At 35.8% G+C, this 72,089-nt stretch overlaps 2 protein-coding genes and 2 long non-coding RNA genes across 5 annotated transcripts; 1 reads left to right on the top strand and 3 right to left on the bottom strand.

Annotated features, from left to right (window-relative positions):
* Positions 1-12,070: 12,070 nt before the first annotated feature.
* Positions 12,071-36,973, bottom strand: LOC114298540 (uncharacterized). 2 transcript variants are annotated; one of them, XR_014328272.1, is made up of 3 exons: positions 36,773-36,911; positions 35,075-35,172; positions 12,071-12,314 (listed from the first exon to the last, which is right to left on the bottom strand). It is a non-coding gene; the product is annotated as an uncharacterized LOC114298540 (long non-coding RNA). The 2 variants fall into 2 exon arrangements; XR_014328271.1 differs by lacking the exon at positions 12,071-12,314 and having other exon boundaries at positions 34,857-35,172; positions 36,773-36,973.
* LOC114298539 (uncharacterized) lies at positions 29,921-32,407 on the top strand. The gene is made up of 3 exons (XM_028243135.2): positions 29,921-30,088; positions 30,214-30,289; positions 30,905-32,407. Exons 1-3 carry the CDS (start codon positions 30,053-30,055, stop codon positions 31,609-31,611), a joined length of 819 nt encoding a protein of 272 aa, XP_028098936.2. The 5' UTR covers positions 29,921-30,052; the 3' UTR covers positions 31,612-32,407.
* A 931-nt stretch (positions 36,974-37,904) lies between the features above and the next one.
* On the bottom strand, positions 37,905-52,828 carry SOS4 (pfkB-like carbohydrate kinase family protein). Its single transcript, XM_028243131.2, has 13 exons — positions 52,377-52,828; positions 52,183-52,285; positions 50,946-51,039; positions 50,706-50,810; positions 49,771-49,854; positions 48,583-48,656; positions 47,955-48,019; positions 47,370-47,433; positions 45,665-45,730; positions 40,415-40,471; positions 40,225-40,269; positions 40,081-40,134; positions 37,905-38,224 (listed from the first exon to the last, which is right to left on the bottom strand). Exons 1-13 carry the CDS (start codon positions 52,439-52,441, stop codon positions 38,084-38,086), a joined length of 1,017 nt encoding a protein of 338 aa, XP_028098932.1. The 5' UTR covers positions 52,442-52,828; the 3' UTR covers positions 37,905-38,083.
* On the bottom strand, positions 44,900-45,207 carry LOC145789847 (uncharacterized). The gene is made up of 2 exons (XR_014328270.1): positions 45,115-45,207; positions 44,900-45,044 (listed from the first exon to the last, which is right to left on the bottom strand). It is a non-coding gene; the product is annotated as an uncharacterized LOC145789847 (long non-coding RNA).
* Positions 52,829-72,089: the final 19,261 nt, after the last annotated feature.

The raw sequence follows: 72,089 nt of genomic DNA, 5'->3' as shown, positions 1-72,089 counted from the left end.
TACTTTATACATATAAATTAAAGTTTTAGAGTTTATGTATCTACTCACGTCAATATTAAATCTGCTTGAACAAATTCAATACAACATTAAGTGATCGTTTGGGAAGAATTTTTTAGCTTGACTTTTGATTTTTTTTTTTAGCTAATTTAGCCTCCGTTTGGAAATTTTTTTTTTTATTTTTTTGTGAGAGAAAAAATAAAATAAAATGATTATGATTTATGATATTTTATCTTATTCACTTATTTAACATATTTTATCGTTTGTCAAATGACAGCTAAATGTGTCTATAGATAGACAATTTGAACTTTTAATGCTCTTTTAAAAAATCACTGAAGTGATACTACAGAACTTGGACTAAACTCTACCGTCTATATCCAGAATTGGAGAGAAATTTTTTGTTATTTTTTTTGAAGATTGGATAACAAAGATATTTGATAAGCCTAGATATCAATCAATATCTTCCTTTTATAGATGTCTATCTATATCTATCAAGGTTCGCTTCACTAACCACCAGGGTTGGTGGCCTGGTGGAGGATGTGGCATGTTTCACAACGGGGAGTCCAGGTTCGATTTCTGGGAGGGGGTTGTGTGTTATCTCTTCGGAGAGCTAGCCCTTTACTCCCCTCATTCCTGGCCTCTGCTGCGGCGTGTGTCTGCCCTCTATTGGTACCTTAGTGGTGGGTCCCTCACTTGGTGGGGGTTAATTCTTAGTTGGCAACTGGTCACCCCGGGACTAGGGTCCAACGGGATCATGATGACACCACAGAGTCTTTTTTTCCTGTTCAAAAAAAAAAAAAAAAAGAGTTTGCTTCACTAAACTTGAAGTTAGGGGACGGTTTGAATTAATACCCAACTCCAAACCAAGTTTAACCATAATCAATTCCATTAATTTGAATTAAAGTCTTAAAACCAAACTAGTTTAGGGAGCGGTTAGGGTTAATACACAAGAGTTGAAGTTACTGTTACTCTGAGGGGTTTCATAACAAAATCAATTTTAATAATTTGAATTGTTCATATTTGTAAGATTTTACTGGACAACTATAAATTCAATCAAATTACATTCATTTAAAAATAAATAAATAAATTATAACTATTATTTTGAGATACACTGATTATCTTTATAAAAATAAATGTCATCTATTGACGTCCTTATAATAGTTTAATTAATCTAATTTTTAAATGAATAATCAGTTTAGAGGATCTTATAATCGAAGCAAGTCCTCTGATGGATCTACCAAGAGCTAACAACACCCTCCGACTAGAATTCCAACCGGAAAGAATCCCAACCCAATACACTACTCCAAACCAAAGTTACATTAATCAATTCCATTGATTTGAAAATCATAATCCTTAAAAGTTAGGCGGCGGTTTGGGTTAATATACTACAACATATAATAGTTTTAGAGACTAAATATTTTGATCTACAAAAGTAAAAATTTTGTTGCAAAAGAAATTTAGGGACCAATTTCTATCGTCATGAGAATAGTTGTTAAAAGGTCGTCCCAAAAAGTCAAAAACAAGGATTACTACACTACTCTGTTTAGTTCAATTAATTTACAAAACACCAAATTTATAAGTAGTTTGAAAGCGTCAAAATGTATTCATGTTTCAGTACTTGACAAATACTTTTGAGTCTGAGAGCCTATGTTAAGTCTCTGATCCTGCGAGTGCAAATTTATTTGTACACTTTTGTAATGTACGAATATTACACTTTATTTTGAATGGTATGTGAAAAGTGGGACTACTACACTACTTATCTACCAATAAGAAAGTATGCAATGTTCACTCAAGGTGAAAAAATTTGTTCTCCTAATCCTGCTCTAATGCACCAGCCCAAGTATCTCCCTCTAAATACATCCTGTCATCACTTACAGAAAAGAAAAAAAAAATTTAAAAAAATCCAGTGGGTTAGACCAAATTAGACAATCCAGCGACACAAGCCAGTTTATCAACAAATTCATACCTCAGGTCAAGGCTTAACTTGTTTGCAAGTTAGGGCCAGAAAGCACATACCCAAGTTGGAACTGTGATAGGCCCAATCTTGATAAGAAATATTAAACCCCAAATCTTTTGTCTCAATGGGCCGATAATAGGTTAATTAGCCCAATAATCAACCCTTGGGCTTTTTGTGGGCTTTATTCGGCGCCATGCCACTTAGGGTTGGTTTGGCATACACTATAAAAGTTAAAAAGTTACTAATAAAGTAAAAAAGTTAACACTATTCACCTATATTTTGGCGGAAAATCTGTCGGATAAAAAAAAAACAAAACAAAAAATGAAAACACCACAGGCTATGCAGCCTATTTTACAGCAGCCACAATTTCTCAAAAAAGTGCAAAATGTGGCACAATGTAAGCCACGTTCCCATAAAAAAATAAATAAATAAATAAAAAATAAAAATGTGAAAGGAGAAAGAAAGTCAGCGCAACAACACTGACGGTGTCAGGAAGGATAATTTGGTAATTTTGTTATTTTATACAATATTTTAATACATATTTTTTCGTAAAAAGTCAAAAAGTTATTCCAAACAACCATATTTTTTTTTCTACTTTTTCTAAAAAGTCAAAAAGTGCACTTATTTAGGATGGAGTTGTTTAGGATATTCTAAATAAGTGTAGTTTTTTTACTTTTTATGAAATATGGGTTGGATTTGAAGTGATGTGGTAGAGAGGTGATGTGACAAATAAGATAGTAATTTTTTGACTTTTTGATTTTTTTAAGGGATGCCTTGTTTGTCATAATCTAAAAAAGTTAAAAAGTCAAAAAGTCATTATCCTATTTAAGTCACATCATCTTGTTTAAGTCATATCACCTCTCTATCACATCACTTCAAACCCAACTCACACCCAATCCATATTTCATAAAAAGTCAAAAAGTACACTTATTTAAATCATCCTAAACCTCATTCATCCCACCACAGCCACCTTATTTTTACATCCATTAATTTTTTTTTTCCTCTCAATAAACCTCCCACCCCTCAATATTCTAACGCTCCATCTTTCTATATCTAACTTCTTTTTGTGCCCCTATCTCATTAACCATCACATGATGACAACGATAAAGCACAAACGGGAAAACAAAAATGAGGTGTAGCATATCAAGGGTTTTCCAAAGGTGTGTAGTGGTAGAGGTCAAGGAAAATGAGGAAATAAGAAGGGGTATTGAGGGAAGGATAAGATAAAGGTGAGTAGCATTACGAGGGGAGGGGTTGGGTTTTAGGTGGTGGATGGGTAGGGGAATCAATTGGTTTTAATTTCAGCATGGTTTCTGACCATAAAAGCTGGACTAGAGTGAAGACTTCTAGTTTCTTCAATTAACTTTTTGTCTAAAAGTTCTTGAAGTTGAATATCAAATTTATCTATATCTTATCTAGTATAGATCATTGGTCTTACTCTAATAATAACATTAGGATCTTTTAATTTCAAACTACAATAACGCGGACTACGTTGCCATAGTTTTAATGGATGTTTAGTAAAATTTTCTTCTGAAATTTTATAAATCCAGTGTGATTGATCAATGGCTTTGCTAATAAGGATTAAATCACTACGCGGAACGGGTGCAAACTCTTTATCACAAATATATTTATGTTATTCTAACAATGGAATATGCAGTAAGACATTGTTTATGCTTAATGAAATGGTTTTTTCCTGTATTTACATTGAAAGGTATTTATATATAAAATTATTTTCAATAAGGAAATCTCCATGCTTATAAGGGAAACATAGAATTTTTGATATAATAAACTTGCTATCATTTAACCAAATAGTTGTATTTTTAGCCTTGAATAGTATGGAAGTATGGTTTCCATCAATTTCAGTAACCAAAATTGGATGTTTCATTAATGTCCATTTTTCTTTTGGTATAGCATTCCATTTACATTAGCTGATTGTGGCTGTTGTGTCTATAAGAACACTGAGGCTATATGGTTTATAATCTGCAAAATTAAATGTTCCTAATACATATGTGTATCTTCTTTTTCTTTGGCTAGGAGAAAAAATAATATTATCATTTTTTGTTTGAAAATAATACATATAGGCAGACATAATATACTCAGATTGTCTTCTTGTTCCTGGAAAAATAGGAATCTGAATATTTGTTAAAGTAATAGATTCTTGATTATTACTCGATTCTCCAATGTTTAATTTTGAAAATGATTTGTTAGAAAAATCTTTTTCAAATACAAAAGTTGATCTTTTTTATTTTTGGAACTATATTTTCAATATATAAATTTTTTCCTGAAGCTTGCATTTGTAATTTTGCAGGATTTTTTGTTTTAGAAAATTTTCCTTGTCCCACTAGGTCATGGATTAACCATTGTCAAGGGACTTCTAAATAGCCCCAATTCATTAGACGAGGTTGTATTACCGTGTCAAATGGTCTTGGTTCAAAGATTTCAACGATTTTATTATCGTTTAATCCTGTTTTTGTTGTAGGAAATTTGGTTAATTCGTGAATTGTTTTCCAACGAATAGCCAAATCATAGGAATTTGATTTCATTCCTAATCCTCGTGTTTAATTCTTATTCTAACTGTTTCTTCAAGATTATGATCATTTATGGAAATAAAGAAATTTGGTCTAACATTAAACCAAACTACTCCATTAGCCAAATTAGATTGGATTTTTCCAATGATTGCTTTCATTGGGTCAGAAAATCTTTTATAAAAAATTACTGCCAAAATAAGAGTATTTATCTCTTGGCGAAATAAGGTTGTTATGGTTACTTGAATTAATCCAATATGAATATATTGAATTTCTGGATATTTCTTTTTCCATCTTGTAACCCTTTTCTTATCAAAAAAAGGAATACCAATATTTTCTTCTTCTGACCATTTTGTTTGAGTGTTACCACTATATTGTTCAAACACTCTTGCTGAAAATAAGTTGAATTTTGAAAGTTTATAAATTTCTGGAACAACAACTTCTTGCATTTTTTTGAATTTTGCTAATTCTTCGTCGATAAAAGTTTTTTCTTCTCCGATTACATCTCCAAGTCGAATGACTTGTAATTCTTCTTGAGATATACTATCTGCTTCTTGAGATATTTCTTAACTATTAATATTAGTCATCATGAAGATTAGCTTTTCATCTGAACTTTCTTCATTACTAGAAATTTTGTATAATATTTCTTCTTCATCAGAAATTTCCTCGCCATATATTATTTCAAAATCTTGTTCTTCAAGAATTTTGATCATTTTCTTTGCATTTTTTTCCCTTTTTGGGCATTCGGGTGCATAGTGACATTCTTCGTTACAAATATAACATTTACAAGTTTTCTTTTTTGTAACACTTATTGGTTTCTTTTTTTGAATATAATTTTTCTTTTTTGAAAAAGTTTTGTTATTTTTCTAACAAAATCATTTTTGAAAATCATTTTTGTTATTTTTCTAAATAAATGTTATAAAATTTATATTTTCTGCGTTTTTTGAAAAATCATTTTTGTTTAGGAAATGTATTACAACTAATTTTTCAAATTTCTTTTAAAATTTTATAACAACATTTTTGACCGTATTGTGAGTTGGAAATTTGATTATTTATTTATTTTTTTGTCTTTACTTCTAGACACCGATCTGCTATCAGTCTTAGAACATACTTAATGCGAAAATCAAAATTATCATATTCCTCCTTCCCCCTTCCCCATTTTTTTGAGAAAATCATGATATGTTTTAACACATAACTCATCCCATGGATAAGGGAGTTTATGGAAAAATTGATCTAACTAGGGTTGATTTTCTGGTGGATCAATAAGACAATAATATTTTTTAAAAGTTTGAACATAGTCTTCAAAAAAGCAAATATTACATAGTTCTAATTTAGTCAAAATATAATTTGCATCTGCTTGCAAATTAGTATCTCCTACAAAACCACAAAAATTTCCTTTTATGATTTTTGTAAACTCAGCTAATAATGTATCAAGTGTGAGAAAATTTGCCAGCAAAGTTGTTTTTTGACTTTTTCTAATTTCAAATTTTTTTCCACTGTCTTAGCCATTGCAACACATCTCCCTGGAGAGTTGCTGTAATATAATTAAGGAATTTTTCCTTTGATAAACTATATTTATAATTGGTAATAATGATAGACAATGATTGTGCGCAATCATCAATTGCTTGTGGCTGATCCTTAAATGGAACATGAGACAAGTCTAAATAAATACCATTTTGAGCTATTGTATACTTATGATTATTATCTTTTCTAGATATTACTGGCTCAGGTCTAAGATTGGAGGTACTTCTAGTGTTAGTATCATTTTTAATTTCATTTGTTTGAATAAAGTTAAAATTTTCTCCATCTCCCCATCTGCCAAATAATTTAGGATCAATTGGCTCTTCTGCCTTTCTTTTCCCTTTATTTATTTCTGGTGAAATATCTTGATCTAATGTTTCTTCAGATGAGGATGATTGGCTGTCATCATCATTAGTTGACATATTAATATCATATTTAAAGTGCTGTAAAAGGGTTTCGTGTTCTAGATAAGTTTCTCTTATCTGGTCTAGTAGCTTATTTCTTTCATCAATATCTAAATCTGGGTCTTTATATAATTTTCTCCAATAATCTAATATTTCAACAATATTTTCATATTCAGTCCTATTATAGGTATTGGTTTGAAATATCATAATATTTTTTGTATTATAAAATAGCCTAGGAATGAAATTATCTCCTAGACTATTCATTCTATCATTTTTTATAAAGGATATGGTTTCTAATTTTGTCAGCAAATTATTTATTTGGTTTTTTGCTTCTTTGTTTAAGTCAATATTATTATAGAATCCAAATTTTCTATTTTATATTCTATAGACTCAACTTTGATTTCTAGATAATTTTGTTTTATTTTTTTATTTTTATCTAATTTAGAAAATCAAGAAAATATAATATCAGTAATATTATTTAAAGTAGAACACACAATATTTATATTTGCAAATTCTTTAGTAATATGCAAATTATGATCATATTTATTATTAACATTATTTTTTGCATTTCCAAAGCATATTATATCTTCAAAGTTAATTGTCATTATAGATTGTTGTTTGTACCTAAGACTTTCCTAGTGTATTTATCCGGTACCTAAAACCTCTCTTTATGATCTTAAAGACGTAATTATGGCCAATAGTTAAAAGATCTTAATGAGTATATGGGTTTTGACATACACTAAGTATATAGGTTTTACAATAACTATAAATGAAACAAATAATTATGAAAATATAAAATACAAAAGATACACAATTAAATACTAAACTTGACTAAATTTTTTATTTATATATATTTTTTTATAACATAAAACACACCATTCACATTTATATCTATCAAAAATTTAGACATAGAGAGAAATACTTACATAGCTTGATCTTGCTTTCAAAAGCTCTTCACCAATCTTTCATACCAATTACAAAACAAAAAAGAAAAGGAGCTTTTTACTATGGAATTATGATGGAGTTATGATGTTAAGAGAAGTTAGAAGTTAGAGACAAAGTAAGCAACTAAAGATGGAGAGAATTTACATTGTATATTATGTTAGTTTGAAAGCCAATTTATAGACTACATCTTACATATACAAACAAAAAAGTCATCAAGCCTTTTTGTTTTTCCAAAGGCTAGAAAAAAAGTCCTAACATAATAAATACATTGGATACAAAAAGTCTAAACAACAATAATTATAAGGACTTTTTAGTTCATATCTTCTGACAATCTTCTACAGTTTCTACAATTATATACACTGTCTACCCTCTTCGGTTTGCAAAGAGATAGACCATTATAGATAAGCTTTGGCTTAGTTGATTTGTCGTGTAGCGTCGACTGAAAGGATTTGGCTGACCACTTTTCGCCTAATAAAGCAAGTTGCTCCACATGTTCTGGATAAGGTTGGAGTCGATCAGGAGACAGCGACATTTGATAGTGGGGTCCACTATGCTTCCATCCGATTTATGAGATTGTAATCTTCTTCATTAGTCTCTGATGGAAGGGAATCAGGATCCTGGCTGTATTGCTCATTCCGAAAATATTCTACATCATCCGCGGTCATGGCTAGTTCCAACGGAAAATCTAAATTATTTCTCTTTTTGAGATTTAATAGCATGTCAAGAGCCTCATTAATTTGTGTAGGAGACCTTTGATATGTTATGGGAAAATGGGTTACAAATAGTATTCTACCATCTGTGACCATGAATGGCAATTTTGTTGAGCCATAGATATTGGACGCTGCTTGTGAAGCAAATATTAGACTGTCTATTCAATATTCTGTCAAAGAAATTTTTTGAATATTTTTCAATCGCTCTCTCTGGCAATCTTCATCTAAATAATCATCTTCAAATTCAAAATCTTTAGTTTCTTTAAGATACCAAATCTAATATGGTTAGAAAAAATGTTCTCGTTCCTGCCAACCAACAGTCCTGGAGATCTAGAAAGTAAAATATTTACTCCATCGAAAGTTGTTAGGTTTTATTTCTTGGCAAACCAGTTTGACAAAACTCCTTTGAGTTGTAATTTTATTCGCACTTTTATTTCAGTAAGGCTATGAGTGTTTAGATGCGAATCCAACCCGAATTGTGCCATTCAGAGAAGTTTGTGATGCTAATGCTTTCAAGATTGCCACTTCGCTGATTATGACGGGGATCGAGCTGCCCGGTCAGCTCGCGGGGGTCCAGGGGGCAGCGCCCCTTGGCGGGTCCGGGGCAGCGCCACGGCGGGGTCGAGGGGCAGCGCCCCCGAAGCAAAATGCAAAAATGCATTCAAAGTTGCCTGTCCGAGCATGTTATTTTTTTCCAGTTTTTCCAATTTTGGCCTGTCCGCTCGAGCGGGGAAAGGGACGCTCGAGCGGGGATTGGAAGCTCTCAGCATCTCTAGCATCTCTGCAGTCGCCTGTAAAAATACTGGAAGGTGTGATTTTACGCTCGAGCGGATTCTCCTACGCTCGAGCGCATTTCAGTTTGTTCGCACGCAGTTTTTGGTCAGTCCGCTCGAGCGGGCTGTGTTGAGCTCGAGCGGAGATCGCGGGACAGATTCTATAAATTCGCGTGTTGGGTCAGATTTTAGAATAACTTCTCCAGATATTTTTTTTGGTTTCTAGGGTTTATATCTGGGGATACTTTGGGAGTTTTCTTTGATGTTTTTATTGAGTATTCAACTCATGATCTAAAGAGAGTACATCAAAGGTTTGTTTGTTATACACAAAAGAGAGAGTTATTCTTCAGTTGTGGATTCTGAAGAATTCGAGCCTGAAGCTTTGGTGGAATCCGGAGTGGCTCATCAGAAAGACAATTCCGTGGTGAAGATGGGGTTGGAAGAGGCACATAAAGGTTGGTTCAATTAGCCGTTGTGGATTCGCTAGGTAATTGAGAGTATACCTGTGTAATTCCTTTAATTCTTCTTAGTGGATTGTCTTGTGGCTGTTGCCCGTGGTTTTTTTGATCACAGTTGGAGGTGTCCAATTATGATTTTTTCCACGTTAATTCGTTGTGTCTCTTTGTCTTGATTGTTTGATTGTTTGATTGGGATTGTTATATTCTGCTTTGAATTGATACATAATCACAAATCAACATCTAGGGGATTTCTAGATTTTTCAAAAGTCTTTTACTATCCATGAGAGCATTGCTTTGATGATCATTGGATATTCTATCCATTGGATTGGATCTAAGATTTGGAAAATAACTTGATTAGTTATTCCCCAATCTATATCTTCAAAATACCACATGTCATGATTTGCCATGATGGTTATTTTGGGAATTTCATCTTTAAAATTTAATTTATCATAAGATCGTTCTAAGATTTGTGTAATCTTATCACGATGATCCTTAACTTGATTTTTTATTAACATAAAAATTTCTCTTGGGAGCAAAGTTCTTGCTTTTTCAAAAAGACAAATTCTTTTTATTTGTTCAAAAATTGGATCAAAAAACTCATCTGATATGATGTCTGATAACTGAAGAAAATTGTTTATTTTTTCCAAAATTAAAATCTTCATTCCAATTCATTTGTTTAAGGATATTAAAACAAAGATTTTGCAAATCTTTTAATTTAACTTTTGCTCAGTTAATTTGTTGGCTAGAACTCCTATGTGTTTTCGAAATTTTACTTTGTTGTCTACAATGTGAGTTTTCCAAACTCCATTGAGTTCTGTATAAATTTATCTAGATATACCAAGGTTGAAAAAATCTTTTATTTCAGATTCATCTGGTTTAGATGTCTGAATGTTAGTTGGAACTGGGTTAGTTCTCATTTAACAAAAATTCTTTTGATAAACAGGCATAGCTGGTGCACTGCAAAAAGCTTTTTTAGCTTTGGTCATGCTATCATATGTTTTATAGCTTGCTTCTGGAAATCTCCAAACTTGCGTATTGCAATCATTCCATTCTGTGTAAATTTCAAGTTGTCTTCTTGCAAACACAACATAAACTTTTTCTTGTCTGGAAATTGTTTTTTTAGCAATTGTTACCCAATCTCCTTGAGCAGATTGTTTACCATTGTTCATTGTTTCCTCTTGGTCTAGAGGTCTTTTGCAAAAATTAAAATTACTTGTTTAGTAATTTAATTTTCTGAAACAGTTCCTACTAAGAAAATCTGCAAGAAAATTGTTAGTACCTTTAAGATGCTCTACCTCAAAAGTATATTCAGAAATTTTATTATACCAGGCTAATCGTCTTCCTTGCTTAATAGGTTTTTTATTGATTAAGAAATCTCTTACTGTCTTATTATCAGTGCATACAATAAAATTTTCTGGAGTTAAATAAATATGAAAATTTTTTATTACAAATTTTATTGCAATAATTCTTTTTCAAAAATAATATATTTCTGTTTATTTAGTTTAAATGTTCCAGAATTACATCCTCAAATTAATTATTATTTTTTTAATTTTGTAGGTATTGAATTTTTTCTTGGTCTAATCCCATTTTCTGATAAATGTATCTCTTTATCATACCATAAATTACTTGGTATTACTTTAAGAACACATCCTCAGCATGCTTTTAAGGTATTTGTTTCTAAAATTAATTTATCACCTGTTTTAGGAAGATAAACATTCGATAAAGTTTTAACATTTTCTTTAATTTGTTTAATTAAAGCAACATCTTCTGTTGTCCATTCAGACATAACATTTTTCCTTAATTTGGTTAACCAAGGAATTTCTATTTTTAAAAGATTTTTGATAAAATTTCGTCCATAATTTAAAATGCCTAATAAACTTTGTAATTGTATTATATTTTCAAGAGTATCAGAAAAATCTCGTACTTTGGACAAAATATGTTCATGTAATTTTAAACCTTTCTGGTCTAAAATTATTCCCAAAAATTCAATTGATTCTTTTTCTACTTCAATCTTTTTTGGAGACAAAATAATTCCATGTTTTTGAAATTTTTTACAAAGTAATTTTAAATGTTTCTTTTGCTCTTCCTTGATTTTAAAGAAGATAAGTATATTATCAATATAAACCACACAACAATCTCTAAGATCTTTCAAAATTGTATCCATCCACCGTTGAAATACCTGTGGTGCTATTTAAACCAAAAGGCATAACATTGTGGTAGTAATGCCCTTTAGGTGTACTGAAAGCTGTCAATTTTTTTGACTATTCAGTCAATTAAATTTGCCAAAATTCATTTTTACAATCAAATTTGCTAAAGATTTTTGATCATTTGGTTAAGTTAATCAAAACATCTTTTCTTGGAATAAAATATCCATCAAATTTTAAATTTTCATTTAGCCGTTTATAGTTGACTACCATTCGGGCTTTTCCTCTTTTAATTTCAGCATGGTTTCTTACCATAAAAGCTGGACTAGAGTGAGGGTTTCTAATTTCTTCAATTAACTTTTTGTTTAAAAGTTCCTGAAGTTGAATATCAAATTCATCCATATCTTGTCTAGTATAAATCATTGGCCTTACTCTAATAATAACATTAGGGTCTTTTAATTTCAAACTACAATAACGCGGACTATGTTTGTCACGACCCAAACTCGCCCCTATAGGTTTAGCATCGTAACCGGCCAGTAATCCTTGGATTACCGAAGGCCTCTGAACAGATTAACAAAATTAAGAGGCTAGCGAAAGCTAATACATAAATATAATTGTCCAATGAGCTGTGCTGACTTATATGAAACGGAATATTTAAAAACTTTTTATACATAATCAAAAGTCATTCATACATTACACCCACACACATTAAAGTATCTTAAGTACAGCCAACAGAACAACTGAGTCTTATATATACTGAAACAACAGAACTTAAACACTTGAGACACTCCAGGAACCTTCACGTGAGGCACAATGGTTGGCTGACAACAGAACACAGATCCAGACAAAAGCCATCAGGCTTGATCTCCAGAATGTCCACCTAATACATATATACACACAGTGAACTAAAGCCCAGTGAATAACATCAATGTAAAGAGGTTAGTGAACGAAATCCGAACATATCATAAGCATAAAACAGATCATAGCATAATCATTCTCGTATCAGAACATAATAATGGTACATCCCATAAAACACATCACATAATGTCTTCCGACTAGAGTAATCGGTTCCGGATACCGATTAAACACATACACCACGATGACGTGACTAACGAGATCTCGTAATTACTTGTATGTCATGGACCCGCATTTTCATGCCGTCCCCCATGACTTGGGACTATCTATGGATGCCATAATAGATTTCAAACATGGAATATTCGTTTGCGAAAACAGATATCATTTCAGAAATCACAGCTTATCATATTTCATTTAGAACATAATTCATATGAACGTATCTTTACAATAACGTTACTCACAGTGATTCCAGTAAGCGGTCAATCAATCCTCGAGTCTTGACCTACAATCACAAAATACATAACACAAGCATGTCTTATCATTACATATTCAGGTGACCATTACGGCTTAACTTTCATTACAATAGCTCATATTCTTTCTTATCACATTGCTTAAAACACACTCTTATAAACTCTTAACTTAGTACATTTTTTCTCTTAGTGTGTTTCTAATCCATAACCTCATTACCATGGCTTAATTAAGGCTTAGGAATGCCTAAGATGCAATGAGGATGCCAAAATGATTTAGAAAACACTTAGTCAAATTTTCTAAAAATGAGGTCCACGCTCGAGCGTAGATTTCCCCGCTCGAGCGGACATGCAAAATGTGAATGGTCGCTCGAGCGCACATTCCTTCGCTCGAGCGATCTGTAAAAGACATGAAACTTCTAGGAGCTTGCAATTCACGCTCGAGCGGACTTTTGGTCGCTTGAGCAGAGTTCATGCACTCAGAGTGGTTGCTCGAGCATGAACTCCCACGCTCGAGCGTATATGCAAATTCTGGAATTTCCAGATTACACCTTCAAGCTCAAAACTCGAATTCCAACCTTCAAAACACATCTCTTGAGCCCCAAAACTTGAGATAATATAGTAAACTTGTAAAACATGAAGAATTATGGATTATTTCATAAAATCACGGCCCAAGAGTTTGTTAAAAACTCACAATTTCAACTTAAAACATGATGAATGCTCATGAACACAACATGCATGGGTTTTCTTGGTCTTGAGCTTCCCAAAACATGATTAAACACCACAAAACAACTTGAAACTTGATGATTTCCCCAAATGAAGATGAATTTCAAACATGCAAGAGAAGATTCATGGAAATCATACTCATTTTGTAAGAAAATGTACATGCATGCATGAATTGCCACTCAAATCTTCCTTCTAAGCTCAATACACACCCTTAAACACATAATCTTCATGTTGATAACTTAGATTCATAATTTAGGGGTTGCATTCATACCTATAGTCTTGAATTAATCTAGCTCTAGCTTAGTTTTGATGAATCTAAGCCAAGATCTTCAATTCTCCATCAATTCCTTCATTTTTCTCTCTAGAATTGCACACACTCTGTCTCTAAAAGAAAGCCTCCGATTTTTTGCACTAAGGGGAGCAAAGAATTGAGCTCAAAAATGAGTTAAGGCTCATATATATATTTATGGTGCTAAAACACATTAATTAGAATATTAGGCTAACCAAACATGACTTAATTAATCGTTATGAATCAATTTTTTTAATAAAACTTGCCATATGGTTCTAAAAATTCCAAATAACATATTGGTGTGGTCAATTTCGGTTTCAAATGCCGATAAGACTTTTAATTTACATATTAAAGTGGAATTCCAAACAGATATTTCTATAAGTAACAGATAGAAGGTCAAATATCATGCAATTTACATATTAATCCCATAATTCATTTGATCCACTCAATTAGCACCTTTAATCATTGATTAGTAGCTAATTACGGTTCGGGGTTATTATAATGTTGCCATAGTTTTAATGGATATTTACCAAAATTTTCTTCTAAAATTTTATAATTCCAGTTTGATTCATCAATGTAGTAGGTTTGGGGAAGTAACGAAGGTGTCAAGAGAGGTCAATGAAGTGAAGAGAAGATTTTGTTAGCAATATGAAGAGAGTAGGGAGGAACGGTGTGTGAGAGATGAGAGGCAGTGGCAAGTGGGTGTGTAGAGAAATTTTATTTAAAATTTGTGATTTTTTTTTGTCTATAATGATAATATTTTAGAGTAAAATAATAAAACAAAAAATTTGAAAGTTAGTTAAAGCTATGTTTGGTTTTGGTTTTGGCTTTTTGACTAAAAAAAGCACAAAAGACAAAATTGATTACATAAGTCAATAAGACAAAATGTCACATCTAAACCATAATTATTATCCTTTTTCTCTCACAAAATTCAAAAAACTAAAAACAAAAACCAAATGAGGCTAAAAAAAAGGCTAAAATAGCCAAAAAACTAAAAAACAAAAACATCAAGCTATTTTAACTCTTCTCAAATGAAGACTAAGATAGTTAAGTTTGTGTAGGTTAATTCATAATTTTAGGGTGAATAAAGTACTTTCTAACAAAAAAAATGAATTTGGTAATTGTACGAGCACGAAATAATTCTTCTCGTATGATCCTATTGATCAAGTTTGCACTCCTCCAAACAACGTTGCTTTGCCACCTGAAAACACAAACGTGAGCTAACCGGCGAGTGTGTGCCGGAAACCCCTCCGATGCCTAAGTCAGCAACTAGACAATAGACAATAAGCTCTGTGTATTCTAGAGTACGAATTGAGATACCGGTCCATAGGTCTGGTCATGAGCTTTTATAGACTTTACTTTGGCACAATCCTAGTAGGATTCCAACTCTCCCTGTGGGAGTCCTCCTAGGAATCACACACCCTACTCACAATCAATCAAGTGAGATGGTTTTGCACAATCCTAGTAGGACTCTTATAGCGATCCCGGGTTTACCCTTGTTGTACAGTGATCCGGACATGTGTCCGTGGATGTTGGTAATTGTTTATTATCTTGTTTGCATCATTTTTACTTTGTATATTGAGTTATAGGATGTGTTGGGCAGGTTTGTTACAGGTTGGTTGTGATTGGGAGCCTTGTGTTGCTGCCCAGATTTTTGGACCTTCGCTCGAGCGAGGAGTTGGTCGCTCGAGCGAGAGTTGAGTTTGTGTCTGGTGGATCGAGCCAGAGTGGCTTCGCTCGAGCGAGCGATTGCGTCTGGTTCTGGACCTGAGAGTTGCATTTCTTGGCTCGAGCGAGTTTTTCTTGGCTCGAGCGGTCTGGTTTGTTCTTCGCTCGAGCGAGAGGTCTGTCGCTCGAGCGAGCTTCTGGTTACAGACCTGAGGGTTTGAGTTGTTGGCTCGAGCGAGCGTTCTTTCGCTCGAGCGCACTTCTGAGTTTTTGGCTCGAGCGAGAACTTCTTGGCTCGAGCGAGAGTTTTCTGTGTCTGGTCGCTCGAGCGACAAAGTCTTTGCTCGAGCGAGCGTGTTTTATATCAGCGGACAGTAGCGTTTTTGAACATCATTTTTTCACTTTCCTTTTTATCAAACCCTAGATCCGAGACCCTCTCTCTCTAAACTTACACTCTCTCTAAGAATTGATCTCCCTAGAGTGTGAATCTAGCCTAGGGCCTTTGTTAAAAAGATAGAGGGCGTTGAGAGCTTTGTTTTAATCTGAAAAAGTTGGTATTTGAAACACGTTGATCTTCGAGTCTTCATCTCCTTTTTGGCTCAAACTTCGAGGTAGGGATATCCTACTCCTCTCTATGGATTTTGTCTTTAAATTTTAGTATTTTGAGATGTTGGGGTTGGTTTGGTAATTTTGTGAAAGTTTGGGGCTTTTGTGCAATTTTACAAAAGTTAGGGGTTTTATTCATAATAAACCTAGATGCATGTTTGGCATAGAGAAATGGAATAAATGTTGAATCATTGATGAAAATGGGACCTAAGGGTTGAAATGGAAATTATGGATAACGACCTAATTACATTGTTTGATTAATTGGGATAATTAATGGTGAGAAATGAGGAAATGAAATGTTGATTGAATATCCATTGTGCATTTATTTTCTGTTTAGAAATAACTGCTTTGGGCTATCGGTGGAGGATAATCGTGATTATTGTAGACAATGCATGATGATTAGGCAAACGGAAACTAATCAATGGAATGTGTCATGGAATTTGACGGTTAATAGAATACATTAATTGTATGTATTGAGTGATTGTATATAGAACCAATGTGTTTGTATACGTTATGTGTAGAGGAGGAGATGGGGGATGTATTCCGCGGTTTAGGGGAAGATGGGGGATGTACCTCTAAACCGGATAGTGTTGGGAGAAGATAGGGGATGAACTCCGTAGATACAGCTCATATGCTTGTCTAGAGAAGTGAAGATAGAGCTCATATGCTTATCTTTGTAGAATGTGGATATAGCTTATATGCTTATCTGTGGATATTGTTGTTATACATATCTGTTGCAGAATGTGGATATAGCTTATATGCTTATCTGTGGATTTTGTTGTTATACATATCTGTTGTAGAATGTGGATATAGCTTATATGCTTATCTGTGGATATTGTTGTTATACATATCTGTTGAGAATGTGGGCAGTGCTTATATGCCTATCCGTTGAAAAAGGGAAAATGAAAGGTAACTTGGACTCATAAGTCGTATGACATAAATATGTGATTTATGTGAATGTATCAGTGTTGGCCATCTATCAATTGCTAATCTTTTAGTCATTGTTCATGGTTGGTTTAGTGTATTTCTACTGGGCTGTGGCTCATCCTATATGGGAATATCATTTTCAGGTACAGGTAGCATGCCACCTCCAAGGACATAGCTTGGGAGGCTAGAGGCGGACATACTTTTGTCGTTTACTTTTTGATGTATTACATGTAATTCAAGCCAAGGGCTTAATGTGTAATGAGTTAGTACTCTTTTGTTGTAACCAAGTGTTAACTTGGAAAGCTGTAAGCCCGTAGGGCATTTTGCTTTTGTTGTTAACATGTAATACTTATGTAATGAAATTCTGATATATGGAAGAATGTGGAACTTTTACATATCAATGCATGTCTTATTTGATGGGTTTAATGTTATTATTTTGAGGGCGTTACAACTTGGTATCAGAGCGTACCGGGTTCGAATACTTTGGGTACGTGGAAAGTGATTAGTATCACAATGGGTTTGTCTCGCTTGATAGAGACTTAGATGTAGTATCATATGCTATGTGCTTAATTGATAACATGCTTATGTGACTATGTGGGTATGGGATTTAATTTCTAGGATGTTGATTGGATCCTTGGGTTTCTGGGAGTCTTGTTGGAAAAGCGCTTGATCAATGCTGTTTCTAACCGGAACTCTAGTAACGCCTCGGGACTATCATTATCCGGAAACGAAATTCGTAAGTGCTTATGTGTTTATGTGCTTACGTGGAGTGAATTACAGTTGTCCATGCATTAGGACGTGGGTGTTTAGTTTTGGCACATTTGTGAATGTGCTAATGTTCTGTGTTACCTTTATTAGGATGTCAGGACGAGGAAGAGGTGCTAGGCGTGGTAGACCTGCGAGGCAGGAAGTACCGTTACCGGAGGAGGTTCCGGTAGTGCAAGAGGGAGTTGGTCAGGCCAATGTGGCCGAGCCAGTGGGTCAGCAGGCCATGGGTGCCTTAGCCAGAGAGATAGCAGGAGCTTTGGGTATTCTTAGAGCTGGGAATCAGGCAGCTGAGGCAGGCCCTTCTTTCTTGAAGAGGGAGTTTTTCCGGTCTAATCCGGATGAGTTTATCGGGGATCCGAAGGAGCCACTGAAGGTTGATGAGTGGCTAGAGCAAATGAGTAAGACGTTCGAGATGCTTGGCATCGAGGACGGAGCACTGAAAGTGACCTTGGCATCCTTCCAACTGAAGGGAGATGCGGGTCAATGGTGGAAGTATGAGAAGGCTCGTGTTGGTGGTACTTGGGAGGCGTTTGTGAATGCTTTTTAGGAGAGGTTTTTGTCTGCAGCAGCTAGGGAGAAGCTAAGGGACCAGTTCAGCCGGCTTAAACAGCAGGGCTTGTCAGTGGCCGAGTTTGAGGCTACTTTTACCAGTCTGTCCAGGTTTGCACCTGAACTAGTGGCGTCCGAGGAACGCCGTTGCTATGAGTTTGAGCGGAAGTTGAGGCGAGGCCTCAAGTTGAGAGTTGGTGGGTCTTATATCCGAGAGTATAGACACCTGGTAGATGCTGCTGCTCATATGGAAATTATGATGCAGGAAGAGGAGGAAGAACAGAGGGGCTCCAAGAGGAGCCAAGATGGTCAGGGTGATGGCAGGAAGCAGAGGGGTTATAACCCTCAGCAGTCTCAGGGAGCAGTTTCTAGATCGACCTTTCCAGTGCCGAGTGCAGGCTCGGGGGGAGGCAATCAGGGGGAGTTTGCTTGTTACAAGTGTGGCCAGCTGGGTCACAAGGTTTCTGTTTGCCCGCAGAAGGGCGGGGGTCAGAGAGCTGCTTCTTCTTCAGCTAGACCGCAGAGTCAGAGTTTGGGCAGGGGGCAGCCCTTGTCTTGTTATCAGTGTGGACAGCCTGGGCACCTGAAGAGGTTTTTCCCGCAGTTGAGTGCCACTTCGGGAGCGTCTGGTTCTAGGCAGACGCAGGGTTTTCAGCCAGCTCAGTCTGTGCAGGCCTCGAGGGCCAATTCGGGAGCTTCGTCATCCCAGTCTGTGCAGCAGTCTTTTGCTTCGAGGGGTGAGCAGGTAGGCCAGGGGCCTACGGGGCGCGTGTATGCTGTTACCGCGCAGGATTTAGTACCGGCTCCATCAGTAGTGAGAGGTACTTTTCTGTTTTGCAACTCGGTTGCTAGTGTGTTGATAGACACGGGTGCATCTCATTCTTTTGTATCTGTTGCATTTGCATCTGTTTTGGAATTGGAGTTAGCACAGTTAGCATCTCCTATTTGTGTGGTATCGCCTTTGGGTGGTGAGTTGATCCTGAAACAGGGTGTTAGAGGATGTGATATAGAGGTCGCCGACTATAGGCTTCCTTTTCCGTTTGTTGTCATGCCCATGAAGGGTTTTGATGTTATTTTGGGTATGGACTGGCTATCGTCATACCGGGCTGTTATCGATTGCTACCGCCAGAGGGTCACGTTATGTACCTTGAGCGGGGAGTGGTTCCATTTCTTGGGAGACCGGGTTGGTAGTGTTTTGCCACCGGGGTATGATTCGCGAGGGCGAAGTGAGCTTAGTAGTCTACTTGCCAGCTTTGAGAGTGGTGAGAGTGGTAAGACCCTGCTTGTGTTGCCGAGGGTGGTTTGTGAGTATTCGGATGTTTTTCCCGAAGATCTTGTTAGTTTGCCACCTCACCGAGAGATAGAGTTCTCTATTGATTTAGTGCCCGGCACGGCGCCGATTTCTATGGCACCTTACCGTTTTGCTCCAGCAGAGTTGGTTGAGTTGAAAGTTCAGCTCCAAGAATTGCTAGATAAGGGCTTTGTTCGCCCTAGTGTTTCGCCGTGGGGAGCACCGGCCCTCTTTGTTAAAAAGAAAGATGGTGCCTTGAGATTGTGTATTGACTACCGGAAGTTGAATCGGGCTACGGTTAAGAATAAGTACCCTATGCCCCGTATAGATGACCTGTTTGACCAGTTGAAGGGTTCCCGTTGTTTCTCTAAGATAGACTTGAGATCGGGTTACCACCAGTTGAGGGTCAGGGAGGAGGATGTTCTTAAGACGGCATTCCGTACTCGGTATGGCCATTACGAGTTTCTGGTGATGCCATTCGGGCTTACCAATGCACCGGCAGTCTTTATGGACTTGATGAACCGGATCTTCCGGGAATTTTTGGATCGGTTTGTAGTCGTTTTTGTGGACGACATTCTTATCTATTCGCCTTCTGAGGAGGAGCACGAGGCACACTTGAGAGTGGTGCTTGAGTTACTTAGAGCCCATAGGCTGTATGCCAAGTTTGGGAAGTGTGAGTTCTGGCTGAGGGAAGTCAAATTCTTAGGCCACGTGGTATCCGGGGAAGGGGTGTCTGTTGATACATCCAAGGTAGAGGCAGTGTAGGATTGGGCACAGCCTAAGAGTGTGTTTGAGATCCGCAGTTTTCTGGGATTAGCTGGGTATTACCGTCGGTTTGTGAAAGATTTCTCCAGGTTAGCGTCACCGTTAACTAGACTGACTCGGAAGGGAGTCAAGTTTGTGTGGAGTGAGACTTGTGAAAAGTCGTTCCAAGAGCTGAAAGTTAGATTGACCATCGCTCCGGTGTTGATTATTCCGGAGAGAGGGTTGGGTTATGCGGTTTATTGTGATGCCTCACGAGAGGGTTTGGGTTGTGTGTTAATGCAAGAGGGAAAAGTGGTAGCTTATGGCTCACGTCAGTTGAAAATACACGAGAAGAATTACCCCACACATGACCTAGAGTTAACAGCAGTGATCTTTGCCTTGAAAATTTGGAGGCACTACCTTTATGGTGAGAAGTTCGAGGTATTCTCGGATCATAAGAGTTTGAAGTATCTGTTTACACAGAGAGACTTGAATCTGAGGCAGAGGAGATGGATGGAGTTCATCGAGGATTATGATTTTGAGTTGCATTATTATCCGGGAAAGGCCAACGTTGTGGCCGATGCCCTTAGTAGGAAGACCATTAGTGATGTAGCTTGTATAGCCATCTGGGAATGGGAGATGTTGGGAGCACTTGGCGAGTTTGATTTGCTATTGGGCGAATCTGTTGAGGCTGCGGCCTTATTTTCTGTTTTTGCGCAGCCTACACTTGTGACTAGAGTGTTAGAGGCACAGAGAGGTGACCTTGAGGTAGAATCCCTCCGAGAGAAGATCTCCAGTGGGAAAGTTGAGAAGGGTTTGACGGTGTATCCCGACCTGAGTGTGAGATACCGAGACCGTTTGTTTGTACCGGAGTCTTGCCGAGAGGAGGTACTCCGAGAGTTTCATCATTCGCGCCTTGCGGTGCATCCGGGAGGTACTAAGATGTATCAGGATTTGGGTCGCCAGTTTTGGTGGCGGGGTATGAAGAGAGATGTGGCTGTTTTCGTATCGAAGTGCCTTATTTGCCAGCAAGTGAAGGCCGAGCATCAGAGGCCAGCGGGTTTGTTGCAACCCTTGCCTATTGCCGAGTGGAAGTGGGAGCATGTCACGATGGACTTCGTTGTGGGTCTTCCGAGGACTCAGCAGGGTAGTGATGCTATTTGGGTGGTTGTAGACCGGTTGACTAAGTCGGCGCACTTCACTCCTATGCGCGTGAGAGATTCGGTAGATCATCTTGCCGACTTGTATATTCGGGACATAGTGAGATTGCACGGGGTCTCAGTGACGATCGTCTCAGATAGAGATCCTCGTTTTACTGCTAGGTTGTGGCAGAGTTTGCAGAGTGCCTTGGGCACTAAGTTGACCTTTAGTACGGCCTATCATCCTCAGACTGACGGGCAGTCCGAGCATACTATCCAGATCCTCGAGGATGTGCTTCGGGGTTGTGTCCTGGACTTCAGTGGGACGTGGGAGAGGCACTTGCCATTGGTAGAGTTTGCCTACAACAACAGTTTTCAGTCTAGCATTGGTATGGCACCGTTTGAGGCCTTGTATGGCCGACCGTGTAGGTCTCCAGTTTGTTGGGCCGAGGTGGGTGATGCACCTTTGTTAGGTCCGGAGTTGGTTAGGGAGACGACGGAGAAAGTTGAGCTTATCCGTAGGAGGCTTGTTACAGCCCAGAGTCGACAAAAGAGTTATGCCGACCATAGGAGGAGGCCTTTGGCGTTTGAGGTAGGTGATCATGTCTTTCTGAAGATATCACCTAGGCGAGGCTTGATGAGATTTGGGAAGAGTGGGAAGTTATCACCTCGGTTTATTGGTCCTTTTGAGATCCTTGAGAGGATTGGCGAGGTTGCTTATCGGTTAGCCTTACCGCCGCAGTTGTCCGGAGTGCATGACGTGTTTCATGTGAGTATGCTTCGGAAGTATGAGCCAGATCCATCACATGTGTTGGATTGGACCGATTTAGAGGTAGATGAGGATGCCTCGTATGAGGAGAGACCGGTTCGGGTCTTGGATAGGCGGGATCAGGTCCTGCGTGGCAAGACCATTCCTTTGGTGAAAGTCTTGTGGAAACATCACGGAGTGGAGGAAGCCACTTGGGAACGTGAGTTGGAAGTCCGAGAGAAATATCCGGACTTGTTTGTTGATATGTAATCTTGTATTTAAATTTTGAACTATTGTTGAACTTAAGAGCTTTTATATATGTCTTTAGTCGTGAAACATTGAAAATGTTTTGGTTTATTGGAAGTATGTTTTGGAACTTGCCTCATATGGAAGTTGAATGTAACATTATATATGTTGAATATATTGTTGAAATTGGAAAAGTTAATGCATAATGTTGATGCATGTTGAAAGTACATATGTTGTTTACATATTGTGAAATGCCTCTTGTTAAGGGATGGGATGACCGGTAATGGGTCGAATTGTTGAATGTTAAAATATAACATTGTTTAAAATGGAGGAAAACTTGTTTTTGAAAACTTGTGCTTAATTTCGGGGACGAAATTCTTTAAGGGGGGGAGGTTATAGCGATCCTGGGTTTACCCTTGTTGTACAGTGATCCGGACATGTGTCCGTGGATGTTGGTAGTTGTTTATTATCTTGTTTGCATCCTTTTTACTTTGTATATTGAGTTATAGGATGTGTTGGGCAGGTTTGTTACAGGTTGGTTGTGATTGGGAGCCTTGTGTTGCTGCCCAGATTTTTGGACCTTCGCTCGAGCGAGGAGTTGGTCGCTCGAGCGAGAGTTGAGTTTGTGTCTGGTGGATCGAGCCAGAGTGGCTTCGCTCGAGCGAGCGATTGCGTCTGGTTCTGGACCTGAGAGTTGCATTTCTTGGCTCGAGCGGTCTGGTTTGTTCTTCGCTTGAGCGAGAGGTCTGTCGCTCGAGCGAGCTTCTGGTTGCAGACCTGAGGGTTTGAGTTGTTGGCTCGAGCGAGCGTTCTTTCGCTCGAGCGCACTTCTGAGTTTTTGGCTCGAGCGAGAACTTCTTGGCTCGAGCGAGAGTTTTCTGTGTCTGGTCGCTCGAGCGACAAAGTCTTCGCTCGAGCGAGCGTGTTTTATATCAGCGGACAGTAGCGTTTTTGAACATCATTTTTTCACTTTCCTTTTGATCAAACCCTAGATCCGAGACCCTCTCTCTCTAAACTTACACTCTCTCTAAGAATTGATCTCCCTAGAGTGTGAATCTAGCCTAGGGCCTTTGTTAAAAAGATAAAGGGCGTTGAAAGCTTTGTTTTAATCTGAAAAAGTTGAGATTTGGAACACGTTGATCTTCGAGTCTTCATCTCCTTTTTGGCTCAAACTTCGAGGTAGGGATATCCTACTCCTCTCTATGGATTTTGTCTTTAAATTTTAGTATTTTGAGATGTTGGGGTTGGTTTGGTAATTTTGTGAAAGTTTGGGGCTTTTGTGCAATTTTACAAAAGTTGGGGATTTTATTCATAATAAACCTAGATGCATGTTTGGCATAGAGAAATGGAATAAATGTTGAATCATTGATGAAAATGGGACCTAAGAGTTGAAATGGAAATTATGGATAACGACCTAATTACATTGTTTGATTAATTGGGATAATTAATGGTGAGAAATGAGGAAATGAAATGTTGATTGAATATCCATTGTGCATTTATTTTCTGTTTAGAAATAACTGCTTTGGGCTATCGGTGGAGGATAGTCGTGATTGTTGTAGACAATGCATGATGATTAGGCAAACGGAAACTAATCAATGGAATGTGTCATGGAATTTGACGGTTAATAGAATACATTAATTGTATGTATTGAGTGATTGTATATAGAACCAATGTGTTTGTATACGTTATGTGTAGAGGAGGAGATGGGGGATGTACTCCGAGGTTTAGGGGAAGATGGGGGATGTACCTCTAAACCGGATAGTGTTGGGAGAAAATAGGGGATGAACTCCGTAGATACAGCTCATATGCTTGTCTAGAGAAGTGATGATAGAGCTCATATGCTTATCTTTGTAGAATGTGGATATAGCTTATATGCTTATCTGTGGATATTGTTGTTATACATATCTGTTGTAGAATGTGGATATAGCTTATATGCTTATCTGTGGATATTGTTGTTATACATATCTGTTGAGAATGTGGGCAGTGCTTATATGCCTATCCGTTGAAAAAGGGAAAATGAAAGGTAACTTGGACTCATAAGTCGTATGACATAAATATGTGATTTATGTGAATGTATCAGTGTTGGCCATCTATCAATTGCTAATCTTTTAGTCATTGTTCATGGTTGGTTTAGTGTATTTCTACTGGGCTGTGGCTCACTCTATATGGGAATATCATTTTCAGGTACAGGTAGCATGCCACCTCCAAGGACATAGCTTGGGAGGCTAGAGGCGGACATACTTTTGTCGTTTACTTTTTGATGTATTACATGTAATTCAAGCCAAGGGCTTAATGTGTAATGAGTTAGTACTCTTTTGTTGTAACCAAGTGTTAACTTGGAAAGCTGTAAGCCCGTAGGGCATTTTGCTTTTGTTGTTAACATGTAATACTTATGTAATGAAATTCTGATATATGGAAGAATGTGGAACTTTTACATATCAATGCATGTCTTATTTGATGGGTTTAATGTTATTATTTTGAAGGCGTTACAACTCTATTCTCCTTAGCAGAGTCTTCCTAGGAGTCATACTCCTACTTACTACCAACCAAGTGAGATGGTTTACACAATCCCAGTAAGACTCTAACTCTCCTTAGCAGAGTCCTACTAGGAGTCTCATCACTGTAAGCCAAGTGAGATGGCTGAACCATTTACCTCGGTTATACATTTTTGACCAAACTGCCTTATCTCGGTCCCCTATCATTCGGACCGTGTGATCGAAAGCCGATCTATCGAATGCCACCCTACCGAGCTATACACAGCTTGACCCTCATTATTGATGTTACCTCGGTTTTGTCTGTTTAGACCGAGGTAACTGCAGCTGTCTCCGACCGAACTAACAAGGACGAGGTCCAACTTGCGAAACCCAAACACCTCGGCCCATAATTCAGCCTAAATCCGAAATATGAGATGTCTTCTTGGCCTAAGACCGAGCTATACCAGCCCTTATCTCGGCTCATTGCGCGGCCCAACTTCCGAAGAAGATTTTTCCTAGCTCGGCCCAATTTGTTTACAAATTACCCTCTCAATTGCCCCTTAATTCCATCTGCGTACCATGATTGGGATTATTTCTCCTCCAGCTGAGCTAAGAACGCCCTACTCTGCTGAGTTAAAAAGTTTGTTTGGCCCCCAATAAGCCTTGTCAGTTGCTCAACATGTTCTTCCACTAATCTGGTACGACGTCATTCCCAGGATACATGACGTGCCCTCAATATCCTCGTTCTCCTGTTACCATCGTCATGCCAAAAATTTGAATAGCCCTGCTTTTTTGCCTTCAACGTATATATCCTTCGAGTTTGCAATCGTATGGCCAGTCGTTCTTTCTGTGTCTCACTGAGTAGACTAACTCGGTTTATACTAACCCTGCCAACCTGCTTTGGCCGAGATAACCATCTCGGTCCAGGAAAAAATTTGTTGGTCAAACCAGCCAACCTGTTTTGGCCGAGGTAACCATCATCCCAGCCAAAGAGTTCAAAAATTTGTTGGTCAAACCTGCCAACCTGCTTTGGCCGAGGTAACCATCATGTCGGTCAAAGAGTTCAAAAGTTTGTTCGTCAAACCTGCCAACCTGCTTTGGCTAAGGTAATCATCATCCCGGCCAAAGAGTTCCAATAATTTTGTTGGTCATACCTGCCAACCTGCTTTGACCGAGGTAACCATCATCCCGGCCAAAGAGTTTCAAAAATTTTGTTGGTCATACCTGCCAACCTGCTTCAGCACGGATCCTTATCTCGGCTTGAAGAAGAGCTAAATGCTTGGCCATTCCTACCAAACTTCTTGATTACCCCCCAGTAGGGTAAAGACTTGTTGGTCAAACCTACCAATTTCCTGCAGCCTAAATCCTTATCTCGGCTTTGGAGAAGTGTTGGTTTTTCCAGCCAACCTCTTCAGCCCAGATCCTAATCCTAGCTGAAGAGAGCTCAAAGTTAGTTATTCCGGCCAACTCTGAGCGAAGTGTTTAGTTTTTCTAGCCAAACATCCTGCAGCTTGGATCCTTATCATCAGCTTAGGAGAAGTGTTGGTTTTTTCAGCCAACCTCTTCTGTTGCCCCCCAGTCGGGCAAAGACTTTTCAGAAAGAGTTGGTCAAACCTACCAACCCACTTTGCCCCTAGTTGGGCAAAGATTTTTGCGCGGTCGGTCCTACTTGTCAACCGTGTTATCTTTTGCCAAAGGTATTTTGTCCGACATCACTGTTGTGTCAGACTCTGCCTTGGTGCGCGCCCTATCTTCCTCTACCCTGATGTGTTGGTGCACTCTCTCTATCAGGGCTTCCATAGTAAGGGGCAGCGTCATTGTCCTCAACTCAGTTCACGATATTCTGCTTCAGTCAATTTTACACCATCAAATAGATACTGCTCGTCTTATGTATCATCTCTGAGCTTCTCCAGTTTCTTCAAATACTCTTGCCTTGAAACTTTCCTTATAGCTCCAATGTCAACTTCCTCCAAAGCATTAGATCTCTGAACAGCTTTTTCTTTCTCCCTCTGTGTTAATTTTGGCTCAGCTAGCTTCTTTGTTGCTGCTGCATCCCGCTCTTTGGTCACGCAATTGTTCTTCCTCTACTCAGAACCATCATCATCATCCTGAGAAGCCCGTCTTTTGACTCGTCTTTCTTCTTCACTGCTCTTCTTTTTCTTCGAATCTTCCTTCTTTGTCTTCGTCTTCTTCAACTTTCTCTGCCTTGAATCCTCCTCCTCTGTCTCTGACATCTTTTTTCTTTGCCTTTTATCTGGTTAGACTCTATGTTAGTCGCCATTCTTCTTATTACTTTGTTTTGCTCCCTTACGCGATCTTCGAGAACCTGAGGATCCATCTTCCGCCTCTGTCTATCAGGGCTTTGAGAGCGGTGTGGACTTGAGCCTTGTCTTTCTCTTGCTTCTCTCCGCGGATTCCTTCGCTGAGGATCTAATTCTGCCATGGGTGGGATAAAAGGTAAACCTTCGCGCCTCCCACCCCTTCCGGTGTTTGCCCATCAATAACAGATTGCGACAAGTCTTTATTGTGCGCTATTGCTTTCAACTAGAGAGGAAAACTTGATCAAGAGGTTTTGCTCTTTATGAAATTTCCACAGACGGCGCCAATTGTATGGGCACGAAATAATTCTTCTCGTATGATCCTATTGATCAAGTTTGCACTCCTCCAAACAACGTTGCTTTGCCACCTGAAAACACAAACGTGAGCTAACCAGCGGGTGTGTACCGGAAACCCCTCCGATGCCTAAGTCAGCAACTAGACAATAGACAATAAGCTTTGTGTATTCTAGAGTAAGAATTAGGATACCTGTCCATAGGTCTAGTCATGAGCTTTTATAGACTTTACTTTGGCACAATCCTAGTAGGATTTCAACTCTCCCTATGAGAGTCCTCCTAGGAATTACACACCCTACTCACTACCAACCAAGTGAGATGGTTTTGCACAATCCTAGTAGGACTCTATTCTCCTTAGCAGAGTCCTCCTAGGAGTCACACTCCTAGTCACTACCAACCAAGTGAGATGGTTTACATAATCCCAGTAAGACTCTAACTCTCCTTAATAGAGTCCTACTAGGAGTCTCATCACTGCAAGCCAAGTGAGATGGCTGAACCCTTTACCTCGGTTATACATTTCTGACCGAACTGCCTTATCTCGGTCCCTTGCCATTCGGACCGTGTGATCGAAAGCCGATCTATCGAATGCCACCCTACCGAGCTATACACAGCTCGGCCCTCGCTATTGATGTTACCTCGGTTTTTTCTGTTTAGACCGAGATAACTGCAGCAATCTCCGACCGAACTAACAAGGACGAGGTCCAACTTGCGAAGCCCAAACATCTCGGCCCATAGTTCGGCCTAAATCCGAAACATGAGATGTCTTCTTGGCCTAAGACCGAGCTATACCAGCCCTTATCTCGATCCATTGCGTGACCCAACTTCCAAAGAAGATTTTTGCTAACTCGGCCCAATTTGTTTACAAATTACCCTTTCAGTAAGTATAGATTTTTTTAAACAAAATATGATTTTTTTTTTCTTCTAGAATTTGGCTTCTTTACAACCTTTTAGAAAGGGTATTGTTTGAACTCGTGAGGTTTACCACAAGTTTTGTTTCAGTAATTTGAATCGTTCATTTTATAAGATATATATATATATATATATATATATCACCTATAAAAAAATTAAGTTAATCTATTAATTATTTTTTTATGGGCAATTCAATAATTATAATATATTCAATTTATCTTATTTGTTTTTAAAAAATAAATGGTAAATGTATTTTAAAAAATAGACTATTTATTATTTTGATAACAAATGTTGAAAAAAAAAGAAGATATTATAATTATTGAATTAATTTAATTTTTTTAAATAATTTTATAAAATAAATAATTCAAAACGGTCTCGTTTGGGAACAGATTATTTTAATAAATTTTTAATTTCTTATTAGAAAAATATGTAAAAAATTAAAAAAAAAATAATATGACAACTTATGATAGCTTTCTAACTAAAATCTATAATTTAAAAGAGAGCTGATTAGAACTCTGAAAAACAGAACACTAATCCGCTCATTGGAAATTTAACCAAAAAAAAAAAAATACTCGGCTATCACATCAATGGGGTTCAGCTCATTAGAGCTCCTCCTAATACTCCATTTTTAGTGCTCCCAAACATTTTTGAATTTAAATATAAAGCCTAATAATGAATGAAAATCACAGCATCCAATGTAAATATAAATAAAATAGTTATGTTAGGGATCCCAAATATTCTATCAAATCTCTAATATGAGTGTGTGACCTACACACATATGAATTTATGCGAAACCCACCACATGTGAAAAATTTGATAAAATATTTAATAAAATATGGGTAAATTACATTGATACCTCCTGAGATTTATGTTTATTACCGTTCCCCCTCACCTTTTGGAAATTACATCCCTTATCTTGAGGTTTAAAGTTTCATTACAGATTGTCTCATGAGATTTAAAATTTCATAACAGTTCCTTCCCTCACTGTAATGATCATCATACATAAAATTAAATTAACAAAGGATCAGTATAATTTTCCAAATAGAAATTATAATAAACATAAATCTCAAAAAATATCAATATAATTTATCCATAAAATATTCGACATCCATAATATTTCTCTTAATAAAAAGAATTTTGAAACAAAGTTAAAAGAAACCCCTGTTAAACGACTTTAACTTTCCGATGTACCTTCAAAAAAAAATAAACAAAAAAAAACCACAGTTAAAAGAGACCCTAACCATGTAAATCAATGATCGAAATGGAACCAAATGGCTCACGATCAACCCCATTTCCCTGTCACGAGGAAATGGTTATAGAGTTCATGACAATGAAAGGACTAACCAGCTTGTCTCTGTCTGTCAGGTCTCCTCATAACCTTTGGTCAAATCACACCTTTTTAACATCTCTACAACCCAACAACCCAACTCTCTCTCTCGCTCTCGTTTTATATACTTCTAGGTTGCTTCTTGTAGTGAAGTACATGTATGTGGTTCCAGAATTGCTTTTAGTAGCCAAAAAAACAGAGCACTGATTGGAATTGTAGAAGGGAGGGAGATCCTCAAAATAGGAAGAACCCATATCTCTGTTGCTGCTGGAAATGTCCACAAATAAATTCGACCTCCCGAAAATCGAGGTCTATCAAATATCTAAAGCTAAACCCTTTGCCAACTTTCTGTCATTTTCTCTAGAAAATGTTGTTTTTGCTTTTCTTGCTTTCATGATTTTTGTTTTGCCTGTTGGGTTTTTTTGGGTGGACAGACACAAGTTCTGAAGGTGCACATAAACTGTGATGGGTGCAGGCAGAAGGTGAAGAAACTCCTCAAGAGAATTGAAGGTAACCAACCAAACCCATTTTTTTCCTAACTAGCCTCACTACTCTAACATGTAAATTAAAAAAAATTAAAAATGTTATCAAACAAACTAAACCTTTTAACATTAATCTTTTTATAAACTTATCTTTAATCAATAAACTAGCTTAAGTACTGTGGAATACATGGATAGGATCATTTTAAAGTTTTGGGCTAGTTGCCTTTTTCAAGTTGCTAAAAGCTAATCACTAAAAAATAATAATTGCAGAATGATGATTTTTTTTATTTTATTTTATATATTTTTGTTTTATGATGTTATATGGAAGATTTGGTTGAATATTAATAACATTTATATAGAACTCATTGATAAGTTTGACACTGTGGTACAAAAGATTTTAAATGTGATAAAATATAATATGAAAAGGTTGAATTAAATATGATCATTTTATTTTAACATTAGCACTAAAAGAAAGTTGGGATAAGAATGCCAAACAATCTTTTGAAAATCCTATACGAACATGCTAAGATGGTTGGAATTGGAATGGACATGAATAAGTCGTCACCATGCTTTACTCCTTAAAAAAAATATCATCTTAACCTTGATATATATATATATATATATATTTAATTTTTGGATTCAGGTGTTTATACAGTGGACGTAGATTCAGAGCAACACAAAGTCACAGTTACAGGAATTGTAGAGTCTGATACCTTAATCAAGAAGTTGGGAAGATCAGGTAAACATGCAGAGATTTGGTCACCACCAATCAACACTGACCAAAACCAGAACCATGAAGAACATGCTAACTGGATCAAAAACGGCAAGGCCCAAAACCAAATGCAACGCCGTCAAATGAAGGCGATGAAAAGGCCCAAAAGCCGGTTGCCCCCTACTTGTGGCCCTGAGGCTGAAGAGGACTGGGGGTATTATGGGTATTTGAACCATCATAATATGGGTATGGATGATGAGGCTATAACTGATGGGATGGAGAATGTACATGTGGGTGGGAATGGGCAGGGATATGGAATTGATGGTGATGACAACATGAAGTCCATTATGGGTTTTCAAGGTATGAGAGACAATGGTGTTGGTGGTGGTGGTTTTCAACATATGTATGGTGACTTACCATCTTCTGAATATCATCAACACCCACAATACATGATGATGGGCAACATGCAGGGACATCCATACAACCAACCATCTCCGACGATGATGATGAACATGGGCACACGCAATATGGATACCATGAACATGGGTATGCGTCACATGCATACCGGGAACAACCATCCGATGATGAATCGCTACATGCACATGCATCAACCCTACATGCACATGCATCAACCCTAGATGATGAGTAGTACATCTTCTCTATTTTCCAACAATGACTATTATTATAGTAACTTACCGTATTAAGTCGAGTCGATTCTATAGACAAACTTAGCCGCTGCAATATTAAATACTATTACTATGTGATTGTAATGAAAAGAGAAGAAGGATGAGGAAGTGATGTGATGATGATGGTGGGAGAGTAATTTGAAAGCAATCTTGAATTTGATATGGATATTTATTGGTACTGTATTTTATTGCTGCCAATATTATACAAGATCAAGCTAACAGTTCTTTTCAGCTTATTTGATTTTGGTTTCTAGAAAATATTTTTAAAATATTTTTATTTGTTTATTTTTCTTATTTTTTTAATGAATTTTTTTAATATTTTAAGTAATTTTTTTTAATTTTTAAATACACGTAACATAAATATATTTATGAATTTTTTAAAATATTTTTTTTCATAAATATTTAATTATTTACATATATTTAATTAAAGTACATTTAAAAAGTAAAAAAAAAATTAAAAAATATTTATTAAAAATTAAAAAAAAAGAAATTTTTTTATAAAAAATTAATTTTTAAAAAATTGAAATCAAACATTGTTTTTGTTTTTGGCAACCTCTCTCTTGGGTTGTGTTTGTTTGAAGAGAGTGGAGAGGAGGGAGGGAGAATGGACTGATGAGCATGTGAGCTTTACAGTTCAGAATTTGTTGTCAAATAATCTAGCATTTGTTTGGCCAGACTAAGGCCTATTTTGAGAAGTAATTTTTTTTTTTTTTTTTTTTGACTTATTAGTTTTTTTTTAAAGAATATGGAAAAAAAATAGAGATGTGATGCGATTCAAATAAGTTAATAAATTAATAAATTGATTTTTTTTTCCCTAATTGCTAAAATAGGCCTAAATAATTTGAATTTTTAGATCAATTGTTAGAGCATCTCCAACGGTAATAGGCATTTTACCTATTTAAACATTACTATAAAGTATATATTTTAGTTTGCCTATCAACTATTTCATGTTTTTACTCCAACCATGCTCTTTATTTTAGCTATTCATCTAAATACTATTAATTTTATAAAATGCCACATCAGCAACAAAGATGGAGGGAAATGATCCTAATGATTAAATACATTTTGCCTAGCCTTGAAGGCTAGCTACATGTAGCTAGTGAATGTGAGTTGAGCTAAAATGCCTAATCATATGCCTAGTGCATTGGAGTTGAAAAAAATGAGTTATACTAGGCATTTTGACTAACAAACATGATATACCTAGTGGGTTGGAGATGCTCTTATATCACAGAATATTTTTTTCATACTTAAATTGACCTTAGCCCAGGTTTTTTTTTTTTTTTTATTTCAAATTTTGATTTGTTTAGTTTTTTTTCTTTCGTCTACATTAAGGTCAAGTTTGACTAAACTAAAAAAGTGCACTTATTTCATCTTTTTATCTTTTTTGAGTCACATCAATCAACATCTCCTCTCTACTTTTTCTACACATAATACAAGAAAAGTCAAAAAGTACACTTATTTAGTCTTTCCAAACTTGGCGTAAGCTTTTTCACTTAATCATTATGTGTGTAGTCTTCAAGTATCTAATGCCTTTCTCCTAAAGACAACTAGGGTGTTTTTGTTTTGAAGGATAAGAGTGTGAGATTAGACTATTAGTCACACCGGACTAATAGTCCATTGTATGTTTGAAAAATTTTGCTCCGGACTAATAGTTCCCCAGAACTATTAGTCCCACAAATATGAGACTATCATATCCCATAAGGGGTGAGATAGAAACCATGGAATTAGTATCTATGGGATTATGTTGTGGAATGTCCATTTTACCCTCCATGCTATTACTTAGTAAACAATTAGAAAATGATAAAATAGTCTTTTGAACATTTATAAATTATTTTTTTAGTGTTGTTAATTTAAAATTATATATTAAATAAAAAATTTAAATTATTAATTATTAATTAAATTTAATTATAAATTATAAATTAAAAATTATGGCCTTATAAATTAAATTTTTTTAGTGTTGTTAAAAAATTAAATTAAATTTTTTTATTGTTGTTGAAAAATTAAATTTACATATTAAATAAAATTATTTTTTTAGTGTTGTTAATTTAAAATTATATATTAAATAAAAAATATAAATTATAAATTAAATTTATTTAAAAATAATAAATTATAAATTATGACCTTATAAATTAAATTGTTTTTAGTGTTGTTGAAAATTTAATTTATATATTAAATAAAATTATTTTTTTGTTGTCGTTAATTTAAAATTATATATTAAATAAAAATTATAAATTATAAATTTAATTTGATTGAAAATAATAAATTAAAAATTATGGCCTTATAAATTAAATTTTTTTAGTGTTGTTAAATTATAAATTATAGATTACAAATTTAAAATTATATATTAAATAAAAATTATAAATTACAAGGGTAAAATAGTCTTTTGAACATTTATCCTTATCCAGTCCGTCTAACCAAATATTTGATTCACTAAAAATAGTCCCATGACTAAACAAATATAAGATACAAATCCAGCCCAACCAAATAATCCGGAGACAATGTATCCCAGGACTAATAGTCCGATGGATTGCAATCCCTCTTATCTAGTCCGTCCAAACAAATCTTCTGTCTGTCTTCTATCATTCAACAATTAAAAATAAATCTATAAATTTTACCTCTTCCTTTATTCCGATCTATATAAGACCATCAACATTTATGTCAAAATGAGAAGGATCCGAAAGAATTGTCCAGAGGAAAGCAAGCAAGAAAAATTGCAGTTAATGCGTTGAAGAAATTGAAAAGAGGGCCGGATGGGCAGTACACAAATGTGTGGGAGTGATTTGGACATTTTGATAGGAGCGTTTGAAAATATTGTTTCCGGACCAGAATATGCAGAGCTTAGACAAGGAAGGCCTAAGAAATTAAATATTGAGTTACAAGCACGAATGAGAGACCCCAACTATAAGTTCTCACCCGAGTTGAAGTTACAACCGAAAGCAAGCTGGTCCCCAAGAAGAAATGGCAGAAGAAGGCACAGTCGAAGCGCTAAGAGCAACTCAAACAGGTTGGCTAAGAGCAATTCTTTTTCCATGGCCAAAGATATCATAATGTGAATGTCCATGACAAGCATATGATCTTGATGCTGCAAATGTAATTAGATTTGTCCAAAAAGCTTTTAGCCCAACAAGGAATTAGGAAGAAAATAGAAGAAAATGGAGAGAGACTGAACCAAATAAAATGTTGTCACAACCACTACATTGGAGAAGAAAATATCGATTTTCCTTCCATATCTATAGTAACTCAAAACAACTAAATTGCTGACTCATCAGGGTTTGCTTTAAATCTTCACTTTCTTGCATTCTACATGGAGGAGGATACAAACATACTACAGAAGCAAAAGAAGAAGCTCTCATGCTTCATCATATTGCACAAAAGTCGTAAGAAAAGAAATGAAAATTTATGACATTACTATTACCTCAACCTATTCGAAGAATCTAGTTCTCATTTTTGTACTCATCCTCTCTGCTATCATCAGCTGGTTTTTCCCAGGACCTCAACAACCACACCTGTGCTCTACAATACTACATATGTATAAGTCATATGGAATTGACTATTTCCACAACAGCAATACTAGGTACTTGGAACATGGAATGTGTTGGTGGTCCACGCAATACCAAGATGAATCTACACAACATTTCACTTTTGGGCTAAATTTATCACGAAATTAGGGGGTGTTGCTTGATCCTTGGGGTGGGCCCAAATGACCTTGCACAGGAGACGGTTCCAGTTATCAAAAAAAACTTTCAGGGTAAATTTCATGGTTACATGTCTTATCCCTTTCCCCACTTCAAGTATGAGAAAAACTGCATATATCATAAGGTATACATTTTTCAACACCAAAAAGATTAGTTCATTTTAAAAATAAAATAAAAAAATCCTTTATTTTCCCTTATGAGCATGTTTGATTGGAAGGATTAAAGTATGGGATTAGGATTATTAATCCGTGGGCCCAATCATCCTATGCTTGTTTTGACATTTGGTTTAGGACTATTAATCCTAGGGCTGTTCAAAAATCCGCTCGATCCGGTAATCCGGACCGAACCAGACCGAATCATACGGTTTGGTTCGGTTCTATTAAGAATTGGTTCGGTTTCGGATTAAGAAATATGAGAACCGTAAAAACGGTTCGGTTAATGGATTTTATGAAAAAATCGCGGTTCAAACCGAACCGAACCGAATTTTAAAACATATATATATATATATATATATAATATCAAGTTTTATTTTTATTAATTGGTTTTTTATAATTTTAATGATATTAGGATGATATAGATATGTAATATTAAGTAATGCCTTAATATTATTAATTTTTATCATGAGTTAAATGTAATTAGTTTGAGTAATTATTTTGCTAATATTAATAATTTATTTTTGTAAATAGAAATTTTTGGAACCGTAAACCAAACCGAAACCGAACCGTTTTTTCGGTTTGGTTCTGGTCCGGTTTTACAAATGTAACGGTCTGGTCTGGTTCTCAAAATCACAGAACCGTTAGGATCGGTTCGGTTCTTGGATTTTCTCAGAACCGAACCAATCCGGACCGTGTACACCCCTAATTAATCCAATGGATAATTAATCCAACAAATTTGTAGGATAATTAGTAATGGGGTAGGGGTGGGATAATTAATACCACACTAATTTGATAGGATTATTAATACCTCACTATTAGTATTGTGAATCAAACATAGCCTATGGGTCATGTTGTATATAAAAAAATTCACCAGATATATCAATAACATATGCATCCTCAAACTTGAACACCAAATCAAATGCATAGACAATTAAGTTTTGCGCATTTTATTCTGAACATTCAAATATCACATTACTCTATTGTTTATAAAAGTGCACCTGAAAGGTTCAATTTTTGACAAGTCTCCTCCTCTAAGGACTTTTGACAAACACATGGTACACATTTCCTATAACGAAAGTTCGCCACATTCAATTAAATGTGAAATAAATGCAAGATAGACGATTATACAAAAAAAAAAAAAAAAAAAAAAGGAAAGAAAGAAAAGAAGAAGAAAAGAAAAGAAATGAAACGAAACGAAATTAAAATGAATAAATTCCAATAATTTGACGAACTGGGTCGAGAGAGTGGGAAGTGGATGCTGACCTTGGAAGATTAAGCAAGGCCATGAGTTAACTGGGTTTCTTGAACTGATCACGAGGGCTGAACCAGAAAGAGTTTTGGAAATCTGAAAGGAGGAGACTTTGGTGATTGAAATTGGGTTTTAGTGATTGTGAAGAAGAAGAGAGAGGGAAGAATGAAATGGCGGGAACAGAGCTTTTGGTTTCATTCTCAACGGTTCAAAATGCTGTTTTTTAAAATCGTTTGTGGCAGTTAATAGTCATAGGAAACAAATCGGGTCGGGTTGATTGTTTGGATTGTTTGGCGGTGCTCCGAACTTGTTAATTTTTGCCTCTTTATTTGTGAAAATTAGACTTCCTCTAAAATGCTTGTAAAGATTTTTTCTTGGTGAAAAATTCATTTATTGAAGTTATATGTTATTTGGCTTCTTATTTAACTTTTTTTATAATAAGAACACGTGTTGAAAGCTCGTAGAAAAAATCATCGATGACCAACAGTTGCAGCGATGAGATAGATAAATAAATAACATTTGAATTGATAATTAGATAAACAAGTGACGCGTGGACAAATAAATAATATTTGGATACATAAGTGGTATTTGAACAAATAATTTGCATTTGAATATATAGATATAAACCTTTGGATACATAAATAATGTCGTTTTAGTCCAAAAAGATTGAAGTTTGAACTTACTGACTTGGCAATTTTAGATGTAGACCTCTGACTGAGTATCTATTTCTTATTATTTTTATAAAAATGAGAATTTATAGTCTTGAATAATTAGAACTTTTAACTTTGTCATTGATTTAGAAAAGAAGGATGAATTCAATTTTACACCAACAACCAATAGAAAAAGCCAAATACAATGAAATGGAATCGATGTCGTCTTAGTTGGACCGGTGGATCCTATAATTCGTTCACTGCATCAAATTATTCACTTGACTTCCAATTTGCATATTATGTAATTTGATCCAACTAATTAATGATGATAAAAATAGAAACAATGGTCATATATGCCTCATGTAACTATTTTTCAAGGACAAAATCAGAAAACCAACCATTTCAAGATGGACACAACGGTCCAATCATTCTTCTCTCATCCTCATTTCCAAAAAACATAAAAACATCCTAAGATGCATTCTTTATGGCCATAAAATTTATAAAAATTAAATAACTTGATTGCTTTTTTGTGTAATTCTAGTCACATAAACATTACAACAAAATGTGAAGTCAAGAAAACCAAATTCAAGTTTTTGTTTGATTATAAGCATCTAACAATAATGTGGGAATACATATGATGAATTTTAATAAAATTATTTCAATTATAGAACTCATTTAGTTGTATCTCTCAGCCTTGTATTTAACTTGTGGGTGACGAATATCGTCTTGGCTCTGAATTAATCGAATTTCCAAACTGCTTGATTGAGGATCATAGCCAGCTGCTTTGTAGTCATTCAGTGTCCTCAGCAGAAGTGCCTGCAAATATTGAAAACAATCCAGCAATTAATCAAAACAACATTTCAAAGATCAGCTCAAATGCTTGAAAATGAAACCAACCCCAAATTGGATTCATGCATTTTTATGCACTTTTTACATGTTAGTCGTTAGCATTTTCCTAGTTTTCATTGTCTAGACTGTAATTATTCAAACTATTAACTGAAATAAGCATGCCAGAGAAATGTTGCGAAAAGAACATCTGGGCATTGCGAAACTTTTCAGAATAAAAGACTGAAAGAAAAGACAAGAAGAAAAATTGAACAAGGTGCAGAGAAATCAAAGCAAGATGAGAAGGGTTTCCAGCCAGGTAACTTGTCAGTACAGCCTAACAACAAATCATTACTCCTTTTTGCCTGAAATCTGCTAGATCAAATTTATTTACGAGTGTCTGAAGTTCCAGCAAAAACTTTGCTTCAGAGAACTCAAAAGTGAATGCGCGTTTTCTTCAAACTAAAAGAGATGCTCATTGGAACGGTTCAAAAGAAATTCCAAAACTAAAATATTAGGAAGCTACACCAACAAGGTCCGGATTAATTTTAATTCAATGCCCAAACATGTCTCAAGGAAAGAAGGATGTAAATGCTTGACCTCAATGACTGGTGCCTCACGTAACATAATCTCATTGGCAAAAACAAGCAAAACTCGGGCAAGGTCTTACATGTATATCTAAGTTTTATCCTGTTTTCCACCTTAAACAAAATTCCACAATTCCTTCGAAGTGGTCACCAAAATTCAGGAATTCAGCTCAGCACAAGCAAAACCAACATTTTTTTTTCAAAATATTGACTGTCATCATTTTGAAATGGAGAGCACAACCATCTTAGAAATGAAAGTAAAAAGACAGTGGAAATTTTAATCCTGCCAGATATCTATGCATGATTAAGCAATCAGAGCAGCAAGGATACTGATGATTGCACCAGACAACTCTTTAAAAGATTTTTCAAGACATCAAATCCTGGGGTTTTTCTCAACATAACTAGCTAGAGGTCACCTACAGATCATCCACAATCGGCCCACTTGTATCTGAAACACCGCAGCTGTCTACATGATTCTATATTAAGCTCTGGATCTCCGTGGAAAATTAAATCATTGTCGCCTTGATTGCTTTTGGGCCATAACAAATATCCCAACCTTCAGGTTAGGTGTGTTTTTGCTCAAAGGATTTCATATTCTTATCATCCTCTAAGAGCACCATCTCCAACTTTTCTACTCCGAAGAATTTTCCATTAAACAATCGCACCTTCTGCCTAGTTCTCATTTCTTTAAGCTGTGTTTGGATCACGGATTTGGATAAGGATTTGGAAAGGCAAACAAAAATGGTCAACCTATATTTCATTCACATTTGCCTCACCTTTTCCCTTCCACTTTCCTTTTTCAAATGCCTATCCAAATCCAAGATCCAAACACAGCCTTGAATTCAAATTCTGTTTATGTTATGAAAGCCCCCGAAATTGGCCTTAAAAAAAACAAAACAAAACAAAAAAGAAGCTCCAGTCAGCTTCCAGTAACATCTAAACACCCTTTCTTCACTGGACTGTATTTCAGTCCACAATCTCTAAACATATCATTTTGTTCTTGATTATTTTCCAGGTAATTTAACATTGTTATCCCAATCATCAGGTGAGTGGATTTGTTCCAACAATAATAGAAATTTTTTTCTATATTATAATTCTTCTCGTGGGTGCAGCACAAATAATCTGATAATGAATCCAGTCACTTGTATCACAATAAATTTGCAATAAACGCAAGATATGCCAAATGGGCCCTGATGGTGAGTATCCATGGAATGAATTTAAAAATATTTATATATATATATATATATATATGAGGAATACCTGCACGCTTGATACAGCAAGCTCTGCTGCTTTGTCAAGATTGTTGGGATATTTCTGGACAACATGAAAAGAATAATTATATTAGAAACAACAGATTAGGGGCAAAAATGTCCCTGGAGTAGGGTTAAGGTGGCAAATAATTACATTGCTCCATCCAAGTAATAGTGCAGTCATTAGATCTCCTGTACCCTACAAGCATAAAATGTACTTATTATTTTACAATTGGCAGTTGTATTGCTAAAATTCATGCCAGATTATTTGCAAATATAATCCTAGCACCTTAAACACAACCATAAATAGTTCAGCAGAATACCCTTTAGTTAAAATTACATACCGTGAAATATGCAGGAATTTTGGGTATCATAATCTTGAACTGCTCAGGTGATTGACCCTATAACGTAAAAAAATCAAGTGAAACAAGAAACTTCATGATAAGCAATTAGTTAATTAAGCATTTTGGACCAGTAATAATTTCAAAATAGATTAAATTAAGATTGGCCAAGTTCATGAAAGATACTAAAAATCATTTTAAAAAATATTGAAATCTGACAGTAATTAATATAGAAGTACACCATAATGAATCTAGTAAACAGATTTTTCAACAGCATCTCTGGCCTCCACACAAGCTTATAAAATACATCAATAAACAATCTACAACATCATCATCTTGGTTAAAAAAAGAGACAGCAAACTCATTACTCAATTGCCCAGGCTTGGTGGTTAAAAAAAGAGACAGCAAACTCATTACTCAATTGCCTAGGCTTGGTCCCAAACTGAGTTTTTTATTATGATTTTTTGTGCCTGGGCCAGAAATAGAAATAGGATGTAGGCCTGCACATTTGACCCTGGATTGGCATAAAGCCAAAAGCATAGCAAGCAAGCCATAAGGGATGTGCGCTCCAAACCTCATCCCTACGAGCACTGCGCAAGACCAGCACACTTGCTATGACACTCTGTATGGGGCTCTCAATCTCCAAAGACTCCAAAAACCCTCATGGATGCCAAGAGCCTGCCTACAAGTCATCTCGGGATTTTCCACTTAGTGCCCATAGTGGCACTGACGATGGAAGTTACACCACGACAAACCCCCACCCCCCACAATAATAGCATTTTTATCTATTTTCAAACTGAGTTAAGGAAACATAACTCCTGCTCAAGGAGTCATAATAGCCTAAAGAAGACTCCACAAATCTCATTATTTTCTTTGGACTTCTGGCGACCTCTACAGTGCTAGTAGCCCATGCTAGCATGACAATACACCTCATAGCAAGCATAATGACTCCACCTTTGTGTCAAACCCATTGAGGACAACTTAAGGGTCATCAGTGTGGCTCTTTAGCCAATTTGCAGCTCGTGATATTATGCTAATAAAATGATATAGTAACAAACACCAAACAGATAAGGTAGTACCAATGTAACAAATCATCACCTCTACTACTGAAACAACAGGGTGAGCATGGTTTGGATTGGTTTGGTTTAGGAGTAAACCAAGGACCGAACCATCACTTATGGTTCCATGAAATTTGGAACCAAATCAAACCATGAAAATCTTGGAACCAAACTAGACCGAACTCGTAAAACTCAGTTTTGGTTCGGTTTGGAACCACAGTTTTTAGAAGCCTTGTCATCATTCACACATGATCACAAAATATTATTGATAACTTAAGAATTGTTTAGATGATTGTTTAAAACTAGTTCTACTACTATACAAGAACACGCTTGCGAAAGTAGAGGGTTACAACATATGCATATATAGTTGATGCTAATAAGATATTTGACTGTGTTAGAATTTACCATAAACCTACCACCACTACCACCTCACCTACTCCACTAAACCTAACCCACTACACCACTACCAATTTACCATAAACCTACCACCACTACCACCTCACCTACTCCACTAAACCTAACCCACTACACCACTACCACCTCACCTACTCCACTAAACCTAACCCACTACACCACTACCACCTCCACTTCACCTACTCTCCACCTACTCCCAAACACACTCCTATATAATAGGAATCCTTGTAATTGTAATATCTACACAAATACAATCAATCAATAATACAATTCTCTATTTCTCTTTATACATTAAATTTTCTACATGGTATCAGAGCAAGGTTAAGACCTTAGTATTTCTCGCTTCACCGGCGGGCGGCAACCTCGCCTTGGCCGCCCGCCGGACCTCAACCTATTCTGCTTATTTTTTACACATACCTTGACTTCTTCAACATTTTCTTACACCCCTCCTCCGCTATGTCGGCGGCGGCACCCGCATCATCGTCTAGCCTCTATCGCCGTTCACCTCGCCTCTCACATATCCGTGGTTGTACTCTTACTCGTCGTCGTCGTTGGCGTTTCTGGTGCTGCTTTTCTGCTCGTCACTGCTGTTTTTTTTTCCCGATTTGCTCTCTCTCTTAGCCATGGATTTGGGTGTGGGGTGTAGAGCTGTGGCTCTGTTGTTGGTAGCCATGTTTGCTGGCTTGAAGGTTTCAATGGCAGCAGTGTACAAGGTTGGGGACTCCGCTGGTTGAACCATCATTGGGAATATTGATTACAAGGCCTGGGCTGCTTCCAAGACGTTTCATGTTGGAGATGTCATCATTTTTCGAATACAATTTTCAATGTCACGTGTTGCAAGTGCCCCACAAAGAATACCAAGCCTGCAGAAGTGTAAGACAGTAACATGCATCTTCACATACAGCTTGGGTAATGTGTAACTATCAAAAGCACAAGCTTCTTGGACATCCCTCTCTCTCTCTCTCCATGGACCCAACATCATCATCATGCACCCACTCTATCTCCCTCTCTCTCATCTTTTCCCACTTTCAAACCCACTTTAATCATATCTCTCCTTTCTCTTAATTTATTTCATCCACGTTCTTTCACCCTTTTCTTTTATTTTAATATATATATATATATATTTTATTATAATATATTTTTCCTATCCCTTGTCAGTAAGCATCACCCGTTTTCCATTCTCTTATTATTATTTATTTTATATTCCACCAAAAAAAAAAAAAAAAAAAAAAAAATCACACTGCTGTTTTTCGTATCACCCATCCACAAATATTTTTCTCTATTTTCTTTATCCATTATTTTCTTTTATTTTATTTTTCTTATTAAACAAAACAACACCACAAAATAACACCAACAACATTCCACAACCTTGTCATTTTATTCATATCAGGGGATCAACCCCAATCACACTTTTACATCAAAAAAAAAAAAAAAAAAAAAAAAAAAAAAAAAAAACCCACACAAACAAAAACAAAACTACCACACCCACAGTGGGATTTTTCTTCTCTACTCAGCCGCCGGTCTTTTCTTCTTGCCTCCGTCCTGGGTGGTCCTTGCCGGTGTTGCCTCCGTGCTTCCTAGACCACCAAGCAAGTTGCCTCCTCCCTGCTCCTCCACTACAGCATACGGTGGACCTCCAAATCGGAACATCACGGTGGCCTTCCGCTTCAGCTCCTTGTTTTCCGCCTTCAGCACACTTATCTCTGCTCGCGCATCCTTATACATGCGTTGGAGCAGAGCCAGTTGGGAGTTTAAATGCTGCACCTCATTTGTCCTACTCTGCAGCCGGTTCGACAGGTTTGTGACCGCCGTCATGCTTTCCACACATGCCTTCAAAGTATACTGATTGGCCTCCACATCCGACTGCACTGCCATTCTTTGCTCCACCGACCGCATCGGAAAGTTCAACGGAGCAAACTCCGGGGCGCTTGGTTGAGTTTCCAGTGCCGCCGCACCAGTTCTCTCTCTCGTTGACTCGTTGAGGTCGGGAAAGAGGGTGAGCAGCCCGCGGGAAGACGATGAAGCCATTTTCTAGGCAACAGAGTGTTACAGAGTGTCTCTCTCAGAAATCTCTCTCAGAAAACAGAGTGTTACAGCGTATCTCTCTCAGAAATCTCTCTCAGAAAACAGAGACACCAGAGTATTACAGAGTATCTCTCTCAGAAATCTCTCTCAGAGAACGAAGAGGTTTCCACTGGTTAGTTATGCTTTCAAGCCTCAGCCTCCGTCTTGGTTTAATAGCCGAGGTAGCCACGCGCATCGCGCGCCTCTTGCCACCAGACGACAAAACGGGCGCGCAAGCCAAGACGCCCGACAAACTGGCACGCCTTTTCATGGCACATCTTTTGATAAAGTGGACACGTCTTTTGATGAATTGGGCACACCTTTTGAGGGTGCGACTTTTTAAGGGTCCGACAAGACTCTGTAAACTGTCCCGACATTGATTCCGGTTAGCTCCTTTATGGGTCCGACAAGACTCTGTAAACTGTCCCGACATAGATTCCGGTTAGTTTCTACAAGGGTCCGACAAGACTCTGTAAACTGTCCCGACATTGATTCCGGTTAGCTCCATCAAGGGTCCGACAAGACTCTGTAAACTGTCCCGACATTGATTCCGGTTAGCTCCCTTATGGGTCCGACAAGACTCTGTAAACTGTCCCGACATTGATTCCGGTTAGCTCCTTTATGGGTCCGACAAGACTCTGTAAACTGTCCCGACATAGATTCCGGTTAGTTTCTACAAGGGTCCGACAAGACTCCGTAAACTGTCTTCTACAACGGTCCGACATGACCCCATAAACTGTCTTCTACAACGGTCCGACATGACCCCATAAACTGTCTTCTACAACGGTCCGACATGACCCCATAAACTGTCTTCTACATCGGTCTGACACAACCACACAGTGTCTGCTACAACGGTCCGACATGACCCTGTAAACTGTCTGCTACAACGGTCCGACATGACCCCATAAACTGTCTGCTACAACGGTCTGACACGACCATACAGTGTCTCCTATCCTTTTTTATTTTTATGTATTTTCTTGTTTTGTTCCTCTCTTCAAACTCAAGTTGGTTAGTTTCTATCCTCCTTGAGTTTGCGGGGGGCTGTTAGAATTTACCATAAACCTACCACCACTACCACCTCACCTACTCCACTAAACCTAACCCACTACACCACTACCAATTTACCATAAACCTACCACCACTACCACCTCACCTACTCCACTAAACCTAACCCACTACACCACTACCACCTCACCTACTCCACTAAACCTAACCCACTACACCACTACCACCTCCACTTCACCTACTCTCCACCTACTCCCAAACACACTCCTATATAATAGGAATCCTTGTAATTGTAATATCTACACAAATACAATCAATCAATAATACAATTCTCTATTTCTCTTTATACATTAAATTTTCTACAGACTGTTTACCGTATGAAATACAAATTACATATATATATATATGTATATATCTAAACAGTCTGGTTCGGTTCCAAATCAGATCCATAATTATAAAACCATGTGAAGTACAATTTGCCTATTTGAAGAACCATGATCAAAGCGTGCATTGAGAAAACCAAACCAAATCAAACTGTGTGATTTGGTACAGACCGGATCGATTTACGATTTTTTTATTTTTTTTTTCGCTCAGCCCTATGAAACACTAGCAACTTTGACAAAATAATTTAGTTTCTAAAGTGAGTAAATCTTTTTCAATTTAGAGTTATTAAATCTTGAGTAGGAGCTATGTAATTATGACAAAGACCCACCTTTTCTTTTTGATGACTGCCAATTAGACGAAGATTGCCATCAATACTTATGCTAGTTATCACCACCTGAAAAAAGACAAAGAATTTCACATTATGCTATAAAAAGAATAAGAGATATAAGCACTATAGTCAGACAATGTGATGTTGACATACACATGCAAGATCAATATAAAGTTGATAGAAAAGAATCTCAAATATGAGAAATGCTTAATTACTTTAGTCAAGAAATTGATGGTGAGTTTCAGCACAGAAAAAACTTTTTCTGGTACAATGAAATATGGTTTTATTGTAAAGAGCATGAGACAATGGATAGTATATTTTGTCTTCATCAAGGAAAAAAGAACGTGATGATGGACAAAGAAGTGTAATTCCTAATGAACTAACATAGTGATACTGACATTATGTTGAAGTGATAAATTGCTGCCTTTCTCTGTTTACATTTACATAGTGATACTGCACGTATCAATGAAGCAGTACTTCAACTTTTAGTGAATAAGGGTACCACTTTTTTTAACCTTACATTTTTTCAATAGAATTTATAATCATATGTTAAGGATAGATTTGTTTTGAAGGTATGAGATTGTTTGTCATCAAGGTTGGTAATATATACATTTACATTGTTGAATAAGGGATCTCTTCTATTTAAATTTACATAGTGATACTGCACGTATCATATGAGATTGTTTGCATGATCATGGCTGGCTGGCCTTGAAAAAAGAAGAATGCTGCTCCCAATAGTTTCTCCAAACATACTCCCGTTTCCACATTATCTAAATTCTCAAGAAAGCAGCGATCTAAGTTTGATTTGACTCTCCCTGAACACCAAGGTGCCACAAAGCAACAAAGGAAGTTGCGCAAAGGGAGTCCCTTGGAGTATCCCACATTTTATCAAGAGGAGAAAAAGGGCAACAGATATAAAGATGACTGGATCTGTCATTGCACCTTTTACCCAGCAACACTCAGGCTGAGCATTATAAGGCCTGCCTGCTTGGAGCAGATCATCTATATTGGCTTTGGTCTGAACCACAAACAAACCAAATTTTGAGTGGTTGCAAGGAAAGCCCCCATGGGGGATCGGATTTCTAAATCTTTTTACCCGCGGGGGAGACAAACAAACCAGAAATTTCAAAAAAATTAAAAGAAAATTTTAGAAAAATAAGCTGATAGTAAGACATGCAGGTCCCCTTAAGGCATTGTTGCTAATAATTTTTTGCTTTAGAAAACAGAACCATATAAAAGACCTACTAAAAACCATATAGAAGACTCAATAACATCTTGATCAATATTAGAACCCATGGACAAAAACTGCACCTCAGGTCCAGCAAAATGGAAAGTTACCAAAATACTCTAAGCTCTTAAAACCAATAAAAAAGAACAAAAATATCAGTAGCATACGAACTTATAATAAATGTAAATAAAGACCCAAAAACACTGCCATGGGCACTACCCTTTGGACCAAAAAGGCTATTTGATGATCGTGGGACCCATAGCCATCTTTAGGCTTTCAAAGCCTATTATTCTTGTTTAGACATCCAGTGGAAGCGGTAACACATGCACACAGTGCACATCACAGCCTTCAAGGATTCAGTTTACATAGAAAAGAAATGTATATATTTAAGCTAGGAAGTTGCATTTTGAAAGAGATGAGAAGCATTGAGAGGCAACTTCCAGGTTCAATAGGTCTAAGATACAAGTATTAACAAACCTTTGGTGGTCCAGCAGCATGAAGAATGTTGCAGGCTTCCAGGCCATCTTGTTCAGACACAATCCTGTGACAAGTGAACCTACTCAGAAGGAACAACTGGCTAATGCAATGCAATGAAATCAACTGACAAAACTCAGTAAGGTAGGCCCAAATCAGAATTCAATTTCATGAATCCAGCCATATATAGTAGCATGTCTAGGACTTGAAAGCATATGGGAACGACATTCCATGAATATTTCCAAGCAGCATCAACCGATGGCATCACATTTGACATGAAACAGATGCCATAATGGAATACTAATAAGTTTTTGAATCAGAAACAGAAAACAATTTTAAATGGTTTCAACATGGAAGCATCTAGTCTAGCTTTGTATATACAAGATTTTACAGCTTATGACCAGTTATTTTTATGTCATAGACCTAATTTTATTTATCTTATATCCTAAACAAATGGGAAAATGAAATTCCCATCAGATGTTACTGATCTATTAGTAAGAAAAGAGGGATCTAGATTTATGGAGAACAACACCAGAACAGAACAAACTGCCATACCATTCTGTAATATCAATAACATGTTATGAATACCTTAACCCAGTCAACTGTTCTGCTTCAAATTGGTTAGGAGTCAACATTGAAGCAACAGGGACAACCTAAAGAAAGGAGGTTTTATTAAAGTGTATAACAATAATATCAATCACAAATGTCCATAAATAAATAAAAAACACACACAAAAAAAAAAATGTGCAACCATTCATGTGGTTATAATTATTTAATAATATATATATATTTTTTCAAATTTTAGACACCTCAAGCCTTATAATAATTTTTCAAACAAGTGTGAAGCGATATGTTTTGCAATCCATATAATAGTCATACTCATGAAAGGGATATTTTATCTAAGACCATATATATACAAATTGAATAATTACAAGCTCTAAAGTTTTCTTAGAATAAAAACAAATCATTTTTAACTATGTTTTTAGCATATTATAATTATAGGAAATAACTTCTTAAGATAAGAAGTACTAAACTAAATGCTGGGGGCCATTGCTTGGTGCAAAGGAAAAGCACATGAGAACACAACTTCGAGTCTCTAAATGAAAACCAGAATTAAAATTTGTTACTGGCCTCCCAACAACTCAGATTTCCAGGGCCAGCACAAGGTTATGGCATTCATTTAAGTAAAAGGATAACTTGATGATGGGAAACTAACCTTCTCACGGTATACTGCTACCAGTTCTGGAGGGACATAAAGCTTTCCTTCATCACCCATTACTGGATCACAAACTACAAAGAATAACAAGCACATGAAGTCAACAATATCAAAGCTGTCTATAATCAGTGAGGGAGAACCAGATTATGTCAATAGAGTCTCCCATGAGAACATTATCCTCATAAATCAAGTATATGGCAAGAATATTTTCTCAACAAACAGTAAGTTTGTATTCTTATTAACTTTATCCTATCAATATTGTCTTCTTCTAGATCTCTATTTCTGTAAGATAATCTTTAACACAGAATTCTTGCTGTTTTGGAATGCCTGGACATTAAATTATAGTTTTTTCTGACATTCAAAAATTATAGTTAGTCTGCCTTTTTTTAGACCAATAAATGAGGTCCAGCATAGTCATCATAAGCAGCACAGAAGTAGCCACAGGAGGAAATCTTATCCCAACCACTGTAATAGAATCAAATCTCTTGGATTAATCAAGCACCACAATACTAAAGAATTCACAAGTCAAATAGGGACAATATCAAGTAGAGGAGTGCAAGGATTTATTTGAGAATTATCTACATCCACCTTTTGAAACAAAGCAAGGTATGCAAAATTTTTTGTAAATAGTTAAACTAGTTCACCCATTCCAAAAATAATTAACACCCTTTCATAATGTTCAGTGTCTATAGGAATAGGTTGAGAATGTTTGATTATGAAGATAACCATGTTCCCTTAATTTTACAAAAAAAAAAATGAAATAAATATAACTATTTCAAGATTAAGTGGAGAAACTTGTTTGATTCCAACAATGTAGACCTTGGATTATTGGGCACGTTAAAAAAGAAAGAAAGAAAAGAAAGGTCCATATTTCCACCACAGTATAATCATTAATGAACCTATGATGTTGTTTTTAATAAAATACTGCTTTCCGTCACAACACAATAATGAACAAATAATTCAACAGCGGCCAACCCTGAGATCATATAGGAATACAGTATCATGATAGAAACTACAAGAAATTCAAAGATGAGCTCAATAAACCAAAAAGCTAAAGAATAATGACTTAATCATAACAATCATGTTGAGCTTCAGAAAATGTTAATCAATAAAAAGGGAAAACAAAAGCACATACTAGAACTAAATTCATGAATAGCAAGAACTTTCAGTGTTCAGTATCTAACTCACCGTAAGTAAGTTTGGGGTTGACAGACCGAAGCTTGCTGATGACTTCTAATACAGTGTTCAAAAAGGAGACCGAACCAATATAACCTACAGATACACTAGTCAGACTTGATAACGCATAAAATGGATATGATAGAATCAAAACAGGAAAAAAAAAAATGGACATACAACAAAAATGCCAGTTTACAAGAAAAAAAAAATGCAACAAACTAAAATAACAGAAGAGCAGATTCATCAAAGATTCAAAGTAAAACAAAAGGATTCTAAACACAGGTATACTTGAGCTGAGTTTGATTGACAAAGAAAAAAAAAATTCATTTACAAAAATGCACAAGTGGTTGTTGACAGAAGAAAGTGGGTCCTGCCATAAGTACTATTTTGAAGGAAAGATTTTCCCACAATTTTGCCTTGCATTTTATACATGATTATGCATTGCAGGAAAGGGTAGCTTTATTTTCTCAAACTTTCCAGTAAACCAAATGAATGGGAGAGTGGAAGAATTACAATAAGGCAAGGAGCAAATGCTTTGGATATGCAACCACTCTAATCAAAAGTTTGAGGTAGTGGGAAAAAAGATTGAAGGTTCAAATCAAACGAATCAGCTGCGCACACTGTCTCATTCACAACTTATTTTCATCCCCAAACTACTAACATGTGAGGCTTGTTCTTCTTTTCCTGGGTACAGATTGGAGAAAATATTGGGTACAATTTGGAGAAAATATACATACATGTACACAAATATATAATTATACATATGTTATCTGTGACAAAGCTATATATAAAATATAAAAAAAATGATGGGAGGTCAAAGTAAAGTACCAATTTCTATATACCATCAGATGACTAAGAGTCTGAGACATGGCTACTAGCCACCATAGTAAACAAAACCAAATATTTGGAAGATAAATCCTTAAATACAACAATTAAAATTTTCATACCAGTCAATAAATGAGTATAGAATAATAAATCATTCGCTTCAAGGCCTTCTATTAACTCCCACAATTGTTGTCCATTCAGAACTTGCCCCTTGAAAGTTGGGTATCCTGCACAATTCTGAGGTTAATTAAAAAAGATGACCTGACCACATTTTAACTAGGATTTCATGCCTGAACCAATGCAGATTCACAGATGACCTCATATGTCGGGACTGTTTGAGTGAAGTGATATAAACATCTTGCCTGTATGGTTCGAGAACTGCACTGAATTGATTGGATCCACGTCATAGCCCAGAAGTTGAAGAGGAAAAACAGCTGATTTATTGCCGACATATCCCTAAGGAGGATAGAAAACAAAAACAACATCAATAGAGAACAAAACCATAATCTCCACCGAGCTTATTCAAATGGGTGATTCTATTTTGAAGTAGAAAGCGCATTGACTCCCCATTTATTAAGAGGGAGATTTCCACCTGGCTGCATAGCACACTAATTCAGTCAGCACGCTAACAATGCTGCATAGCTCTGTACAAAGTGATATCTATTCATCGACATTAACACCTGGCTGTGCACCACTTCCATTTCAAGAAATAGAAAAAACATATAAAGGAAACATCACCCAATTGATTTCATAATTAGTGATTGCACACAAATCATCTAGCAGGGCACAAACTCCTTATCTATTTATCGACATTAACACGTGGCTGTGTACCACTTCCATTTCAAGAAATGGAAAAACATAAATGGTGACAAGAACATAAGCCCATTTGATTTCATAATTAGTGATTGAATACAAATCATCCAGCATGGCACAAACTCCTTTTTCCCAATTATGTGGACCGCCAACTCCACCTTCATAGTTCTCCAAACATTATGCACATCAAATTTTTGCATCAATCTGTACTATCATACAAAGAGAACTCCCCGTTTTGCTTACCTCAACCTTTCAAACAGGTTCAAATTGTTCAAAGTTTTCTCAAAATTTTCAAAAATATGCATTTGATGTCCTTGCTACAATAGGCACAAGGACAACGCATCTAGTTCTTATTTTGCCACGCCATTCTCACTCCCCAAAAAATTCCCTATAAAACTTATGATTACTCGGAAAAAAAAAAAAAAAAAAAAAAAACTAGTACTCACTGAAAGGGCATTTGCCGCATTAGTTACTTACCAAACCATTACATTCTTTACCCCCTTTTTTTCAGCATGCACAAAAAAGTTAACAATCGCGATTTGTAAGATGGATAATTCAACACTATTGCTCAATTCATTTTGTTTGTGCTACTTGCTTCTAATTCTACTCAATATCCCAATGTATAAGCACTTCAAACAAGGTTACACTCAAATTGATCTGTTTGTGATAATAAAGACCGGCATTAAAAAAATAAGCAATAATTGATTTACAGGAACTACAAAAAGAAGAAAAACAAAGCACAAATTCTTTAAAAATTTTCAGAACCCATAATTTGAATACAAGTACCTGAACAGTGTGAGATTGAATGCTGAGAACTCGACCCGTTTCCGATGGCAAAGCTAGCGAAAGGATTGGCGGCGCCATTACTGACTTCTTCGAGCTTCTCAACCTACAACATTCGGTCAATAAAATCTTCAAAATGGTATGTATAGAAACATAAATCCATACATTGAATTGAAAATTTTCCTTGAAAGTTTCACCTGAAAATGTCAATTTCTCGGACTGCTTTCAATCCAAGCCGATCAATGAGCATAGACTTTATCATATAAACATATGTATATATATAGCTGCAGAACACTTGAGATTGTGGTGAATCTTATTCCTTTACAATTAAATAATGAATATAAAATCTTTGCGTTGAGTTTACAAATTTGCTTTGATTGCTGCAACTTTGGTGTATGGGTTGAAGAAATCAGAGAAAGTCAATGTGAGATTGTTCAATCTGAGAGAGAGGGTAATTTGGTGATTTCCGTGCTGATTCCATTGATGACGATCATGATGATGGCATTCAATTTTAGGGTTTCTGACTTTGAAAATTAAAATTGAAATTGGGAATTGAAAATTTCGCCAAAAAAAAGAGATTTTTAGGGTTTTCGCCGCCACTCTACAAAGAGGCGAGTTGGAAGTACAGTACGAGTGTAGGGAAGAGGGTGACTGACTAATCACGTAATGCCACGTCAATAAACGTTCATGACTTTTTGTTTCATTTATTCACTAGGGTATTATTGGAATGAAAATGTAATTGGAATAATTTTAAGATTTTAAACAAATAATAAAAGGAAAATGTAAGTCTTATAATACAGTGACATATAATAAAAATGAGACGAAATACGTCAGTCAATACTCTACAATAGAAAAAAATAAATAAATTAAGCACACCAGTTCGTGTTCTGCAATACAAAGAAAATGCCAAATAACAAATTAAGCACATCAATCAATATTCTACAATACAAAAAAAGAGAGTACATATAACAAATTAAGCACGCCAATCAATACTCCACAATAGAAAAAAAATAACAAATAAATAAAGCACACCAGCCGTGGTTTGAAATTCAAAAAAAATGACAAAAATTGTTCAATGAACAATTATTTTAAAAGATTAATACGTACACAATCCAATCCTATATTAAAAGCAACACCCTTCTGGTTAAAAATATATAAGAAAGCAAATATTCAAATTCAACACAAATATATATATATATATATATATATTTGATTAGTTTTCTTTAAGCTAATTCAAGAGCACATGAGAAAGAAAAAAGAAAGAAGAAAAAAAAGATTATATGACCGAGTGAATAATTCAAATGAATATTATATAACATACATCTAAACTTAGTTATAAATTGCACATGGATAAAAGGCTTTACAAAACTAAAATTCACATTAATAGGAAACTTTACAAAATCTAGATCGTAGCTAGCATATGTACGCTTTACACAAAAATAAATATGATTTTCAAACTTGTTTTTTCTTTGAATTCGTTTCCAAAAAGTCTTTGTATCAAGTTCTATGTATCCCCAATAAGGAGCACGCACAATAATCTAGTAATTTATGAAACTAAAAAAGTTAGTATATTAGTAGAAGAAAATCTATATAAATATCAAAACACTCTTAGCATTTCTTTCTTGGAGAAATTGAAACTATAAATACAAAAGAATTAGACGTAAAAAAAAAAACAAAAAATGTATGCATGTAAGAAAATGAATAAAAAGAGTAAATATTAAAGTTTGACATAGGTCTCCATCCATCAGAAAAGAGCATTTTGTTATCAGGAAATTAGATAAAAAATAATGAAAAGAAAATAAAATTGACTTCAACTTATAAGAAATGTGTATTTTTTTTTCAAATAAATTAAAAAGAAAACAACTTACGTGACCAAAAATGGTAATGTTGTCCATAATTAGAGGTTGAAGGTCAATGGTGTCTCAACCTGAAAGTGTCTGGTTATGTAAATTAGACAAAGATAACTGTAAGAAGGCAGAATGAGATTTAATAATGTAGTTAACAACCTACTTTAAGAAGTTCATTTGTGCATGAATATGACAACTGGAGAAATTGAACTACCTAAAGGCACGATGTAAATTATGTTAGTATCAAAATGTAGTTGTAATTTATACGCATCATTTTGAAATTTGTAGAGTCTGTAGCATTTTTTGATTTTTGATAAAAATACTGAAAAAATATAAAGAAATATTATTCTTCGTAAAGAACTTTTAACAATTTTAGTAGCAAATCGGATAATAAAATATAAAAATTAATTTCAAAGAGAGGGTTAGAAAGGGAAGAATAAGAGGTATGTAAAGTACAGAATAAAAAGTATGCTCGTGCGTAATGACACGAAGTAGTTGAATATAAATGCAATTTATCAAAATGTAGTTGAATACAAATGTAATTTATCGAAAAAATACCAAAAACTTAAAACATTGAGAAATATAAAGAAATATTGTAAAATTATAAATTGCAAATTTATTGTGTGTGCACCAGTAAAAAAAAAATTATATTTATGACAAAGTATGTTTTAGATGAAGTTTAATCTCGGTTTTTTTCTTTTTTCTTTTTGTGTGTGCATAAATTCCATTGAAACATTTTAACAAACATTTAATAAGTAAGGAAGATAGAATGATTATCAAATATTTTAGTAACAACCAAATGATAATAAGGGCACAACAACCATTCAACAGAGTAACTTAATATAATAGTCCCACAAATTCCTACTAAATCAAAGTAAATGGATTTCGTGGAACCCAACTAACTCTTCATATATGTGTGTATATACACATAGATGATATATATGTATAAGAAAAATCAACAAAATCCATAAAAACATACCCAAAATCCTACATGCATCTAGAAAAAAAACAAAGGGAAAATCCTCACAGTTTGATTTTGGGAAAAAAAAATTGTAATCAATATATACACACACAATAACCCCCATTTGATTTGATTTGATAGAGAGTGAGACGTTGTTGGTGATGGTGGGGATGATGGGATGAAAGAAAAAAAACAAAGTATCCAAATTTGTAGGGTCACCCATAAGTTAATTAGTGATTCTATTCACAGATAAATTCAGCACTAACAAAGTATCCTAATTTCTAAAATTTTGGGCTGAGATCTAAGTACTGAAAATTGGAAAAGAAATTTTAATTCACGGTAAGGAAAAGGAATGAGAATTGGTAATTATGATCAATGAGATTGCAAAAATAAAAAATTAATGAGAATGACTTTATCTTTATCCAATTGGTCATTTTTGACAATTGCTTTTCGTGTACAAAAAGCCTAAGTTCAAGTTTGATTTGTTTTTGTATAATTTATTTTTTTAATTTTGACCCATAATTTATTTGTTTAAGGTTTTAATCTTGTTCTGATTTTTTTTTTAATGCATTCTCTCAGCTAAATTAATAATGTCCACTCTTAAAAGGATGCACATCATGTTAATAAAATTTGTTTATTTATCACAAAAAAAAAAAGAAAAGAAAAAAGATGCACATCATTGGACAATTATGAATTTTTATGATGAAAATTACCAATGTTTGTGGTGTGTGTTAAAGTCAATTTGTGGTAAAATTATAAATTGTAAATTTATTGTGTGTGCACTAGTAAAAAAAATATATATATTTATGACAAAGTATGTTTTAGATGAAATTTAATATCGGTTTTTTTTTCTTTCTTTTTTTGTGTGTGTGTAAATTCCATTGAAACATTTTAACAAACACTTGATAAGCAAGAAAGATAGAATGGTTATCAAACATTTTAATAACAACCAAACGATAATAAGGGCACAACAACCATTCAATAGAGTAACTCAATACAATAGTCCCATAAATTCTTACTAAATCAAAGTAAATGGGTTTCGTGGAACCCTACTAACTCTTTATATATGTGTGTATATATAGATAATATATATGCATAAGAAAAATCAACAAAACCCATAAAAATACTATCAATTTAACTGAATTGAATAGGACATTGTTTTCCTATGCATTTTGTTAGTTTCTTTAGACTGAGAATCAAACCATCTAATTCAAGCAACCAATCAAAATCACACACATATGCAGATGCCAAACTAATAATATAAAATTTAAGCTAACGATGCACTATTTTATGTCAATATCAATAACTTACCAATCAATAATACCAATAACAAAAAGAGATTAGATTCCACAATAAACATAGTTAAATCATTACACTTTGAAAAAAATAGAATTTGAAAATCAAATTGAAAGCAGGCTAACAAATACCAGGCCAATCATTAACACAAATAAGTCATGAATTTGAAATCTTAGTAAATAAAAACTCCAACTCAACTTCTATGAGTATAAAACAAATTAAGTCATGAATTTACCTTTTATATCTATAACTCATGCCTCAACTTGAAATTGCTTACATTGGTAAAGTTTTGAATTCCATGGAAATTGAATACATTTGTACCAATTAAACAAAACCAAAATTTTATTTAGATTTAACTGAGATGGCGGATGGGAGTGAGTGAGAATCATTCCATTATGAATCTTCAGCCTCAAACAAAATCCAAACACACATGGGCTCAACTGGTGGTGTATGATGAGATTACAAATGTACATTAAATATTGGGGAGGGGGAAACAAATGTGAGAAAGGTTCAAATGAAAATCTCTTTGTACAATAATACAATAACAACATGCTAAAAATCCCAAAATTCCGATACTAATATACCAATAAAAGCACGAAATAACAAACCATTCACATGAAAAATATATCTAAAAATCTGAGTTTGGGTGCTCACCATGAAAAAGTTATTGAACCCATTAAATATAAATCTTTAGAGAGAGAGAGAGAGAGAGAGAGAGAGAGAGAATTACCACAAATCAAAGATGTAGAGCATGTGTTGGTCTTCAAAATCAAAGAATCATGGAAGTCATAAATTATTGAAATCAACTTCCAAACTGCCCATAATAGCTATCGACATTGGTAGATAAAAGAAAATAATTATCAACTTTCAAGAAAGCAATAATTAATTACCAAAGCCATTTGAATTTCTAAGTGAAAACAAAGCAATACGACAACAAATTATAAAACAGAAACCCCAATGGATTTTAATTGGGTTTAAAGTTTTGTGTATGGTGGAGAGGATCACTACTTATATTTGAACAAACTTGCATGTGCTCAAATCATTAGAATGTTATTATTATAACCAGAAATTGAAAGTTATACCTTACCTTTTGAAGAATTTATGGATAAGCACAGAAAGATATTTGAATTGTTTCTAAGGGATGACCAACAAAAGGAAACATTAAAATGCTTTAGTAAGAATGCAAATCAAATACTTACCGTAATGTTCGGATGCGAATGGTTGTTAAGAAGTTTCACTTCTTCCTCAAGTTCTCTAATGTGAACCTATTAAGCAAATTTAAAGCAATGATTCAGATATATAGGACCACAAACATAATGCTTCATATACAAATCACCATATATGTAAATAAAGACATTCAATTAGAAGTGATTTTCTACTTTGAAGCACTCTTACTGCAATTGAAACCTTCTTAGATACATATCAATACCAAAAACAATTGAAAAAACTAACTCAAAATAAATAAATATATCCAAAAGAATCAGGATAAACAAAATACATCTTTTACAAATGAAGGAGCACCAAATCCAAAATTAGTAAGAGCACTTCTCAAAATAATAATAATAATAATAATAATAATAATAATAATAATAATAATAATAATTATAAGAACATTACCCCAAAACAAAACCCGCTGCTCACATCTGCTGTGCACCACAACTCATTATCATTCTGCAAATCACCACCGAATAATGTTCCAGATAAAGCTTAAGTAAATACAAAAATATTCAATAAATACCAAAAATATTTTGTCTAATTTGAAACTATGAGTAAAACTATGACCATCTATTTTAGTTTCAGCTTAATGTAAACAGTCAGGTTAACCTTAATGTTCACATTAACCCATTTAATGTTAACAATCCTCAACCCATTTGACTAACATGAAATAAAAATGGGTGTTAACATGAAACCAATTTTCTCCTTAACCCCCATTTAATTTGATAGAGAGTAACTTTGTTGGTGATAGTGGGGATGATGGGATAAAAAAAAAAAAACAGAGTATCCAAATTTGTAGGGAAAAGATAAGTTAATTACTAATTCTATTCACAGATAAATTCAGCACTAACAAAGTATCATAATTTCTAAAATTTTGGGTTGAGATCTAAGTACCGAAAATTGGAAAAGAAATTTTAAATCACAGTAAGGAAAAGGAATGAGAATTAGTAATTATGATCAATGAGATTGCAAAAATAAAAAATGAATGAGAATGAATTTATCTCCATCCAATTGGTCATTTTTGACAATTGATTTTCGTGTACAAAAAGCCTAAGTTCAAGTTTGATTTGTTTTTGTATAATTTATTTTTTTAATTCTGACCCATAATTTATTTGTTTATAAGGTTTCAATCTTGTTCTGATTTTTTTTTAATGCATTCTCTCGACTAAATTAATAATATCCACTCTTAAAAGGATGCACATCATATTAATAAAAAAAATTTATTTATCAAAAAAAAAAGGATGCACATCATTAGGCAGTTATGAATTTTAATGATGAAAATTGCCAATGTTCGTGGTGTGTGTTAAAGTCAATTTGTGGTAATATTATAAATTGCAAATTTATTGTGTGTGCACCAATAAAAAAATATATATATATTTATGACAGTATGTTTTAGATGAAGTTTAATCTCGGTTTTTTTTTTTTCTTTTTTTTTTGTGTGTGTAAATTCCATTGAAACATTTTAACAAACACTTAATAAGCAAGGAAGATAGAATGGTTATCAAACATTTTAGTAACAACCAAACGATAATAAGGGCACAATAACCATTCAATAGAGTAACTCAATACAATACTCTCACAAATTCCTACTAAATCAAAGTAAATGGGTTTCGTGGAACCCAACTAACTCTTCATATATGTGTGTATATATACATAGATAATATATATGCATAAGAAAAATCAACAAAACCCATAAAAATATACCCAAAATCCTACATGCATCTAGAAAAAAAACAAAGGGAAAATCCTCACAGTTTGATTTGGCCAAAAAAAAACTGTAATCAATATATGTATACACACAATAACCCTCATTTGATTTGATAGAGAGCGAGACTTTGTTGGTGATGGTGGGGATGATGGGATGAAAAAAAAAAAAAAAAAAAAAAGAGTATCCAAATTTATAGGGTCATCCATAAGTTAATTAGTGATTCTATTCACAGATAAATTCAACACTAACAAAGTATCCTAATTTCTAAAATTTTGGGCTGAGATCTAAGTACCGAAAATTGGAAAAGAAATTTTAAATCACGGTAAGAAAAAGGAACGGGAATTGGTAATTGTGATCAATGAGATTGCAAAAATAAAAAATGAATGAGAATGACTTTATCTCTATCCAATTGGTCATTTTTGACAATTGTTTTTCGTGTACAAAAAGCGTAAGTTCAAGTTTGATTTGTTTTTGTATAATTTATTTTTTTAATTCTGACCCATAATTTATTTGTTTAAGGTTTCAATCTTGTTCTGATTTTTTTTTAATGCATTCTCTCGACTAAATTAATAATGTTCACTTTTAAAAGGATGCACATCATATTAATAAAATTTGTTTATTTATCAAAAAAAAAAAAAAAGATGCGCATCATTAGACAGATATGAATTTTTATAATGAAAATTACCAATGTTTGTGGTGTGTTAAAGTCAATTTGTGGTAAAATTATAAATTGCAAATTTATTGTGTGTGCACCAGTAAAAAAAAAATTATATTTATGACAAAGTATGATTTAGATGAAGTTTAATTTCGGTTTTTTTTTTCTTTTTCTTTTTCTTTTCTTTGGTGTGTGTAAATTCCATTGAAACATTTTAACAAACACTTAATAAGCAAGGAAGATAGAATGATTATCAAACATTTTAATAACAACCAAATGATAATAAGGGCACAACAACTATTCAATAAAGTAACTCAATACAATAGTCTCACAAATTCCTACTAAATCAAAATCAATGGGTTTCGTGGAACCCAACTAACTCTTCATATATGCGTGTATATATACATAGATAATATATATGCATAAGAAAAATCAACAAAACCCATAAAAATATACCTAAAATCCTACATGCATCTAGAAAAAAAAAAGGAAAAATCCTCACAGTTTGATTTTGGAAAAAAAAAACTGTAATCAATATATATACACACAATAACCCCATTTGATTTGATTTGATTGAGAATGAGACTTTGTTGGTGATGGTGGGGATGATGGGATGAAAAAAAAAAAAAACAGAGTATCCAAATTTGTAGGGTCACCCATAAGTTAATTAGTGATTCTATTCATAGATAAATTCAGCACTAACAAAGTATCCTAATTTCTAAAATTTTGGGCTATTGGAAAAAAAATTTTAAATCACAATACAGAAAAGGAATGAGAATTGGCAATTATGATCAATGAGATTGCAAAAATAAAAAATGAATGAGAATGACTTTATCTCTATCCAATTGGTCATTTTTGACAATTGCTTTTCGTGTGCAAAAAGCCTAAGTTCAAGTTTGATTTGTTTTTGTATGATTTATTTTTTTAATTCTGACCCATAATTTATTTGTTTAAGGTTTCAATCTTGTTCTGATTTTTTTTTAATGCATTCTCTCGACTAAATTAATAATATCAACTCTTAAAAGGATGCACATCATATTAATAAAATTTGTTTATTTATCAAAAAAGAAGAAGGATACACATCATTAGACATATATGAATTTTTATGATGAAAATTACCAATGTTTGTGGTGTGTTAAAGTCAATATGTGGTAAAATTATAAATTGCAAATTTATTGTGTGTGCATCAGTATTAAAAAAAATTATATTTATGACAAAGTATGTTTTAGATGAAGTTTAATTTCGTTTTTTTTTTCTTTTTTTTTTTTTTTTGTGTGTGTAAATTCCATTGAAATATTTTAACAAACACTTAATAAGCAAAGAAGATAGAAAGGTTATCAAACATTTTAGTAACAACCAAACGATAATAAGGGCACAACAACCACTCAATAAAGTAACTCAATACAATAGTCCCACAAATTCCTACTAAATCAAAGTATATGGGTTTCGTGGAACCCAGCTAACTCTTCATATATATGTGTATATATACATAGATAATATATATGCATAAGAAAAATCAACAAAACCCATAAAAATATACCCAAAATCCTACATGCACTAGAAAAAAAAATAAAGGGAAAATCCTCACAGTTTGATTTTGGAAAAAAAAAACTATAATCAATATATATACACACAATAACCCCCATTTGATTTGATTTGATTGAGAGTGAGACTTTGTTGGTGATGATGGGGATGATGGGATGAAAAAAAAAAAAAGAATATCCATATTTGTAGGGTCACCCATAAGTTAATTAGTGATTCTATTCACAAATAAATTCATCACTAACAAAGTATCCTAATTTCTAAAATTTTGGGCTATTGGAATAGAAATTTTAAATCACTGTACAGAAAAGGAATGAGAATTGGCATTTATGATCAATGAGATTACAAAAATAAAAAAATGAATGAGAATGACTTTATTTCTATCAAATTGGTCATTTTTTACAATTGTTTTTTTTGTACAAAAACCCTAAGTTCAAGTTTGATTTGTTTTTGTGTAATTTATTTTTTCAATTTTGACCCATAATTTTTTTGTTTAAGGTTTCAATCTTGTTCATTTTTTTTAATGCATTCTCTCGGCTAAATTAATAATGTCCACTCTTAAAAGGATGCACATCATATTAATAAAATTTGTTTATTTATCAAAAAAAAAAAAGGATACACATCATTAGACAGATATGAATTTTTATGATGAAAATTACCAATGTTTGTGGTGTGTTAAAGTCAATTTGTGGTAAAATTATAAATTGTAAATTTATTGTGTGTGCACCAGTAAAACAAAAATTATATTTAGGACAAAGTATATTTTAGATGAAGTTTAATTTCGTTTTGTTTTTCTTTTTTTTGTGTGTGTGTAAATTCCATTGAAACATTTTAACAAACGCTTAATAAGCAAAGAAGATAGAATGGTTATCAAACATAAAAAAAGGGCACAACAACCATTCAATAGAGTAACTTAATATAGTCCCACAAATTCCTACTAAAAATCAAAGTAGATGGGATTCGTGGAACCCAACTAACTCTTCATATATGTGTGTATATATACATAGATAATATATATATATATATATAAAAGAAAAATCAATAAAACTCATAAAAATATACCCAAAATCCTACATGCATCTAGAAAAAAAACAGAGGAAAAATCCTCATATTGAAGATTTTAATATATATACACACAATATATTCACATATATATACACACACACACATACACATATATATATACACATTTTAAGAAAAACTGTAATCAATTTATATACACACAATAGAGATGAGAGTATTACCTTTACTTTGCAAACAAAACCCTACTAATCTGGCTGCTAATCACCCATAAGGTGGGTTTTTGTTGGCTACATATTTTGTACAAGCCAATTACAATTCGACGCGTGGCGAAATAAGGGTAATATATGAAGACTGTTCAGGTCCTCGATCCTGATCATACACGTGGCAGTTAGTATTGGTTATTAAGAGATCTGAGTAGCAGCGGATCAACAAAGAGATACAAAGTGACGTGGCCTCAACGGTTACTCGCATTTCAGATTCAAATTTAGGAGGGAAGCTTAGTTGCAAGTAATGGCGTAATGGAGCTAATATTGGGGCAAAATGATCGATGATCATGGAGGAGCAGTTCGACGGTTGGAAATGCAATTCGATGGTCATCTTGGAGTAATATAAATAGTAGAAAAGGCCCCAGAAAAGCCCCCAGATTCAGATCCAAAAAACCAGTCCTTTATACTTATTTTCCTTTCCAGCTTTACATTTACAGTTTTTTTACATTTACAGTTCTTTACATTACTGTACTTTAAAATTCTTGCACAGCACTTCGTTTCATAGGAGTAGTTCCAAGTAGAGTTATTGTAAACCTTTACGCGGCTGAGTTTGGATCATTGTAAGTCTTTTCATCTTAATGAAATACTTCGACTGCTTTTCAATTCATTGTTATCTGTTTAATTCTACAAAATCAAGCCACCAGTAAAAGTCCTCTTCATTGAGGTTAAAAGAACTAAAACACAATCGTCTGATAATTGGTTGGCAATTAATTTTCTGTAAGGACTAATTGATCCTTGCTGGCACGCTCGCAATTACAACAATAACCTTCAAAAGCCAAAAAGCCAACATATATTTTTGGCATGCACAATGGGACTACATTTAAAATGGCTAAACGTAGAAGACAAGGAGAAAATGAACGCTTGGAAGAAGGTGTGGAATGAGAGGTAGAGATACCTAATCCACAGGATAATGTGATAACACATCCTGTGGAAACTCCCATTTTATTAGAACATATGGTCGAACAGATCAGTACTTCAGAACAAATACCACATGTTCGTAATATTGGACGAGACCAAGGAATTGGACCATCCACTGTCCCATCTACTCAGCCAATGAATCCATGGGGAGGCTTAATAGATGCAATAGGACAGCAATTAATGAACACAATGGAAATGTGGGCAACATCGTTTTTGGATCGAATGAATAACCACCGACTAACAAACGTATGACACATGGAGGAAATTTCGAATGTCCCTCAAAAAAGATTGGCTAGAGATAAACAGCCTATGCAAGTTAATGGACATTCTAATAGTCAAACTAGTAATTAGAACCATGAAAGACCATCACCTCAGTCTTGGTACGAACCTGTTCCAAGGCCTGTAGTAGGTCAAAATGTCTCAGTACTTAACAGTGAAGCCATGCAATTTGGTGGAACTGGTCCAGTACAAGAAAATGGCATAAGAATGGTTCCAAATCCCATGTTCGAAGCCATACCTGGCACAAGGGGGTTCACTAATCCCTTATTCGAATTTATACCCGGGGGGTTGGAAGTTTTCCTACAAATGGAAGAGACATAACACCAGTTCCAGCACCTTTTGCAGGTCCTTTTGTAGGACAAATTCAAAGGGGTTACCCACACCCCCAACAGCAACTTGAACCATAGGGACAACTGTAGACGTCCCTGAACGCCCCGGGAAAGAAATCTCGTTTTGTTTATTTGAGGCTCACTACAGTTCAGGACTCAAAGTCACGGTCTTGTATCTAATCTCGCAGAGTACAATGCAAGACCGATGAATCGTCAAAGAGTTTAAATCCGGCAAATCGTTTTTGAAAACAGATTTTTTTTGAAAGAAGTGTCAAACATGGACTGCTTTGCCAAATATAGAGTCACCACCTAAATATTTTATTTTGGGGGAAATTTAGGAAACCTTGACTCGTGCCTAAGGCCACGTGTCCGTCATCACCAAAGTTGCCTCGGCTCGGGAACTTGGGTACGATTGGAGAAGGTCACTTCGTGAGCACCCCTGCTCGCCCGATCAAAGATCGGCCTCTACTAACCATGATATCGAGTTTTGAAAACATTATGCGTTCTTATTCCTGTTATTAGCCTAGATTTACTATGTGATGCGCACAACATACAAGTATAGACTGGATCGTCTGAATTGGAACAAAACATCTCATGTTTGTTTATTTGAAAATGGTTTGATGGTGCTACTCGTAAGTAGGCTAAGACGTGGATTTGCCACCCTCGGATGGGCTTAGAAAACAAGATGATTTGCCACTCTCAAGTGGGCTTAAAACTCACAGACAATGCATTATTCCAACTCAGATAATCCAACCTTCACCCACAGGCATTCAGGCAGGTATATCACATAAGCAGTTAGCCTCATGGCAAGCATGCTATCATGGCAGTCACTCACACACATGCAAGGATGCTAAAGCATAAACACTTACCGAGTACTCCGAGCCAAAACAGAAACTAGTTAGTAATCACATGCATGATCCTAGTTCATGTTAAGATGGCTAATGCAACACATGCAGGAATGCAACTACAATAGGCTCGGCTATTCTAAGATGGCATATGAGATGCTACAACTAACACGTATTCAACTTGAAATTGAAATACAATGCAGTTAGTATGATGCGTCGAGCCTGGTGCATGCAAGACATATGAATGATGCAAACATGCATAGCATAAGGATGCTAATTGAAACATGCCCTAATCTAACCATCGTAAGCTGGTAAATAAACGGGAGAAAGACGTGGGGTTGGAAGACATACATCACACACACGCACACTTATTACAATTGGCCCTCTCTCGGAGGGTCCGAATAAGTAATACAGGCCGCCTAATTAACTAACTAACAAACTAATTAATTACAAAACCAAATGAATAACTAGCTACAACTAATTATTTACACAACTTTAATTAATTAACAAATTAACTAATAAACAACAAATGAAGAGCAACAAATGAAGATGCTCCAGCTCTGTTCGAAGAAGGAAGGTATGCATGCTTGCTTTGGTTCCTCGCCTCGGAACGCCTTCCGGTTGCTCTTTAGAGGCTCTGTTTGCAGGGTGTCTTCTAGTGTTTGTTGCTGAAACTTACCAAAACACTGCTGGAGGGTTCACCAGTGTCCTGCCAGCCATGAAAGAGGCACTGCCAGCCAACAATAGGGCACTGCTGGCCAAGGATGAGAGCCTGCCGGCCATTAGTGGTGCAATGCCGGCCACTGGTGTGCTGTGACACAAAGCTGCAACAAAGCACAAAATAGAGAAATGGGAGGGTCTCCCAAGGGTGTATATGCACTATGCCACCCCAAATCACCTCAAAACATCAAGGGAGAGGTATAGTCGGATCCACGACCATCAATCACACATTCCGATGCATGATGGCCAAAGATCCGACTTGTGCAAATCAATATGAAAATGAATGCACAAATACAACAAGTAAAGCCTATAACTCTATCATGAATTATCAAGAGCTTCGGCGACCGAGAATTGAGACACGTTCTATCACTCGGAGTATGAAACGTTCCTCGTTTCCCGTGTTTGGACTAACCCTAAATCCAAACACAATGCAATATGCATGACATGCACAAATGCAACTAGCATGCAATCCTAATGCAATGCGACCTAACCATGCAAACATGCAAGGGTAAGACGCAACGTGCTACTAGCATACACAATGCTATGAACTATATGGCATACACAATGCGACTAACAACCTAGCATACACAATGCAATGGACTAAAATGGCATACACAATGCATGATGGGCTTACACCAATATGAGCGGACCTCAGCCACACTCAAATCAGTGGCCATATGATGGAACTGAGACAACCGAGACACATGCAAACATGCACGATGCAAGGGACCGATCCTAAGGCATCAAATGCCACTCTACCAAACCATGGCAAGGGATAAAAGATGGCATACAAACATGCAATTTCCAGCTCTGAGATATGATGCTCAATGGTCCCGAATCATGGAAATATGTCACCCAATGCATGAAATAGGCCCCCGAAACTCAAAACTAGGCAAATGCATTGAACTATAACCATACAAAGCAAGCATTATTTGGACATGAAGCATGAAAACAGAGCCAAGGCAGTCCTAAACATGCACCAAATCAGTTCCAAACATGGCCAAAAAGTGCTAACATGAACAGCTAAAACAACATGTAACGTAGGCTAGTAAGCATGATTTTCACTACATGTATATGAAGCACAAGGGAGGTCACCAAATCAGCCCAAAACAGAAACATGGCATGTCAAATAAACCCCAAAAATCCACTGAAATGAAGTCCACACATGCAAGAATGATGAGTTCCTTTGAAATGCTACAAGAGAGGTTACTCTACACATGCAACAAAGACACTTAACATGGCAAAACCAACTCTGGAAATGACTTATGAGGGTCCTAAAACCCACCAAAAAGAGCCTGAAAGGAGTCAATGAAGCATGCAATGAAAGGTCCCTTCGAAAGACCTTGAAGAGGGTTGCTCTAAACATGCATGGGGGACACAAAATATGGTAAAATGGGCTCTTGATAGAGCTTAGGCAGACCTTAAAACTCACAAAATAAGGCCTGAAACATGAATCCAATACATGCCAAATAGAGCTCCTTTGGAAGGCCAAAAAGGCCAACAAACAAGACAAGGAGAGAGGGGGTCACCCCCTTCTAATTTTGGCTCTCAAAACAGTATGCTAGCCACTAAAAATCCACTGGCTAGAAGGCCAAACAAAGCATGAAAAAAAGGCCTAGGAGCAAGGCTCAAAACAAGATGCAAACAAGCATACAAGGGGGGGGGGGGGATGACCCCCAACAGAAAAGAGACCTTAAACAAACTTCAAGAGGAGTTCAAAATAAGGCTTTTCTCAGTTTATGATAAAGCTCGAAAATACTTGCAAGTAAGGCTAAGATATGATGCAAAATAAGCCTTAAAAGAGAGATGGAGCATACAAGGAGGTAGATGACCTCAAACAGAAAAATATCCTTAATCATACTTCAAGAGGGGCTCAAAATAAGACACTTTTCAGTTCATGCCAAAACTCGAAAGTGCTTGCAAATGGAGCTAAAGTATAGAGCAAAATAATGCAAAAAAATGGAAAAATGAGGATTTACCCTTATAGCACAGCAATGTAGCAACTTCTGGACCAAGGAAGTGAGTCTTCAACCTCTACAAATCAGTTCCAAGGTGATGGAATGGGTGGTGGAGGTGTTGTGTAAGGAGGTGTAGTGCAAAAGTGCAAGGAAAAGGGACTAAAACAACAATAATATATATAGAGAGAGAGAGCTATCTCTCTTGTCAAAGTGTTGAACCTCTGATATAGAGGGAGCCCTCTTGCTTATATAGAAGAGAGCAAGAAGAAGCTTATTCAAGAAGCTTTTTAAGAGCTCCATCCCTCCATACACGTGTATGGAGGGCAGAAAATAAAAAACCAGCTGGCTCAAAAGATTTGGAGGAAAACCAGCTGAGACAGGGGGGTGCCGGCCATCAGTAATGGCCGGCAGTGGTTCACTGATGGCCGGCAGGCACAAGTAAATGGCCGGCAGTGCACCAAGAAGGTCACTTTGAAAGGACCTAGTCAAGGTAAAAAAAAAAAGGACAGAAAGGATACAAGGTCCGGGAAGCTTGAACCGGTGACGTTCCGCCGCGACAGTCAAGTACTCAGCGAGTAATCGAACTAGTTATTGGATGTACCTACAAGCACAACCAAGTCTCGAGGACAGTCAAAAATGGGGTGTATACAACAACCAGTTCCAAACATGCCACCTTATAGACCAAGAGGACCACAAGCACAAGTTTGTCCACCAAATCCTGTGTCTATTCCTCTAGCGGTGGTTCAACAGGCACAAAATATGGTCCCTAGGGACCAAATTGCTGACATCGTTAGGGAGATGTGTGGACCAATGGCTCGGGGGGTCCAGACTATTGTATACAGAAAACCATACCCAGAATGGGTAGATAGGGTACATGAATACCCAAAAGGTTTCAGGATACCAGATTTCGCCCTTTTTTATGGAAATAGAAACCGGTCAACAGTAGAGCACATCGCTAGGTTCGTTGCTCAATGTGGTGAATTCACTAATAATGATTATATGAAGCTAAGACTGTTCCCAAACTCTTTAACTGGGGAAGCATTTGTATGGTACATTAACCTTACACCTGGCTCAATCCAAACTTGGCAACAAATGGAAGAGGCATTTCATGCCCAATTCTTCCAATCGAAGCTAGAGGTTTTCATGGCAGACCTGGCAAGGGTGAGTCAAAGGCCTGAAGAGAAGGCTACTCAGTTTATTGCCAGATTTAAAAGGGCTCGAAATAAATGTAGAGTCATTTTGCCAGAGTTAGAATTTGTAAGATTGGCTCAAAATGGTTTAGAGTTTAGGCTTCGAAAGAAGTTTGACTCAACAGAGTTCAGGGACTTAATGGAACTGACTTACAAAGTATCTAGATATGAAGCATTACTAGAAGAGGAGCAAGATCGAAATAATGCATCATACAAGACATACTACAAAGATTCTAACTATGAGATTGATGCAGCATAGATTGTGGGGAAAGAACCTGTGATCTGTGAAGCATTGATTCATAAGGATACAACAATTGACTAGCAGTTTAAAAAGAAAGACCTTCACAGGAAATACTCTTTCGATTTAACTAAGGCAGATGACATCTTTGATCATTTGCTTACGGCCGATTTCCTTAAGTTACCAAAAGGGGTTAAAATTCCATCTCTTGATGAACTTAAAAGAAAAGTATATTGTAAATGGCATAATTCTTGGTCTCACTCGACTAAAAACTGTGTTGTTTTTCGAGACAGGATCCAAGAACAAATTCGGAAAGGGAGTTTGAAATTCCCAGCCAAAGCTGAAAAGGCCATAGGGATCGACAGTAATCCATTTTCAGAAATTGGAGAGGTGGCAGCCAATGTCATTATGCCAGATTTTCAGAACCTGTCTCTGAAAAAATTGAAAGAAGTCAATGTGCAGATGCATGTGGCCAACCAGACAGCAATCAAGAAAGACACTGGAAATCTGCCAGTTATTGGATAAGGTTTCTCGCACCAGAGGGAAAACTCTGAGGAAGAAGCACTGGATGACGATTCCTTAGAAGCAGCTGTAATGCAGAGGATGTGTCCTAGGTGTAGACTAAGCTACAAATGGTTGAAAGGACTCCCGATTGATGGGAAACAATACTACAAGGATGTGCAGAGACGTCCTAAACCAATCAATGCTTACAATAAAAGGCCATATCCATCTGGCGTCAGGTAGCAGCCATTGAAGGATGAACCAACAGTTGACAGGATGCATTTCAAAGGCAAGAAGCCTTTACATGAATCCAGGCCAGCTAATTATTACAGAATGAGGAGCAGTCATTCTGGGAGGAGGTTGGAGAAAAGTTCAGCTTATGGGATTAAAGCCAGAGATTGGTTCCCTAGACCAGCCTCACGCAAGGTAGAAAGTGGACACCTTCATTGAAGGCCGGAGCAAGGCCCAAAGCATGAAGTCAGGATCAAGCAGTGGCCATCGCAGCTAGCTTCGAGGAAGGTTTCGAAGGAAGAAGGAAGTAGTTCAACGGCAGGGTCAGTAGGTTCGTGGGTACTTGGGATCCCAGATTGGTTTGCAATGCAAAACAAACCTAGGGAGGTGTCTACCCAGAGAGAGGTTGCTAGAAACCAAGGTAGGATGGTCAAACCTCTTGTGGTGGCTCCAAACAATTGGGTCTTGCTTAAGCACCCAAAAACAAAGAAACCAGATATGGTCCCGTGATTTCTAGATCACAAAGGAGAAAAATTCTGCGTAGGTACACTCAGTACCAGTGAGACCTGAAAAAGAATGGTGAGAGTTCTTCATTGATACATACAGAAGGAAAGAAGGATCCAAAGTCAGACCATACTACAAAACCAACTCTACAAGGCAAAATGGGTTGCAGCAGAGAACAGTTGGCCAAAGTTCACTCTGAACTAAAAGCCAGAGAGAAATCCAGTTTAGCGGGATTGGAGAGGGCATTGATGGAAAGTGACAGCGAGGCAGAGACGGAAGTTGGCTTAGGCCAAAAGAAAGAAATGGTTGAGGAAGAAATATTCGAAGCCTTCACGACTAAACAAACATTTCTGGTTGAAAAACCAGTCGTGACAGACCATTCAAAGGATGAAGTACCAGAGAACAACATGAAGGATGCTTCTGGTGTGACTAAACAAGGTGGCCAAAAGGAGAAGCAGACACAGCCAGTTATCTAATTTGGCTCAGTGTCAGTGAACATGGTACACATACTACCGCATGAATTCCAAGCTGGAGATGAGAATGAAGAGGGGCAAGAAATTGACCCAATTCCAATCTCTAGTGAAGACTCACAAGTGAGTATGGTACAAGATAATTTCGGAATGGTCACCCCAATAGAAACTGAATATGAGAGTGAGGAAGTGGTAAGTATTAACCTCTCGTATCCTTTTGAGTATCCCTCAAATTTTATGACACAACATGTTAAGCCTTTGTATATTAAGGCCTTCTTCGATGAGATATAGTTGAATCGAGTCTTAGTGGACAATGGGGCAGCGCTGAACTTACTACCAAAATCGGGAATTCTACCCATCAACCTGAGTGTGGGAACCAGGGCCTGCATGACGGCGTTCTTCGTCATCGACAGTAATGCTAAGTACAATGCTTTACTTGGTAGAGATTGGATCCACACTAACAAATGTGTGCCTTCCTCTTTGCATCAAAAAATAATGATGGCTCTAGGTAATGGAGAGACAGAGGAAATTGATGCAGATCATCAACCTTTCATAGCCTGCGCAGACTTCGCAGTAGCCAAGTTGTATATTGAGGGAGTGACACCACTCAGTATACTGATGAAATCTGGTGGCTCAGCCGAAGTAACGGCTGATGAGGAAGTGATACACCTGAAGCAACTAGTCCAGGAGAGTGCTGATGAAGAGGTGGTCGTTAAAGATGACAATGATGCCTGGTTGTAGATAGCAAGATGACGCACCAGAAGCCAAGTCTTTGGCTTTAGTTAAGTTTTCAATATTGGATGTAAAGTCAATAGTCCAGAAAGTGCAGGAGCAAAAGAAAAAGCCATGATAATTGGCTATAAACAGGAGCAGCAACAAGCCAGAGTTTTGGCCTTTGATAAATACTGTGCATTGGACATAGAAACAAAAGTCCAAGAAATACAAGAAGAAGAAGCCTTGTGGACAGATTTCGTCTATGAGGAGGAGGGTAAAGAGGTTGAATCAAAGAGCCTGGGAACAGAACACGGCAAAGAGATTGCTTCGAAGTCAGAAGGAATCAAAGAATGAGCTCCAGTAAGTGCTCAGATACAAGACACCTTAGAAGAAATAAATTTAGGGGAAGATTCTGTACAACAACCCATTTATATAAGTGCTTGGTTGATTACTCTTGACAGGAACTAGTTGTTGGCTATTCTAAGGAGATATAAAGATTG

Source organism: Camellia sinensis, chromosome 4 (genome assembly GCF_055761805.1).
Source record: "Camellia sinensis isolate YWXY chromosome 4, ASM5576180v1, whole genome shotgun sequence".
In the NCBI taxonomy this organism is placed as follows: domain Eukaryota; kingdom Viridiplantae; phylum Streptophyta; class Magnoliopsida; order Ericales; family Theaceae; genus Camellia; species Camellia sinensis.
This window is presented reverse-complemented; position numbering and strand designations above follow the sequence as displayed.

Bases quoted from the DNA above. Each gene is read 5' to 3' on its own strand.
- LOC114298539 (XM_028243135.2), top strand. From the start codon at position 30,053: ATGTCCACAAATAAATTCGACCTCCCGAAAATCGAG. The intron at 30,089-30,213 runs GTCTATCAAATA...TTGGGTGGACAG, and splicing joins TCGACCTCCCGAAAATCGAG to ACACAAGTTCTGAAGGTGCA. The intron at 30,290-30,904 runs GTAACCAACCAA...TTTTGGATTCAG, and splicing joins ACTCCTCAAGAGAATTGAAG to GTGTTTATACAGTGGACGTA.
- SOS4 (XM_028243131.2), bottom strand. From the start codon at position 52,441: ATGATAAAGTCTATGCTCATTGATCGGCTTGGATTGAAAGCAGTCCGA. The intron at 50,811-50,945 runs GCAAGATGTTTA...AGAATTGTGCAG, and splicing joins GCAGTTCTCGAACCATACAG to GATACCCAACTTTCAAGGGG. The intron at 48,020-48,582 runs GTTAGTTTCCCA...TCCTTTCTTTAG, and splicing joins TAGCAGTATACCGTGAGAAG to GTTGTCCCTGTTGCTTCAAT.